Here is a 72,089-nt window from a genome sequence, read left to right on the forward strand (position 1 = left end):
TAGTGTCAGTGATTGACTTTCAGGTAAAATGGATCCGAGTTGCTTTACAGCTACCTGATCACTTGTACAAAAGGGACCCTCCTCCTGCTGCCGTCTTCCTCTATTCCCTGTCTCGTCCATTCCCCTGGTGAGCCAGGGACTGCTGAAAGCAGTCTTGCCGCCTGCCTGCAGAGAAGAGGCAGGAACATCTATCCGTTCTTCCTCTTACTCTTTGACAAATGCAGCTAGAAGCAATGAGGATTTAGTCACTTCCCGTTTTAGTCTTGTGTTCTGGTACTGGCCATGAAAACAGCTGATCAAACATATCTCTGTTTGATCAAATGCCTTGGAGGGCAAAGAATGGATGAGGGTCATATTACACCCCAGATCCCTCCATATAGAGTGCATGTCATTGCCCAAGCTATCAAAAGGGGTGTTGTTCACCCATTGTGATAGCAATAAAGTTGAATACAAAATAAATAAAAAGGTGCAAAAAAATTTAAATAAATAAAAAAATTAAAAATTAAAGAACATCTGTTCTCCTGGGTTTGTGTGCAAATACAACCTTTAAATGTACACAATCATTAGCAACATTTATGTAAAAAAAGCATTTAAATTACCAGTTGATAAATTACATTGAAAATAAAAGTGCAGTGATAAAATGAAGTGATATCAAGTGACTAATAGCATTAGTACATCTATATTAAACCAAAATGTATAAAACAAAAACACCACATATATACACCGAAGTGGACTGTGAATTACATTTCCTGGTCAGCTTCCCTCTGTTTGAAAACAAAGACATCCCAAACACTTTTATAGAGCTTAGAAGGGCCCCCTTCCCGCTGCCATCTTCCACTATTCCCAGACTCTCCCATTTCCCTGGAGAGACAGGGACTGCTGCAAGCAATCATGCTAGCTGCCCACAGAGGAGAGGCAGGAACATTCATTCTTCCATCTACTCTTTGAAGAATGCAACCGGAAGCAATGAGGATTTTGTCACTTCCTGTTTTGGTCTTGTGCTCCGGTACTGGCAATGGAAACAGCTGATCAAACATATCTCTGTTTAATTGGCTGCCTTGGAGAACAGAGAAGGGATCAGGGTTCTAATGCACCTCAGATCTCTCCATAAAGAGTACCTGTCACTGTCCAAGCTATAGCAATAAAGATAAATGAAAGAAAGTAAAATGTGCAAAAAAAGTTTATTAATAAATAATAAAAAAAAAAAAGCAAATGAATGAATGAGTGAATGAAAAACTTATATAGCGCGGCGCATGCGAACTGAATCGCCTCTGGGCGCTTGTTGTTGTTGCTGTCTTTCCAGAGCATCAAAAAAGCAGAGTTTTGATCCGTCTTCTGAAGGCTAGTTGGTTTTCCTCCAACCGAATGCTGGTTGGTAAAGCGTTCCATAGTTTAGGACCTTGTACCGCAAACCTTCTTTCTCCCTTGGACTTGTATCTGGCTTTGGGTATCTGGACCAAATTTTGGTCGGTGGATCGCAAGACGCGATTGGCATTATGACCTTTTATCTTTTCGCATAGATTTTGCGGAGCCTTTCCATGGATGCACTTATGTGTCAGACAGAGTGCTTTAAAAGAAATCCTGTTCTTTACTGGCAACCAGTGAAGGATTCTCAGCGAAGGTGAGATTGATTCCCATGTTTTTTTCCCAGTCACCAGTCTGGCGGCCGTATTTTGAAAGACCTGCAGACGAGCGATCTGGTACTTTGGGAGCCCGAGGTAAAGGGCATTTGCATAGTCCAGTCTGGAGTTCACAATTGTTCCCACCCCGACTGCTATGTCTTCTTTAGGAATAAATGGGATAAGTCTGCGTAGTAGGCGCAGCAGATGGTGAGATCTGCTGACTACTGACCCTATTTGTGCGTCCATTGTCATGTAGGAGTCGAAGATGACACAGAGACTTTTGACTTTGGGGCTAGGGGTGATGGATTTGCCCAGAATGGGCGGCAGTATCCAGGTTGTTGCTAGTTGATTCTTCCGACTGGCGTGAAACAGAAGAAGTTCTGTTTTGGAACTATTGAGTTTGAGATAACTCTTTGTCATCCAGTTTTCTATTAAAGAGAGACATTTCTCTAAACTGGGATGATGATCATTTTTGTTGCAGATGCGAAAATACAATTGCGTGTCGTCTGCATATGAGTGATAGAGTAGTTTTTCGCTACTAATGATTTCAAAGAGAGGGCGAAGATAGATATTGAAAAGCACCGGTGACAGGGGGGATCCCTGAGGGACTCCACATGACACTGTGCACTTTTCAGAAGTGAAAGGTCCCAATTTCACTGTTTGTGATCGGTTTTCTAAAAAGGAGGAGAACCATGATAACTCACCTTCTGCTACTCTGGCTACCTCGGCCAGCCGAGTCAGTAACAGTTTGTGGTCTACCGTGTCGAAGGCTGCACTGAGGTCCAACAGAACCAGGAGACAAGATTCTCCTTCGTCTGTGGCCTCAAGGGCGTCGTCCCATATTTTGAGCAATGCTGTCTCTGTCCCGTGTCCGGGACGGAAACCTGATTGAAATGGATCAAGTAGATTATAGGTATCCAGATGCTGTTGCAGCCAGGGATGGACTGGCCATTGGGACTACAGGGAGTTTCCCGGTGGGCCGATGGCTCAGTGGGCCGGTTTCAGTGACAGCGGCCTGGGAGTTTCTCACTTCTGCCTAATCTTTTCCCATAAGGGGGGGCACCAAACTGATTCTTTGCCCCAGGAGAAATAATGTCTAGCTTCCCCACTGATACTACCTATAAGAGTACCAGTACCAGCCGTTCTACTCTAATAAAGTAAAACGGCTAGTGGCTAGTGAAGGGGGAGAGGGGGCTTGGGTGGCTGGGGGGGGGGGGGTGCTTGAGTTGTCCGGCCGCTGTGGGAGAGACCTGTCAAAGTGGGCCAGTCTGGATGAAGTCCAGGGCCAAATTTTTGTCCCAGTCCAGCCCTGGTTGCAGCTGTTGTACCACTACTTTCTCCATTACCTTGGAGAGAGCGTTGAGGGCTGTTATGGGACGGCGATGAGTTGGGTCCTTGGGGTCAAGGGTAGGTTTCTTCAAGATGGGCTGGATTGTGCCCTTTTTCAGCTGGGAGGGGACTATGCCTTCCTTAAATGATTTGTTTATAAGCTGCGTGATGGACGGTGCCAGGATGTCGGCACATTCCTTCAGCAGTTTAGTGGGGATGATATCATTAGGTGCTGTGCTGTTTCGCAAAGCACCGATGATATTTTTTGTGGCATCGATGGAGCTTGAAGAGTTCGCGGGGGCGGTTTAGGGCGCTGTCGATAGCCTTAGAAAAATAATACTTCTTGGCTTTGAAAATTTCTTTATGGTATTTTCTTGTTATTTCCTTGTAGATGATGAGGTTCATCTCTGTAGCACTTCTTTTCCAGGCGGCTTCCGCCCTTCTGCGCTCTTGCTTCAGCACTGACAGCTGGTTGTTGAACCAGCTGGATTTATTTTTCCGGATGTGGGCTTTGCGTTTTGGTGCTACTAAGTCGGCTGACTGTAGTAGGGCTGTATTTATGGCCTCCAGTGTTTCTTAGGCAGTTAGGAGTGGTTGTATTGTTTTTATTTTTTTCCTAAGGTATACTTGAAGAGTTCCAAGTGGAGCTTCTTCTGAGATCTAGTCCAGTGTGTTGTCACCTGCTTAGGTGTTTTTATAAATGGGGGAGTTTTGGAAATTATGAATTTAATTGCATGGTGATCTGTCCATGGTAACGGTTCATTTTCCAAAATCCTTTTGTCCAGATCTTGTCTGAAAATTAGGTCAAGCGTGTGACCCAAAGCATGCGTGGGCCCGCATACTAGTTGCTGTAGCCCTAATCCTCCAGGTGGTCAATGCAGGCATCGGCCACGGGATCCTGTGAGGAGTTGGCTCAGAGATTTTAAAGAGAAAATGACCTGACTAATTCTTCCCCACTGTAATTGTACCCCACCATCTACCCCTAACTCCCCTATCCCCCTTTCCTATTCCCACACAATATCCATCACCATACCTTTTCCCTTCTGATCTGCGCTACCAATAAATACCTACTTGATTTTTGGGAAGCTTTAACTCATTATATTATTTTTCAGTATATTTGTTTATTATTATATGACATTAATACACCAGGACAATCCTAGTTGCTTTTTGTAGTCATATCTGCTGCTGTTTTATATAAGAGGCTTCCTTGCTGTTTAAATGAAATTTTGTATTTGGAAGATCTACCTTACTTCCAAAATTTATAAATGTTCTCATATTGTAATTATTGTGAGCACTGTGTATTCCTGCTTTGGTGGTGAATGGACCGGATTGGTCTCCTCCAATATATACTATGCCCCCACATGTCTGATGTCTACCCTTTGTCCCTCTCTTTATTCCTTGCGATGTGGCCGCATGAGATACAACCTATTTCCATCTGGGCTGTATCTGTTATTGTCCACTAGATGGCGATCTTTCGCCATTGATGTGTTCACCACTCCCAGTATGGCGCGCGCTCCACTGTTCTCTTGGTGCGCGCGCACCTGGCAGTGTTTTGCGGCCAGCCTCGATGACATCACTCGGCAGCGCCGAGATGATTGTCTCCTCGTGGCGGGACTTGGAGCTATTTATAGCCCCCAGGCTACATACACCAACCTAAGCCTCCTGGGAGGCATACGGACAATACCCACATGTTGACAGCTTACTTTCTAGGTGAGATTACTATCTATCTACTCTGGTCTCTTGAACCACATGTCTTATTCTATTTCTGGCAACCTTGGCTCATCTTTGTCTTTATTATTTATGTTTCAGCATTTGGTTGACTTTGGCCATGTATGGCCCTCTTCCTCTTTGGAACTACAGAAAATGCTCTTTAAGTGTTATCTAAACACCAACCTTTGCTGTGCTTTGGAAAGTATTTGTCTATATCACTTACAAATTCCATATATACTTTCTAAATTTCTCTTAAGTATATGGTAAGCATCAGGCTTCTTATTAACTATGAATCAATTAAAACTATATTGCCCTTAGTGCTCAGTTTTATCCTGGCACCTTTTGACTTCATATATCTCTATTTATTCTGTGTTGCAGCCCTGATTGATATCTCAGGCTACTCAATTAGAGCTGATACCTATGCTTAACCCCTTGCTGGCCCTCATTGAACAGCCATCTATTCACATAGCTTTGTGCCAAGCTGTCCATCTCTTGTACCTACTTGTCCCTTTACTTTTGATTAAGTACTACTAACTTTCAAGGTAAGCAGTCCTGTCTTATTTTGCTAATTAGCACACTCCTATCTATTATGCTCCTTGTCTCCTTCGCACCGGAATCTCTGGGACTTTATTTGTTGGGCATCTTTCCTGTGGTGTTTGGGCTCCCCTGTTACCAATCTTTGGTGTACACCAGTGGACCTTACTTTTCTGGCCTCTTCTCCTACCAAAAATGCATTGTATATATCAGCGCTCATAATTATCCTGTCTTAAATATATACAGTCCTTTTTACATATCTGCTTGCAAAATTACACACTAGATATTCATATTCTTGTCTTTATTATTTTAGCACATTGATCTAAATAGGTCCTTTGAAGAAGCGCATATTTATAGCGCGAAACATGTCGGACCACAATCAATCCAGCGCTTCTATTAAGATCTCCAGTTGATATAATCTGCAGGCCTACTCCAGGAGTCACACTATCCGTTTATGGTTAAAAGCGGGTGTTCACACCAGGATTTTGTTTATTATTTTTTCAGTATTGAAATGTTTGAATTGGATGTTATCTCATCTTAACCATATGTAATCTTCTGTGACAAAGCCTCCATAATCACTGATAACGCTGTGTATTCTAGACTTCATGTGCACACTTTTGTAGATCAATTTTTAAATTTGTGTAAATTATATATTTTTGTAATAAATAATCTTTTATATATAAATCCCTTTTGTGGTGACTATTACCTTTACCAACCTACTATGCCGTTAAAGTCCATGACTAGCCCCTAGGTCATTTTCTCTTTAAAATTTTGTTTAGGACGTGGCATACGCAATACTATCGTGCATCCACATGTGCACTACATGTGAGGATGCACTTATCCTTTTGATTTTGGCCCAGAGATTGATATCCCCAAGCAGCAAAAGATGTTTGCTGTTAAGGGTGTAAGTGGAGATGAACTCCGTCAATGATGGTAGAAGCTGTGACTTTGGCCCGGGTGGTCTATAGCAGAGGAGAATGTGAACAGTCTGCTGGGGATTTGTTTGCAGTTGCAGAGTAAGGGTTTCCATGAATGGAAGGGGATTTTGAAGGATTGGTTTGGTGATCGCAAGGTGAGTCTTGTGGATCACCGCCAGGCCTCCTCCTCTTTGCCCTATTCTGTTTTCAGTTATAATACGGTAGTTTTCTGGCAACAATTTTCCCAGAATGGTGTTACAGTCGGCTGTAAGCCAGCTTTCTGTAATGAAGAGGCAGTCTAAATCGTATTGTAGTATGAAATCGTGGATTTCTAATCTGTGTTTTACTGCCGATCTTGTATTGATCAAAGCACATGATATGTGCTTAGGTTGGGGTGGGTGATTGAATTTTTTGCCAGTCGATCGATGATCGACTCTCAAAAGTTGCTCAATTCTTAGGGCTTTTTTGGTGACGGTTGGTAGTGTAGTGGCAAATCGCCTCAAATCCCGAATGTTTTTTGCCGAATAATGCAGATTCGCCATGGTCCACCGTCACCAGGGGGGGGCGGTGATCGGATGGTGGTGGAAGGAAGAGTCGGTGAATCCTCTCTTCCGACTTGATCCAGAGGAAGGCAAAAAAAACCTGACCGAGCTATGCCAATGTGCTGGGCAGGGAAAAAAAATCATTCCTGATCCCTAAAGGCGATCAGTACAAACACTGGATCAAGTGACTATTGATTGTGAGGGAATGGAGGTGAGAGATATCTCTGTTGCTGGGGGGTGTATCAAGGAGGGTGTACCAAGATGGTCGCCGACATATGTAAAAAACCCAGGCAGGGGGGCTATATGCTGGGTGGAATTAATACCAGAGAAGCAGCTGGTATGATTAAGTTAAGATTGGAGGTGGATGGGGTCTTCCAGGGGTGAGGGGGGGGGTATGGTGTGCAGTTTTGGGGATATTTCTAGGTGTATCTGCGGTGCGCCACTAGGCTATGGCTGAAGCCGTGGTCTTTCCTAAGGCGCGGCTGCCGCGAATCAAGCACGGCTGGCGCGGATCAAAAGAAAAACGGGGAAGCAGCGGCGAGGGGGGGAAGGCGAAGGAGGGATGCCTCGATTGAGGTCGGGGATGTGGTTGGCAATGTGGGGGTGAGCAAGAGGGGGAGAGCCGCAGTGTTTTTGCCGATTCGGCGGCTTATCCTGATAAGGATGGCCGCCAAATGGCTCAGGGGAGGTGGAAGACCCTGAGAAACAGGGGCCTACCTGTTTAGTCTCCCTGGAGACTGTGGAGAAGAAGGGCCCAAGGGGGAGGAAGCCAGCTGTTGTTCCTGGGAGCTGGAGGCTGGAAGCAGGAAGCTGTTGTAGTTGATCCTGCAGGAAAAAGAAGCACCTGCCTGCCTGCCTAGCTGTGTGCTGTGCGGGGGGGTGAGTACAGGAGGTCAGGTGAGCGGAGCTCTCAGGCAAACGTCCGTCTGCTAGACCATGTGCCTGCTGACTGTCTACTGGACTCTTTTCCAGCATATGCAAATGCATATGAAACAGTGATTGCATCACACATGTGAGGTATCACTACACACATCAGAGTGAAAACAATAATTCCAGTGCCAGTGTAACATGTAAGGGCTTTAAGCCCTGGTTCACACTGACAGCGGAAATTAAATTGTGCGAGTTCAGCTGAACTCACATGATTTCATTCCCGCATGTCAGTCCTGACTTTTTGGGCGATTTCAGAGACATCTGTGCAGGTTGCTGCACAGATGTCAATGGAAATCATACCCCGAAGTCGCCAAAAGTAGACAAAAAAAACGTGGATTTTTTTCCGACGGAATGCTCAAACCTGTGTTGCATACACGTGGTCACACAAATGTGGTCGGAAATTTCGACCACCAAGAACGCGGTGACGTACAACAATACAACGAGCCAAGAAAAATGAAGTTCAATGATTCCGAGCATGCGTATGATTTTTTTTGCGTAAGAACTTTTCCCGTCAGAACATTTGAGTACCAGCTCTCAAATTTTTGCTGTCCTAAATTCTGACAGAAAATGTCCGATGGGGCCTACACACGGAATTTCCGACCAAAAGCTCACATCAAACTTTGCTTGTGTTTGTGTTTGTGTTTCATGTGTACGCAGCATAATAATGATTATTAGAAGAAATCACAAAAAATAGTAACATTTGTATTTCATCACTGACTGCTGCAAAGGGTGACTATGTGCAAAGAAGACAAATGGGGAGATTTACTAAAACTAGTGCACATAGAATCTGTGCATAGTAACCAATCAGCTACTAGGATAAAGCCCTTGTTCACACTGAGGGTGGGATTTTATATCGTGCTGAACTCACACGATTTCAAACCCACATTTCATTGCAAGTTTGGGGGTGATTTGACAGACATCTGTGCGATTTCATGCACAGATGTCTATTAAAATTGCCTCCGAAGTTGCCAAAAGTAGTGCAGGAACTACTTTTGGTAAATCGATACGGACAGTGCCGTTGCCGGCAATAGGCCTCAATTTGGCATGCGATTTGACATCGGCCCGAGGTGAACAGGAGCTTAACCACTTGGGATCCGCCTGCCGTCAATTGACGGCTACAGTGTGGATCCCAATCTCCAAACTGCCGTCAATTGACGTCCGCCCCTTAGGGCGGTCCCCGCGCGCGCTCCAGAGCGCGCTGCGGGGAAAATCTGTGTTGGCCGTGTCCCTCGGACACAGCCAATTACAGATCGCCGCGAACGGCCAATCAGAGTGGCCGTTCGCGATGCGATCTGTGCAGGCCAATGAGAGATGATCTCATATGTAAACATATGAGATCATCTCTCATTGCCGTTTTACACAGAGGCAGCGGTGCTGTCTCTGGAGAGGAGACCGATCTGTGTCTCTTGTACATAGAGACACAGATCGGTCACCCCCCCCAGTCACCCCCCCCTCCACCTACAGTTAGAACACTATATAGGACACACATTTAACCCCTTCCTCACCCCCTAGTGTTAACCCCTTCAATGCCAGTCACATTTATACTGTAATTAGTGCATATTTATAGCACTGATCGCAGTATAAATGTGAATGGCGCCAAAAATGTGTCCGATGTGTCCGCCATAACGTCGCAGTCCCATTAAAAATCGCAGATCGCCGCCATTTCTAGTAAAAAAAATAATTAAAAAATAATAATTCTGTCCCCTATTTTGTAAGCGCTATAACTTTTGCGCAAACCAGTCGCTTATTGTGATTTTTTTTTACCAAAAATATGTAGAAGAATACGTATCGGCCTAAACTGAGAAAAAAAAATGTTTTTTTTTTAAATTGGGATATTTATTATAGCAAGAAGTAAAAAATATTGTATTTTTTTCAAAATTGTCTCACTTTTTTGTTTATAGCGCAAAAAATAAAAACCGCACAGGCGATCAAATACCACCAAAAGAAAGCTCTACTTGTGGGCAAAAAGGGACGTCAATTTTGTTTGGGAGCCACGTCGCACGACCGCGCAATTGTTAGTTAAAGCGATGCAGTGCCGAAAGCTGAAATTTCACCTGGGCAGGAGGGGGGTATATGTGCCCAGTAAGCAAGTGGTTAATGTCCATGCTTAATTGAACAAGCTGAAGTTAGAAGCTGATTGGTTGCTGCGCACCGCTGCAACAGATTCTGTGTGCACCAGTTTTAGTAAATCCCCTCAAAGTACCGGTATATGAAAATTCAGAATGCGGCACAGGTGAAAACTAAACTTCTCTTGTGGATTGCAAAAAAATTGTGATTTTCAATTTAGGTGAATCAGTGCATTCCTCATGAACCCTTTTCACTGTCAGGTCCACACAGTGTACGGACCTACAGCACTGCTTCCAGCTGGCCAGGTCTGTACGCTGTATGGACCTGAATTCCTCCATCTGCTATGAGCCCATGGTCATGTTAGTGACCATGAGCTTATAGCAGAACTGTTCATCAAACTCTGTTCAACAAATCAATCACTCTAATTTGTGGCTGACAATACGCTGTTTAGAGCTTTTAACCTAAAATGTAAAACCCCCCCCTACTGGCTGCTGTCGCCACTGCCTTTGACATTTCTGCCCCCAGCTTCCCCCTCTACAAACTACTAAGTAAAGTACCCCCCTGCCCCACTCTAATTACCCCCTTCCCCGCAGCACCGATGCCTATGGCACCAGTCATTCCCCCTCCCTCAGCACTGTTTCGCCGGGAACTGATTCACAGTGGCTTCCACACAGGAATAAAACCCATAAATCCACCCCCCTGCAGATCTGACCCCCCTTCAGTTAACTAGCCTCATCCGTTTACCGACGCCAACTCCCTGTAGTGCTGATGGCCTGCTGGAGAACACGTGGAAGCTGTGAGGATACCAGCCCCCTTCCTTTCCCTGAATAGACATAGTGAGCAATCAGTACCGATCGCTCCAGTGTCCATTCATCAGTGTTTACTATGCTCTATTTTTGTGAATGAATAGGAGTCTCTAAACAGAGACTTCTGTTTATTCATATGTATTTCAGCTGAGGCTGCAGCAATAGGGACTGTCTTCAGTCCCTTTCTCTGTCTCAAAAAAGAGATACCAGGGGTCTGGTTACGCCTCTGATATTTTACCAAAGACCCCCCCCCCAAAAAAAAAAGTACAAACTATTCAAAATAAAATTGAAAAAACATAAAAAAAAAAAAAAAGAATTAGGAAGACCTCGTTCATATAGGGCAGGGGTGCCCAACCTTTTGAAGACCAAGGGCCACTTAAGCAACTTGGTAACCAGTCGCGGGCCACAATGAGCGGAGTGGGCAGATGACAGGTCACTGCTATTCTATAGGCCCTCCGATCTGCCCAGATGGAAGGGGACAAATTCCCTTCTGTTATTTTTTTTTTTGCAGATTGGCGGTAGGCGGGCGTAAAAGTCTGTTTACATCTGCCACTCTATAGAGGTGAATTGAGGATCCGATTGGGTCGGGCTGATTGTGTGAAAAGGGCCTAAGACTGCTATCACACTGATGTGCTGCGGTTTTCTCACACCACGGGTGCAGTGTAGTGCTTATGTGTCTATCCTGTGGGTTAGCTGAACTTTGCCATAGACTCCGCCAGTGGCAAAAGCCGGTGCTGTACAGGAAGCATCGGCTTATGGGGCACTGCTCCGCAGCTACTTTCTTCCTCTACCACCAGCTTCATTCACAACACTAATGCTGTGGTATGGATGGTCAGCAACCTGCAATCTGCTTGCCAACCCCCCATTCCAGAGCAGGAGGTCGCAGGCCACATCAGAGGGCTCCGCGGGCCACATGTGGCCCCCGGGCCACTGGTTGGCCAGACCTGACATAGGGAATATTACAGCATATGTCCCTACGAGGCTGTGTTTACCTGCATCTCCACACAGACAGTCCTATTGACATTGATTGGGATATAGAAACTGCACAAACACAGCAGCTGCTCCCAATTTGACACCTGCGTGGGTCTGGATGTCCCTGAGATCAAACTGACATGCCATGCGCCCACATCAACATGGATGTCAGATCGGGAGCAGCAGCTGTGCGCGTACAGCTGCTGCATATCAATTGACATGAGGATGCACAAAAAACCTTGGTGGGTAAAATGGACCTCCACAGGCACTTTAGTATGCCCCATGCGAATAAGGCCTTAGTAGCAATTTAGCAGGAATTTTGTAAGTTATGTTGCGTTTGTGTGTACTAATAATGTTTTTAGAGTATTTTTTGTGAAAATAGCAAGTTCATAAACATTTGTGCAACTATTGCCTGGCCCAAAAAAATCTGTAGCATTTTTCTTTATTCTACAGGTCATATACTTTCAGAAATGTATATGGTTTGGGGAGTCTTTTACAAATTCTGAAAGCTGTGAGTAAAAAATGATAACCTCAGATTTATAGAGTACCATATATACTCGAGTATACCAAGACTATACCAGCACACCTACTCATCCCTAGTGTTTGGAGACTTTTTTCTCACATCCATGAAATTGCACTCTCGGATGTTATCCCATTTGTCTTGTGCAGGACTATTGGTGCTCTCACTACTCTTGGTTTATCACTTTTTATCACTGATTTGTTATGATATTAGTGTTCAGTTATGTTTTGTTGTGATATATTCACCTATATCACTTAGTCTTATGATTGATTGTTTTTATACCTTTAAATTGGGTTGTGATATTATCTCTTATATCACTAATTTTCTATTTTCATTTCCATTGTTTTTGTGCACTCTGGTCTTAATCACACCTGATTCACTTAATTAGCGCTGCACATTTTATCTACCATTTCCATATACAAATTCTATTTGTCTGTGCTAGCGGCTTTTCTGCTTTTTTCTTTTCTCACCAGGCAGCGCGGTAATATCCTTCCATTTTTCATATACTCAAGTATAAGCTGACTTTTTCAGCACATTTTTTATGCTGAAAAAGGCCCCCTTGGCTCATACTTCGAGTGAGGGTCTCCCGCTGTGTCAGTCTTAACAGTTCGGTGGCCATCCTCTGTAACAAAGCCCTGCATCCTCCTCGTTCATGATAGACGGAACACTGAACACTGATAACAATACTGGGAAACTGAATCAGTGTACTGTCTATCACAGATGAGGAGCAGACAGGGTTTTTTTTTACAGTGAACGGCCGCTGACTGCAGTTGCATGACACAGTGGGAGATCAAAGGTACATGAGGCTGCAAATGGGTACAGTAAGGCTGCAGATGGGCACAGTGAGGCTTCAAATGGGCACAGTGAGGCTTCAGATGTGCACAATGAGGCTGGAGATGGGCACAGTGAGGCTGCAAATGGGCACAGTGAGGCTGCAAATGGGCACAGTAAGGCTGTACATGGGCATTGTTGACCCTATTTTTCACTTACAGTAGCTGCTGCATTTCCCACCCAAGGCTTACACTCGAGTCAATACGTTTTCTCATTTTTTTGTGGTAAAATTAGGTGCCTCGGCTTATATTCGGGTTGACTTATACTTGAATATATACAGTAAATTGTTTTAATTTACAATCTAGCACACCTTTAGTTTTCACCATTTCACAAAATGGTGCAATTCATTCTTAATACAGTTTTAGCCTTTATATTTAGTGGGAACTTTTAGTGAAACCTGCAAATTGATTAACATTAACTACTGCGAGTCTAAAATAATCAGAAGCACATTTATAGGTCATGTGATTTCAGAAAGTGTATTGTTTGGGGTCTTTTACAAACTCTGAAAGTTGTAAAGGTAAAAAAAAATTTTTTAATTGTCTAGCCACCTGAGTTTAAAAGTGAAGCACAGGGCCTGGCAGTGAAATAGATAAAAGTAGTTAGCTTATTTTGTCATATGTAAGTGTGGGATGCATAAAAGCAAGGTTTGGTTTACAATTAGTTTAAAGAATGGTTTATAATTGTTATGTTCCTTTTTATATACGGGACTTTTTTTTAAAAATAAAATTAAATGAATGAATAAAAAAATAAGTGTGCTGCTGAGACATTGATGTTGGGTCAGTCTGGGACTATTAGGAATCAACAATGATGCTTCAGAGGCTTAAAGCCCAGACTTTTTTGTTGCATACAGTACAAAAGGATTAGAGCCTTTGTCAGCTTTTTATTGCTGTCTGTGTTCCTTTTTGGGGAGACTTCCTCATACTCATTCCTCATGCTTTTGGAAATATCACAACACTCTTGAAATGCATTAAAAGTTGCCTGGAAATGAAGTAGTCACTTACACATGCGTACAACCATTTTGTGGACACACTTTTATTTACACAAACAGCTAGGGCTGAGGTAAGCTTCCACTAATTGTGGAGTTTTAAAAGGCCACCTTCTCCATCTTACATGTGAGAGTGGTAAGACAGAAACATATGCTTCTACCTCAATTCATCTTTAGTGCAGAATAGCTCTTTGAATGGGAACAGTAGCCATCTTTTTCAACTAATGCACTTCCTCTATATTATTTTACAGAGCTTTTAGTCAAGATCAATTTGGACCAGGAAGATATCTATAAAAATCCAGGACATGTAGCTCCTTACCTTTATATGTGGTAAACAATATTATTCTGCGATTGGAGGTACTGTATATTCTTACAGCTACCTAGTGTAGTTCTGAGGTGTGCAATATGGATGTATACCTGTTGTTTATTTTTATCTGTCATATACAATACATTTTTTTTCCATTAACATTTCAAATTCAAGGTAATATTAAATACAGTGTGAGATATTTTGATCTTAGCTGGTAAGCACTATTGATCATTTAAAGTAAATCTAAATCCAACAACTAAAACCTCATACAAACTTTCAGGTTATGCCAAAAGTTGTTTTCAATCTTTTAAATCTGAAACTTCAAGTAAAAGAATACCTGTTGATCCTTTAATGTAGGTTCTTGTACAGGTATTTCCAATTATATTTTACCAAAGTAAAATGAAAATAGCTTGCCACGGTGTTCTAGAACTTCTTCCTAAGAAAGGTATGTTATCATTTTCTTTAAACTAGGTTGAGGTCTGAATTACTAAGGTGTGGGGGTAGCTTAAGTGTGTTCAATGAAATACCTAATCATGACAAGAAAGTAAGACAGTGAATATCTAATGGTGTGCTTTAAATAGGCAACACCAGATATAGCACAAGGTTTCTAATATTATTTTAAAACTTCTCTAACGTTTATGTCATTACAATACTGTGCAAACATTTTAAACAGGTGTAAAGAAATGCTGTAAAGTAGGAATGTTTTCAAAATATATATTTTAATTGTTTATTTTTATCAATTTACAAAATGCAAAGTGAGCGACCAGAAGAAAATAATAGATCAAATCAATATTTGGTGTGATTACCCTTTGGCTTCCAACCAGCATCAGTTCTTACATTGGCACACTTTGCACATTTGCACAAAGTAACGGATTCTATAGGATTGAAATCAGGTATATGGTTAACCAATCATACCAAGCAGGTGCTAAAGATTATACATTTCATATGTAGGTTGAAACACAGTCATTAACCACATAAGGACCCCTTCACGCCGATATACATCAGCAGAATGGCACGGCTGGGCACAATCACGTACATGTACGTGTCTCTTTAAACCCAGCTGTGGGGTCGCGAGTGCCCCCGTTCGAAGTTCCGTGACCGGGCCCGCAGACCCGATCGCCACCAGTGTCCCGCGATCAGTCAACGGAGAATGTGTAAACACACCTTCCCTGTTATTCGTTATGGCAATGTCAGTGATTGTCTGTTCTCTGATATAGGGAAAAACAATCACTGATGTCACACGTCCAGCCCCGTCCCCCTACAGTTAGAAGGTCACACTTAACCCCTAAAATGCCCCCTAGTGGTTAACTCCTAAACTGCAATTGTAATTTTCACAGTTAACAGTGCAGTTTTATTGCACTTTTTGCTGTGAAAATGACAATGGTCCCAAAAATGTGTAAAAATTGTCCGATGTGTCTGCCATAATGTCGCAGTCATGAAAAAAATCGCTGATCGCCTCCATTAGTAGTAAAAACAAAATTATTAATAAAAATGCAATAAAACTATCCCCTATTTTGTAAACGCTTTAAATTTTGCGCAAACCAATCGATAAACACTTATTGTACATTTTACCAAAAATAGGTAGTAGAATACGTATCGGCCTAAACTGAGGAAAAAAATGTTTTTTTATATATTTTTGGGGGATATTTATTATAGCAAAAAGTAAAAAAATATTGCTCTATTTTTGTTTATCGCGCAAAAAATAAAAACCACAGAGGTGATCAATTACCACCAAAAGAAAGCTCTATTTGTGGGGAAAAAAAGGACACCAATTTTGTTTGGGAGCCACGTCGCAATTGTCAGTTAAAGCGACGCAGTGCCGAATCGCAAAAAGGGGCAAGGTCCTTAACCTACATAATGTACCGGGTATTAAGTGGTTAACAGAAAGAGAAACATCTATGTAGGAGACTTAAAACTTGATGACGAACAGCCAAATTCTGCTGTGAGATTGTAAAAGAAAATTTCATGTCACAGGTCATACGCTATGGCAAGGCTGAGCACAGCAAGAAGACACAAGGTAGGTATACTGCATGAGCAAGGTCTCTCACAGGCAATGATTTCAAAGCAGACTGTTCAAGCTCTTTTGAATAAGCACAAAGAAACAGGCAATGTTGAGGACCGTAGACACAGTGGTCAGCCAAGAAAACTTAACGCAACAGATGAAAGACACATCATGCTTACTTCCCTTCAATTTCAGAAGATATCCAGCAGTGCAATCAGCACAGAGCTCCTCATGGAAGAATTGTGACCAAAAAGCCATACCCCCAACATGGAAACAAGGCTAAGCAACTCAACTATGCATGAAAATATAGGAATTGGGGGTGCAGAAATATAGAAGCAGGTGCTCTGGAATGATAAGTCAACATTTTAAATAGTTGGCTGGAACAGGAGGCAATAAAAACTTAAAAACGTAATAATAAAATCCTCTTAATCTTTAATGTCAGTGCTGCTGCTACCAATGTAAAATAGATTAGTGTCCGTACTGCTGCCCACACCTCTTGTGTTCCCACAAGTGTGCACATTGCATAAAACCATAAATTATGTCACAAAATGAAACTCATGTTTCAACGGGAAAAACAAACTACATAATAAAATAAAAAATAAAAAGCCAAGTCCCAAGTGTCCATTTATTCTTGCAAACATGTATATTTGTGATGCTGTGTTTTATTTTACAACAGTGCAGGATATTTACCAACTCTCTACTGTGATTATAATCCTCCAGCTTATTCTTTCACCATATGTATGTATCCTTTCACCACCATTCATATGCTCTCACCATTTATTCAGACCCAACAATAGGTCTTATGCACTTGCCCCTTTAAGAGGGGTCTCCAATGCCACCGTTGTTATGCCTTTCTCCAACTTACAGATGTTCTCAATCCATCTCCATCCTCAGTAATCATTTGATAAATGTTTGGGAAACAAGCTTTTGTCGACTTCTGTGCCAGACTTCACTTGGTATTCAGCAAGGCACAGAACAAGGACCTACCAACCGTGGCATAGGAGCCCCACTTACAGGGGCAAGCCTGGGAGACATATTGTTGGGTCAGAATACTAGGTGAGAGCATATGTATGGTGGTGCAGGGATACATACATGTGGTGAAAGAAAACGTTGGATGATTATAAATGCAGTGGAGAGTTCAAAAATATCTGGCACTGCATCACAGCATCACAATTATACATGTTTACACAAATATATGGACACTTGGGGCTTTTCTAATTGGCTTTTTATTTTACTTTATGATATAATTATGTTTTTTTTTTGTTTAAATACGACTTTCATTATATGACATAATTTATGGTTCACAATACATGTACTGCACGGCACTGCTGTATATGGTGAATATGTTGACTGCATCAAATGATATGGTGGGGATAATAAGAAATATTATACTTAGAAAGGGCTGTAAAGTTCAAATACAGAAAAAAGGTCAGAGTAATTTTTATTTTATTTGTTGACATCACATAGTCAAACATTTAACTTTAAAATTGTATGTAATATTATGTCATAATTAATCCCTGCTAAATAAAAAAAAATTGTATTTTAACCACTACCCGACGGCCGTACGACTTTATACGGCCGCGGGGTGGTTCTCAATCTCTAACAGGCCGTAAAAAGACGGCCTGCGCGCGCATCCAGCAGCGCGGGCGCGCGCGTGTCCGACGGTGGTGCGCGCGTGCTCGCCGCATCGCTGAGATGCCAATGCGAGTGCCTGGCGGCCGTGATGTCCGCCAGGGACTCGGGATCGGCGGCTACAGGGACAAGACGTGGAGCTCTGTGTGTAAACACAGAGATCCATGTCCTGTCAGGGGAGAGAGGAGACCGATCTGTGTCCCTTGTACATAGGGACATAGATCGGTCACCTCCCCCAGTCACCCCCCCTCCACCTAGTTAGAACACAATTTAGGGTACACATTTAACCCCTTCCTCACCCCCTAGTGTTAACCCTTTCAATGCCAGTCACATTTATACAGTAATTAGTGCATATGTATAGCACTGATCGCTGTATAAATGTGAATGGCGCCAAAAATGTGTCGAAAGTGTCCGATGTTCCCTATTTTGTAAGCGCAATAACTTTTGCACAAACCAGACGCTTCTTGCGATTTTTTAAATTGTTTTCCCCAAAAATATGTAAAAGAATACGTATCGCCTAGACTGAGAAAAAAAATGTTTTTTAAAAAAAATTGGGCTATTTATTATAGCAACAAGTAAAAAATATTGTTTTTTTTTTCAAAATTGTCTCTCTATTTTTGTTTATAGCGCAAAAAATAAAAACCGCAGAGGCGATCAAATACCACCAAAAGAAAGCTCTATTTGATTGGGAAAAAGGACGTCAATTTTGTTTGGGAGCCACATCGCACGACCGCGCAATTGTCAGTTAAAGTGACGCAGTGCCACAAGCTGAAATTTCACCTGGTCAGGAAGGGGTATATGTGCCCAGTAAGGAAGTGGTTAAGTTGTGCCCTTTTCAAAAAGTCCTGTTTATATAGTAAGTCTATATGTCAGTCTAATAATTGAATTAACTTGTATGAGTACATTAAAACAAAGTTTATTTATATAAAGATTTGAAGGCAGCTTTTAACTTCCACCAGATTGCATTTTGTGCATAAGTAATGGCCAAGAATCACAACCTGTAGTGTAGGTTACATTACCATATTTATATAATAGAAATTTGACACGTCAAGGATATCTGACATTTAGTCATGTTATGCAAATTGTCTTGCTACTCTCTGATAATTAAAACTGAATAGTTCTAAGGTTGCCATTATTCTCTTACACAGAAAACACAACTCGGGGTCACCTTTGAAAATACCTTCTTGATGTTAACTATGATAATTAGATTAATAAGATAGTTATAGCAAACAATAGTTATTATAATTATGTTAAATAATTTGGAAAATCAAAGAGAATTAATTCATTAATTTAACACATCTGTCTGCTAGCAAAAAATAATAATGTATAATTAAAAGAGGACACACTTGCTTTAAAAGATGACAGATATCACGGCGAATGATAGCTCTCCTGCACTCATGCACTCGTTTGCAATGTTAAAGCTGAACTTCAGGAAAACTATAAAAAGACATTCTAACTTCTCTCTCCTTCTCCCTGTATATACATTATATAAGTATGTATATATATATATATATATATATATATATATATATATATATATATATATATATATACACACTGTACATACAGTATCTAACAAAAGTGAGTACACATTTTTGTAAATTTTTTATTTTGTCTTTACATGTCACAACTAAAGAAATGGCACCTTGCTACAATGTAAAGTAATGAGCGTACAGCTTGATATGTGAAAAACCTCTTGTATTGGGATTATATTGGCAACAAAAAACAAATTATACAAAAATATAAATTTATTCATACAAAAAAATAATAATAATAAATATCATTGTATACAATACATGTATTATGTTGTGAACATTAAAACCATAACATGGCTGAATGAACAAATTATACAATAGCCAGGATCATCTGGAGACAGTCAAACGATTGCTTATCTGTACAGCTTGTGTAACAGTGTAAATTTGCTGTCCCCTAAAAATTACTCAACACAGCCATTAATGTCTTATGCCGCGTAAACACGGTCGTTTTTTGTGATGAAATAAAACAAAGTTTTTCATCATGAAAAAAAAAGAAGTTTTTCTAAATTCATCATAAAAAACGACGTTGCCCACACACCATCGTTTTCTGAAAATGCTCTAGCAAAGCGTGGTTACGTACAACACGTACGAGGGCACTCTGTTCCATTCAAGCTCCCGTCTCATAACTTGCTTCTGCGCATGCGTGGGTTTAAAACGTTGTTTAAAACGTTGTTTTAGCCCACACACGATCATTTTTTATGACACAAAAAATTACATTTTGAAAAACGACATTTTTTAGAAGACAAAAAACGATGTGAAGCCCACACACGATCATTTTAAATGACGTTTTTAAAAACATTATTTTTATTTCATCACAAAAAACGACCATGTGTACGCGGCATAAACCGCTGGCAACAAACGTGAGTACACCCCTAAGTGAAAATTTCCAAATTGGGCCCAAAGTGTCAATATTTGGTGTGTACACCTTTTTTTTCTAGCACTGCCTTAACCCCCTTGGGAATGAAGTTTACCAGAGCTTCACAGGTTTTCACTGGAGTCCTCTTCCACTCCTCCATGACAACATCACAGAACTGGTGGATTTTAGAGACCTTACGCTCCTCCACCTTTCATTTGAGGATGCCCCACAGATGTTCAATATGGTTTAGGTCTGGAGACATGCTTGGCCAGTCCATCACCTTTACCCTCAGCTTCTTTAGCAAGGCAGTGGTCATATTGGAGGTGTGTTTTCGTGTCCTTATCATATTGGAAAACTGCCCTGCGGCCCAGTCTCCGAATGGTAGACATGTGCACACTGAAATATTTAGTTTCGGAATTTCGCTTTCGTCTGAAAAATACATTTATTTAGTTCCTTCCAAAAATCGTTTTTTTTTTATTTTGTTTTGTTAAAAAATGCATTCGTCCGAAAATCCGAATTAATTAAGGTTAAATCTGTCATTGAAGGCTTATGGTGTATAATGTTCTAAGAAGATTCAACAAAGCAGCTAAACTGTACCATGCTGCAATCGTACATTTCCGGTCGAATGCTCCATCCACAAGCTATAGTAGAATTCTAATGTTGTATGACTACTAATAATTATATTTATATAATATATATATTTATATTTATATTTATATATTTATTAATTATTATTACTAGTCAACCAACATTATAATTTTTCTATAGCCTATGGGCGGAGCATTTGACCAGAAATGTCTGTTTGTGGCTATTGTATTTTTTTAGCTGCTTTGTCAAATCTTCATTTCTCTATAATGTCAAATATTTTCTCTCTATGTCGAATAATCTTGGACTAGTTAGGTTAGGTATATTCGACCGCTGGTTCGATAGACACAGATCGCTATTGTCACCGTAATGTCGAATCTTCTATCTATATCGAACTGTTGTCGCAACCAAAACAAAAATAAAGCATTTTTATGTTGGATCTTTCAGATTTCCGATTCTGCACGTTTATTATCATTTGTTAAAACGAACGTGAAAATCCCAGAAATTCGGACGAAAATGCATTCAGACGAAAACGAATGCACATGTCTACCAAAGGGAGGGGATCATGCTCTGCTTCAGTATGTCACAGTACATGTTGGCATTCATGGTTCCCTCAATGACCTGTAGCTCCCCAGTGCTGGCAGCACTTATGCAGACCCAGACCATGACACTCCCACCACCATGCTTGACTGTAGGCAAGACACACTTGTCTTTGTACTCCTCACCTGGTTGCCATCACACAAGCTTGACACCATCTGTACCATCTGTAGCAAAGTGTTATTTAATTTCTTCAGTGTTGTCACATGAAAAGATATAATAAAATATTTACAAAAATGTGAGGGTTGTACTCACTTTTGTGAGATACTGTGTGTGTGTATATATATATATACATACATATATATATATATATATACATATATATATATATATATATACATATATATATATATATATATATATATATATATATATATATATATATATATATATATATATATATATATATAGTATATCAGCCATTCTAATCTGTCTGAAACCAGCAAAAAGGACAAATTACCTTGAAATGGTGACCTCTAAGATTTTTGATATGTTTCTATACTTTCAAGAAGCAAAGGGCTGCCTCCAGGTCAGCCTGCTCCCAGTTTGTGCATTACTATATACAGTATAGATGCCTGGACCAGCAGTTGTCTCAGCCTCCCAGGGCAATACTGAGAGTAATGAGCCAGCCACTCCCACTCCCTGCACAGCCTGGTACTCCAGTGAGCGCTGGAGCGGTACAGCAAGGAGCCAGTAATTGACAGTCACTGCTTATTGAAGACCGAGAACTGAGTGATCAGCTGTCTTTGTTCACTCAGTTCTCTGTCTTAGATGCAGCGGGGGATGGACCGATGCTGCATCCACCTAGGTGAGTATAAATGTTTATTTCTTTAAATCCCTAAACTTCTCTTTTAAGGCATCTAAGAGATAGAGTATCAGACCCTTATCTGAGTGTGGTCTGACAGACTAGCAAATGATGCAGATGAGTATGTAGCCCCCTCCTTCACCATAGCAGGCCACATGCCCTCAACAGCTCTGAGCAACTGTGGCCTGGTGGTTATGGGTTCTGTGAGCAGGGGGTGCAATAACATCTGTAAGCCCCCTTTACAATAAATGTATTTTGTTTTCTTTAGAGGCGGAGCCTGGAAGATGTCATTTGATGGAATTAAACATGTCAGCGTTTTTTTTTCTTTTGGCAGGTGGTGCAGGGGTCTTTTTTAATTAAAAACATGTAAAAAATTGTGTGTGTTTATTTACTTTTTTTGTAAATGAGTAGGGGTACTTTGTACCCCTTACAATCACCAGGGGAAGCAAATATTGATGGAAAGGTACTCATGTTGAGGGCCTGTGGTCTGATATATTCTAGGAAAGGGGATGCACAGATGCCCCCCCAAAAACAGAAATGTAATTATTGCAGCTTACCAAACATTAGATGTGGTGGCTGCATTCATTCTCTGCATTCTCTTTTTTTTTGTTTTTTTTTTCACTCTTTTCACCTGGTGATCTGGCCAGTAACACACCTCCAGTATTAGAGTTCCCCCACTCTGGACGAAAGAGCATTGGGGGTATCTTTGGACAGCAGGGTTGTCAGTTTGGGGGAGGGGGATGTTAGATGGACTAGCAGATTTAAATACACTAACAAATTGAAGCCAAACTCCAGTTAACCCTTTAAAGCAGTTGCAACAAACAGTTTTTCCTATTGGGATACTGGTTTTACATTTTAAATAAATCATCATTCTTGTAGTTGGTTATTTTAAAGTGATACTAAAGTCTTATTATTTTTTTAAAACAACAAACATGTTATACTTACTTTCTGTGTGCAGTGGTTTTGCACAGAGCAGCTGGGTCCCTCTTCAGCGCTCCTGGCCCCTCTCTCCTGTTGAGTGCCCCCACAGAAAACAGTTCGCTATTGGGGCACCCGAGCCGAGCTGCAGCTCCCTGTGTCCATTCACACAGGGAGCTGTGGTCCAGCCCTGCTCCCTTTCTCTCCTCATTGACTCACTGACTTGACAGCAGCAGGAGCCAATAGTGCTTCGCTGCTGCCTCAGCCAATAAGGTGGCAGAGCCCCGGGCAGCCGAGAGCCGAGAGCCGAGTCTCTCAGGCAACATCGCTGGATCAATATGGGGCTCAGGTAAGTATTGGGGGGGCTAAGGGGGGCCACTGCGCAAAGAAGGCTTTTTACCTTAATGCATAGAATGCATAGAAACCTTCTGCCTTTACAACCCCTTTAAGATTCAGTAAGTGTGCTGACACTAAAGATTGCCACAGACAACCTCTTTACTATAAGACCCCATACACACTATAAAGCTGGTCTGATGTGCCTACACACCATCAGTTAAAAAAACGATCGAGTCCAACACGGTGACGTAAAACACAACGACATGCAGAGAAAAATGAAGTTCAATGCTTCCAAGCATGTGTCGACTTGATTCTGAGCATGCGCAGGTTTTTGACCGATGCTTTTGCATACTAACCATCGGTTTTGACCTATCGGTTAGGCGTCCATCGGTTTAATTTTAAAGCAAGTTCTAAAATTTTGGACCGAAGGATAACTGACCGATGGGGCCCACACACGATCGGTTTGGACCAATGAAAGGGTCCTTCAGTCCATTTTCATCGGTTTGGACCGACCGTGTGTACGCGGCCTTAGATTTTCTGCAGAACAGGTGCCATCGAAATGAATGGGATTTTGCTTGCTTAGCGTTTTTCAGGTGTTTTTTTTCTGCCGTTTTATGTCCTGAAAATGCGCAGGTGTAAATGCAGCTTTAAGGCTTGACCTCATATTATATGGTTTTGGTAAATCTGAAGACAAAAATCTGCAGAAAATCTAATAGTGTGTATGGGGCCTAAAAGTGAAGTACTGTATGACACAGTCAGAGGATTTTAGCTTCTCCTGCTTTTCTCTTTTTATTTAGTAAATGTATATATTAAAGATACCTGAACCAGTAATTACACATGCATATGTGTATAATACAAGCGTTTAGGCATTTTCTGACTGAAGAAGGATGAGAGATATTCCTATAGATTATTTCATATTATCAAAAAAAATAAAAACATTTTTTGGAATGGCCGGCTTTCTTTTTGGAATTTTGTTGAACACAAGGGAACTATATGAACTAATGTACAGTTATTAGTTTAACAAAAAAAATCTGGGTTAATTAGGAATTCATGTATACAGTATAGCATTGTCACCCTAAGAAAGGGACTGTGTTACTGAAAGGATATTATTCATATTGTGACTGAAGTTGCATGAAAATTTAGCTGGTTGTCTTGATATCTTTTTTATTTCCATTTTGATTTTCCAGGAAGATTTTTATAATATATAGCTGTCATTTTATAATATATTTCAGGGTATGCTTACAATAACAGCTTTGAACAACTTCAGATTACCATATACCCATTTAGTATGTACAGTACTAGATACTCTAACACATTTAGCATCATAATTATCATATCCATGATCTGAGCTTTTTACTTGATGAACCACCCAACACCCATTTTAACAACCAGCTTTAGGCAAAGACAGTTTTACATATTTTAGGTTCAGCGGAATTCTAATTCTAAGGGGAGCTGTGCTTGGCAATACAGCATTTAACTTGATGTTTTTCTTATTTGTCATGCCCATTGCTCAGGGACAGTTGGCATGATCACTGTACCAGATTTTCCCAGGGCAGTAGGTCTGAAGAAAGATGTGGAAAGACCTAAGAGACCAGATTCTATGGTTGCAAAGTTACAACGACATTGGACTTTATTTAGATTTATTATTTTATAACATATTTCTTGAATATTATTAATGAAAATTTCTTATGGAGAATGTCCATCAGTTTATGGAATTTAACACACTGCCAGGCTGTGGAACCACACTTGCAGTTGCAGAAAATAAACTATCTTTTAAAAGAGATGTATAGGAAACAAATGACCCCTGAAATTATGTAGATTTTTGCAGAGAGAGTGAAAAATCTGATTTAAAAAAAAAAAGTATATGTAAACATATGTACAACAATGTAATTTATTGCAGCTTATCAGTCCTTAGATGTGGTTGTTGCATTAATTGTATTCTTAATGCATTTTCACTTTTTCTTATCTAGCGATCTTGGCAGTAACACAGTCTCTGTCGTAGGGTGGCAATACTATACTGTATATATGCAAGAGTAGCTTTTTTACACTTGGACATTAAAAGAACTGCAGTCTGCTCACATAAGTTGTAAACATCTTTGCCATTCTGAAGCTTCCCTCCAACCACTTTGCATATTATTTTATGTATACTGTGATTCTGTACTTGCCAAATATGCTGCAGAAATCTCCTCCACTGAGTCTGGATGCAGCCATTGTTTTACTATCCAAAGTTAAAACAACAAGGGCAGAAGATTTAATAGATGGAAAGATGAAAAAAATGACTGAAGGTCCACTTTAATGCAAAACATTAACCCTATCCTCTCTTGTTTTTTATAACAGGGAGGTTGTTCAGTAGTCTATAGAGTAACCTAGACAGGGCTGTTAAAAATCCTTGGGATTTCAGTGTGGTCATCTCACTACAGAGAATTGCAAATTCAGAACATTTCTGGTAAGGTCAACTGGTATTTTTTGCACCTATTGAACAGGTTTTACATAACAGGGTTGATTTACTTAAACTGGTAGAAAATCTGGTGCAGCTTTGCATAGTATCCAATCAGCTTGTTCAATTAAGCTTTGTGAGGCCCCATACACACGACCAGTTTCCTCGGCAGAATTCAGCTTCCGACCGAGTTTCTGGCTGAATTCTGCCGAGAAACCCGGCCGTGTGTACACTTTCGGCCGAGGAAGCCGACGAGGAGCTCGACGAGGAAATAGAGAACATGTTCTCTATTTTCTCGTTGTTCTATGGGAGCTCTCGGCCCGCCGAGCTCCTCGGCGGCTTCAGGGCTGAACTGGCCGAGGAACTCGATGTGTTTGGCACGTCGAGTTCCTCGGCCGTGTGTACGAGGCCTCAAAGAGCAGAGCGGCACCAGATTTTGCAATCTACAGTTTTAGCACATTTACCCTTTTATATGGTATGTTTAACAGTTCAAGAGGGAGCAAACCGGAGAAGATCATTGATAAGGTATACATATACTTTAACCACTTGCCGACCGCCGCATGTATATGTACGTCCACAGAAAGGCACGTACAGGCATATGGGCGTACATGTACGTCCTTGCCTTTCCGCGGGTCGGGGGTCCGATCGGGACCCCCCTCGCTACATGCAGCGGTCGGATTCCCGCAGGGAGCGATCCGGGACGACGGCGCGGCTATTCGTTTATAGCCGCTCCGTTGCGATCGCTCCCTGGAGCTGAAGAACGGGGAGAGCCGTATGTAAACATGGCTTCCCCGCGCTTCACTGTGGCGGCTGCATCAATCGAGTGATCCCTTTTATAGGGAGACTCGATCGATGACGTCAGTCCTACAGCCACACCCCCTACAGTTGTAAACACACACTAGGTGAACCCTAACTCCTACAGCGCCCCATGTGGTTAACTCCCAAACTGCAACTGTCATTTTCACAATAAACAATGCAATTTAAATGCATTTTTTGCTGTGAAAATGACAATGCTCCCAAAAATGTGTCAAAATTGTCCGAAGTGTCCGCCATAATGTCACGAAAAAAATCGCTGATCGCCGCCATTAGTAGTAAAAAAAAAAAAATTTATAAAAATGCAATAAAACTATCCCCTATTTTGTAAACGCTATAAATTTTGCGCAAACCAATCGATAAACGCTTATTGCGATTTTTTTTACCAAAAATAGGTAGAAGAATACGTATCAGCCTAAACTGAGGAAATTTTTTTTTTTATAAATGTTTTTGGGGGATATTTATTATAGCAAAAAGTAAAAAATATTGCATTTTTTTCAAAATTGTCGCTCTATTTTTGTTTATAGCGCAAAAAATAAAAACCGCAGAGGTGATCAAATACCACCAAAAGAAAGCTCTATTTGTGGGGAAAAAAGGACGCCAATTTTGTTTGGGAGCCACATCACACGACCGCGCAATTGTCTGTTAAAGCGACGCAGTGCCGAATCGCAAAACCTGGCCTGGGCATTTAGCAACAAAATGGTCTGGGGCTTAAGTGGTTAAGATAGTCCCAAGCTAATTTACTGGCTAGGGACTTTTTGTTGTGGTAAATTTTCTGGTATTACTGTATTATAAATATTTTTTTCAGTCTTGGTAGGACCACTTTAACAATCACAAGTAGTGTAGGCTCTAAGAAAATAACAGTATCATGACGAACAGATCTTGAGGAAATGCCTAGGGATGTTGGCAAACAAAACTCCTGGGAGCCCTTTACAAGTGACACTTGCAATAGGAATCGGTGATGCTCATCCTAATGTCAAAAGTGCTTAGTGTGTGCATGAAGCGAGGAAGGAAAACACATACTGCATAAATACATTATCTACACCATGGCTGTGTGTTAGTCATATCTATCTGTCAATCATTAGAATGCACTTTCTTTTTTTTGGGTGTTAAAAAGTAGCTTTGTAATAAATATTCTTGTTTTATTTTTTAAATTTAAATATAGAGCAATAATTAGCTCTCATTTTTTAAAGTTTAATGATAAAAGATATGTTCATCTAAAAACAATAATGAGATTTTATCACTTGGTGGCAGTAAAGATACACAGAGCGAGAACCCCCACCTAACAGAACTGGAAGTCCCTTTTCAACTCTGCATCAAGTTAAATAGAATCCCTAATTAATAGCATGATTGCTTTAGTTTTTATGGTATATCCTGGGGAAAAAAAAGAAAAGCTGATTACAATTTTTTTTACAAACAAAAAGAATGCATCAAATCATACCCCTAAACTGAATTTGTGCAGCGATATCTTAGTGCTCTATGCCATAAGAAAGTTTGCTTAACATTTGCTTAATTTCTGATTAAAAGGTTTTATATTATTGGATTATCATAATTGGGGCTTTACATTAAGCACATTGAAGAAGTTAGCAAGTGTTAATAATTTGAATTAAACCTCTTTACATTTGTGTTCTTAATGTTAAATGAGCTGTAAAACTGTGTGCTGAATGAATGGAAAATATGACTTAATAATGCCTCCTATGTGTCACCATTTTAAGCTCTTGGCATTGTAAACTGACAAAATATCTAGTTATATAATAATATGTGCTACATTGTAATATATGATAATACAGCATACATCACATCAGTTAACTGAGCTGATTATGTTTTCGAATCATGTACAAATACTATATGTAATAATCTATAGGTTAATTATATTATAATTATTGTAAGAATGTATTAGTGTCATACTTTTTGTGATTTTTCAGTTTACTGCATGCCAAGCTATCATTTCAAATTTCATTTAGTGGTAAAATCTGATATTGTGATGAAACCCTAATTGCAGTGGTTCTCCATAATGAGAACCATAGTATTTAACTTAAAGTGATACTATAGGTTAGATTTATTTATTTTTTTCAAATAACAAACATGTCATACTTACCTTCACTGTGCAGTTTGTTTTGCACAGAGTGGCCTCGAACATCCTCTTCTCTCAGCTCCTCCCCGAATCAGATAACCCACTCTGGCAAGCGCTTTTACAAGGGGGTTACCTTGCAGGCGCGCTTCCGTGTCCAGCATTCCGCATCCGTAGCCGACGAATGCAGGACTGAGCACCGCCCCCGCCGCCCACGTCATTGGATTTGATTGACAGCAGCAGGAGCCAATGGCTGCGCTGCTATCAATCTACCCAATGAAGAGACAAGAATCCGTGGAGAGAGCCAAGGCCAATGGAAATTCGGGGTTTAGGTAAGTAAAACGGGGAGGCTGGGGGGCCAGACACTGCAAGGTGTTTTTTCACCTTAATGCATAGGATGCATTAAGGTGAAAAAACACGAAGGTTTACAACCCCTTTAAGTTTGAAAAATACTGTAAATGCTACAGAGGTAAAAGGGCCCTGGTGTTTTTTGCAAACAACCAGTGTGAAGCTACTCACATAGAGGCAGTGGACTGAAAAGTCACTATTGTGTAGTTTCACTATGCCTACCCAAAATTTATGTTTTGTATAACCTGGAATACAAGCAACCTATTTTTTTGTTTCTGAAAAAAAAAATTTATTGCCACGATTAATTCAGCAAAGTATATTTAACCTAATGGAAAAAAGACAGAGGCTCTACCATAGACCCTAAGGCCCTGTACACACGAGGGGATCTCCGCTGGAAACGGTCCGCCGGACCGTTTCCAGCGGAGATTCCTCCTCCGGATTTGGATCCGATGGCTTGTACTCACCATCGGATCAAAATCCACGCAGAATTCATCCGCGGTGACGTGTCGCGCCGTCGCCGCGATGATGACGCGGCGACGTGCGCGCCGCTGGAATGTAAGTACTTCCACGCATGCGTCGAATCATTACGACGCATGCGAGGGAGGGGAGTGGACGGATTGATCCGGTGAGTCTGTACAGACCACCGGATCAATCCGCTGGACCCGATTCAAGCGGATATATTTCTTAGCATGCTAATAAATTTATATCCGCTTGAAATAGATCCGGCCGAGAAATCTCTGCGGATAAATATCCGCTAGGCCGTACAGACTACCGGATTTGTCCGCTGGAACTGATCCGCGGATCAATCCCAGCGGATAGATCCGGTCGTCTGTACGAGGCCTTAAAGCATTTACAATGTATAGATAGACACATTCAACCTTTATATTCCAGAGTCCTTGTCCCGGGCATATATTGCAGGTGGCCCCTCTCCATGTTTGTATGGCATCTGTTATCTTGTTACTCGGTGTCGTTTCTTTGGGTTTCATTCTCATTTACTCCCCTAAAGAAGCAAAGCTGTCAAATACAATGTGGCTCCATTCCCTGTTACCACTGCAATGCTGTAATCAGAAGAGTATGCAAAAAAAAACTAGCACAATGAAATATTTCATGTCAATTACAATATATATACAAATCTTTTTACATATTTATGCCTACATTTTGTCAGCTTAAAGGAGAAGTATGGGCGCACGAAAAAACATACATACATACATACTGTACATAATGACCTCTATGCTGCAGCATTGTCCCCCGCCAGCTGTAAGCTCAAAAATTGATAGATCACATGACCACTGAATGGTCTTTTTTCATTTAGCTTTCAGCAGAGAGTGGTGACTGTCTGTCACTGCTCTCCACTTTGCCCCTCCAGTTCTCACTGGAGAACCAAGCTAAAGAAGGGACTGCTGTTAATTAGACAGCTGGGTAGATCCTGGTGATATGTTTGGGATTCTTCCAGAGCTTGAAGCAGCTCTGTGACATCAGCTGACAGCAGACTTTAGCCCACAGTCAACTGATTCAGGGCCACAGGAAAGTTATGCCCCATACACACAATCGGAAATTCTGCCAGCAAAAATCCGATGTGAGCTTTTGAACGGAAATTCCGACAGTGTGTATGCTCCATCGGACTTTTGTTGTCGGAATTTCCGTCAACAAAAGATTGAGAGCTGGTTCTCAAATTTTCCAATGGAAAAAAATCCTATCAGAAAATCCGATCATCTGTAGCGAGTCCGACGCGCAAAATCCCAACGCATGCTCGGAAACAATTCGATGCATGCTCGGAAGCATTGAACTTCATTTTCTCGGCTCATCATAGTGTTGTACTTAGTGTTCTAAGACTTTAATAGAAAACTTCAATAAGGAGTACTATGAACTGATTTTTGAAGCCTATCAAAAAGGCACGATCGATTTAAATACCTGGAATTTTTTGAACATAAGGGAATCCAAAATCCCTACATTCTATGCACTACCAAAAGTTCATAAACCTTTAGAACATCCCCCAGGTCGACCGATCGTTTCGGGATACAACGGTTTAACAGAAAAAGCCAGCACCTTGGTGGACAGATATTTGTTACCACATGTTACGTCTCTTCCCTCTTATGTAAAGGACACCATCCACCTGCTCCAAACTCTGGATGGTAAGTCCATTCCACCTGGATCTTGGCTGGTGGCCCTCGACGTGGAGAGTCTGTATAACTGTATACCACACTCCAAAGGCCTTGAAATTATATCCATAGAATTACAGGCACGTGGCCTAAACTCTGATCCCTACAATGCTTTTGTCCTGAAACTTTTGAAGTTTATCTTAACAAGAAATGTATTTATGTTCGACTCCTCCCATTTCCTCCAGATACAGGGAGTGGCTATGGGGACCAAGTGTGCCCCCAGCTACGCTAACCTGTATCTGGGGGGGTGGGAGAAGGAGATCTTTTCGAACATATGTCTGTCAAAACTGTTGTCTAAGGCCATTAAATGGTACAGATATATAGACGACATACTGATTTTGTGGTATGGCTCTAGGGAGGAACTCACACTCCTTATGCAATTATTGGCTATTAACACCTTCAACCTAAAGTTCACCATGGAATGTAGCCAAACTGATGTAAGTTTCCTGGATCTGCGTATCCATGTTGACCGTATGGGTCGCTTGCATACATCACTGTATCGCAAGCCGTCTGCGGGCAACACTGTTTTGCACGCGACCAGTGCCCACCCTGAACCACTCTTGGATAGCATTCCTTACAGCCAGTTCCTGAGGCTCAAAAGAAACTGCACCAGAGACACAGATTTCCACGCTGCAGCTAATGATCTATACTGTAGATTACTCTCCAGGGGCTACAGTCAATCCTTGCTCAAAAGATCATTCAACAAGGTGATCAGACTAGACCGATCTAATCTTATTTATTCAAATGCCAATAAACAACCTAATAAAACTGACTCTATCAGAATAGTGACCAAATTTTCGCAACAGCATATTCAAATGCGACAGATTTTTAAAAAAATTTGGCCCCTACTTCTAGCCGACAATACGATATCAAAATATATAAAACTATATCCTGAAATCACATTTAAACGGACTCCCTCACTGAGGGATCGCCTTGTCCAAAGTCACCACACCAGAAAGGAATGTGAGACATCTACTATTAAAGGTACTTTTTCTTGTGGTAACTGTGACATTTGTCGGTTTATATATACCAATGACGTCACTCTTTTACCCAACGGTCGCATTCACAAACTAAAGTTCCGTGTCACCTGTCAATCGGTGGGCGTCGTCTACTTGGCATCTTGCCAATGTGGATGTTTCTATGTTGGCAAGACCAAGAGACCGTTTTTTAAACGCATTAGAGACCATGTCAACCCTCTATATAAGCGTCTAATGACCACTGCTTTAAATAGACATGTAGGTTGCCTACATGACTTTGATCTTAACGCTGTAAGTTTCTCAGCCCTGGAGCATGTTCCTATACATGTTCGAGGTGGAGGAATTGACCAGACCTTACTCCAACTTGAAACCAAATGGATACATCAGTTAGATGCCACTAAATTTCCGGGGTTGAACGAATATATCAGTTTCAAGCCCTTTCTGTGAAAGAAATATTTATAAGAAATTCTATTATTATTAAATAAAATGGTGTGGCCTCTACGTTATTCCATCTAAGAAAGGTGTTATGGTCTGGTCATTTCCTCCCTCCTCATTACATCCTGCTCTATTGCCACTCTCCAGCAGGTCCTACATGTATTCTACTTTGACCACCAAACTCTTTGCCCCATATTCCACCTAGTGGGCAAGTTCCGGCACTGGCTAAAATCAACCCACCTGCTCCCATTTATGATGGGGGCAATAATGTGTTATATATTGCTATATATCATTATAACAACCACATTTACTTCCTTTGAATATTGATGTATAATTTATGAATCAATAATAATGTTGTCGATTTTTGATTGTATGTATTGAAATATACTGAATACATATGTTTGTACATATAGTGTAAACCCTACATTTTTCATTTTATTGGTAAATATGTTGTATATAATTTTTTATTTTGGCTTGGGTCTCTGGCTTGGCAATTTTTCCTTTCTGGGTTCACCTATATGTGGGACTAGCTTGAGCCCGAATTAGTTCTGGAGGTAATGCGCATCCTTCCCAATAAGCCACTACAGCCCTTTTCCATATATCAGCCCATTCACATCCCTGTTCAGGGTCTCTCTCCCCTTCTTATTAGTGATTTTTTGTTTGTCTTAATTCTTTATTATATTTTGACTTCTACAATATATGATCTACTGCTTTTGCTTTCATGTTTGATTGCTTGGTTTGCCTTGATCAGTCAGCTTGCGGTCATGGTCCACGCAGCTCTGTGTATGTGTGACTGTTTTGGTGCTGCTGGCTGGCAATCGCTCTCTTTTAGTGCTCTGTGTTCCTCCCCTCTGCACTCATACGTTTCCTTCCTTTTTTCCTTTTTCTCCAGAGTGCGGCTCTGCTGATTGGCCGGTGTCATCATATGACACGGCTGCTTCAGCGCTAAGGAGTGTGGGAATTGTAGGCATCTCAGCGACCATGTGACCTCTGAGATCCAATCGCGATGCACCCGCCTCCCCAACAGGCTATATATAGCATGATATGATCATTATCTGTCTGCTACCAACAGGGTACTGACAGATGTCTTTATTCCTCTTAAAGATAGGTAAGTTTCCATCCTGCAACCATTCACTCTCCTCACTATTGTCTCCTCTGTGTAAGGTTTGAATACTTATGGCTAAACCTTCACTTTTTCATTTATTTTCATTCATTTTCTACCCTTTTTAAAGGAGATTATCTGTGGACTTTTCAGCTGCAATTGACTGGTCCTTGATTTTTGCTGCAAACGACTATCCTTTGACTTTCTATCACCAGCTGATGTTTGCTTGCACTCAGACTGTTCATCTAGTTAAATACTCCATGTAAGTTGATCCCTTGCTTACACTTAATAATTTAGTTACCCATGTTCTCACTAACTTTATGAAGTATACTAAATCTATTTAAACACTTTTTTTTTTTTTTTCTCAGATGAATTGAGGCTCTTCAGTGCCCATGTTATTGTCTTACTTAATTCCCCTGTATTCACCTTGATTTTATTACGCTTCAAGGTATGGCTGTTTTACATATATTAACCCTATTGACTCTATTATGGATTTGTTTAATTAGTTGAAACAGATCATAATTTAATAACACATATTCTAACATAGATTCTTTTTCTTCTGTATTTTTAAGTCCTGTCAGTTGAACTTGGATTTCAATATCCACCCTGAGGGGGTTTTTCCTTGACTGGCTGTGCATGAAGCTAGGGTAGGTTTTATTTCTCCTACCTATGGAATTTTGCTGCCAGCCCCCTCTCATGGGCTGAACAGCATTGGCTGCTACCAGGCTGTGGATATATGCGCATTTGCTCCTATGAACTTTGGTTTCTCTTGCCCCGCCAGAGATCCCAGCCAAACTTTTGTTTGTACTCTATATACATGACATGTTTTGTTGAACATATATAATCGAAGTTCTTTTAGAGCTTATATTGTATGCATATGTTAAAATTGTTTTATTCTTTTTCATCTCTTTAGAGTAATCTAGAGAGACGATCTTGTCCTAATTCCCCTGAAGAAGCCAAGAGGCGAAACTAGTAGGGTTGACCTGATCGAAAAAATTATTTCTAGATCTTGCTCCCACAAAATAATTTATGCACTATCTGTATATTGAATTACTATATTTTGTAAAAATTGAATGAATAAACCTTTTTTATATATTTTTATATATACATACATACTTTGTCTGGTTTTCTTCATCGCACCGCAATAATCCCCCCAACTCTTCCAAAAAATTCCCCTCCTTTGAATCTATTTTGGGATGAGGTGCTGTATCCTTTTTTAGGACTCTCGATCACATACCCCCCAATCTACATAGTGTTGTACGTCACCGCGTTCTTGACAGACAAAGGTTCAAAGAACTTTTCTGTGACCGTGTGTATGCATGCCAAGTTGAGTGGAATTCCTTCTGAAAAACCATCTCTCATAATTCTCTTTTAAAAATCCCATATAAATTCTTATTTTTGTGCATATTATATAATTGGGGATGATGTATCAGGACACAAAAATCATTTCAAGCATCTCAAGGTTTCACACATAATATAGTATGCATGAAAAAAAAAATATTAGCCTATAGCCCACAAATTTACATTTAAAATGTTTTAATTTTTAATACACTATGTAACATATGTATCAAAGCATCAGCAACTTTGTAACACAGAATGTGCCCACATTTGTTTTGGAACTATGGGCCAGATTCACAAAAGAGATACGAAGGCGTCTCCTGAAACGCCGTCGTATCTCTGAGATACGATTGTCGTATCTATGCGCCTGATTCATAGAATCAGGTTACGCATAGATAGCCCTAAGATGCGACAGGTGTAAGTGACTTACACCGTCGGATCTTAGGCTGCAATTCTAGGCCGGCCGCTAGGTGGCGATTCCATTGCGGTCGGCGTAGAATAAGCAAATGACTAGTTACGCCGATTCACGAACGTCCTCTTTGCCCGTCGCTCTAAATTTACGTAGTTTCCGTAGAGATACGTCGCGTAAAACTAACCATGCCCTCTAGGTGGTCTGACCAATGTTAAGTATGGCCGTCGTTCCCGCGTCTAATTTTTAAATTTCACGTCGTTTGCGTAAGTCGTCCGTGAATGGCTCTGGATGCCATTTACGTTGACGTCGAAACCAATGACGTCCTTGCGACGTCATTTAGCGCAATGCACGTCGGGAAATTTTAGGGACGGAGCATGCGCAGTACGTTTGGCGCGGGAACGCGCCTAATTTTAATGGTCCCCGCCCCATTTAAATTATTCAGGCTTGCGCCGGGCAGATTTACGCTACGCCGCCGCAAGTTTACAGGTAAGTGCTTTGTGAATCAAGCACTTACGCTGTAAACTTGCGGCGGTGTAATGTAAATGGGATATGTTACGCCGCCGCAGCGTAACGCATTTGTATGTGAATCTGGCCCTATATTTTTAAGTAAAGCCAACTTAATTTTTCCAGTTTATAGACCATAGGTTCAAGTAAAGCCAACTGAATTTTTCCAGTTTATAGAAAAGTTTAAGTAAAGCCAACTGAATTAATCCAGTTTATAGAAAAGGTTAAGTTAGGAACACATACATTAACTTATTTATTAAGTACTTATATAGCACTGTCAATTTACGAAGTGCTTAACATATACATTGTACATTCACATCAGTCCCTACCCTCAAGGGGCTTTCAATCTAAGATCCCTAACTCACAGTTATACATACACATAGTGGATTCAATTTACACAGGAGTCAGTTACCCTACCAGCTTGTCTTTGGAGTTTGGGAGGAAACCTACGTGGGCACTGTGTAAAACATAGGCAGGCAGGGAGTGTCGTGGTCAGGATTTGAACCAGTGACTCTGTTGCTGCTAAACAAAAGTCCAACCCACTACACCACTGTGCTGTCCTTATAAAAATAATACAATAATAAGGTATTTAAAAAAGGGAATAGTCTCATGAAACAGGCTTTCAAAACAAATTAACATTTATAATTTATAAAGTGTTACAAATGTAATATTATTAAAGCAGCATCAAATGTAAATGTAAACATTTAAAGAAAAAACTGCCTCTTTCTCAGCTAACACATCAAACTGAAACACATGTATATACAGTATATCTGTAAAGAACATGGAATACAGAATGTATTTTTTTTAAGCCTTTTAGGAAAGTAATTTCCCATGAGGATTTGACCCCTTAACGAACAGGCCATTTTTTGCGATGTGGCACTGCATCGCTTTAACTTGACCTTCGTTTTTTTTCCCACAAATGGAGCTTTCTTTTGGTTATATTTGATCACCTCTACGTTGTTGTTTTTTTGCGCTATAAACAAAAAAATATTTTTTTTAATTTCTGCTATAATACATATCCCCATAAACAAATTTATTCATCAGTTTATTCTTCTCAATATTTTTGTTTAAAAAAATCACAATAGGCATAAATTGATTGGTTTGCCCAAAAGTTATCGCGTCTACAAACTATGGGATAGATTTAGGGACTTTTATTTATTTTTTATTGTTTTTACTTATAAAGGCAGCGATCTGCGATTTTCAACATTGCGGTGGACAAATCTGACCCTAAATGACACTTTTTGGAGACCAGTGACATTATTACATTGATTGGTGCTATAAAAATGCAATGATCAATGTATAAATGACACTGGCAGGAAAGGGGTTAACACTAGGCGGTGATCAAGGCATTAAGTGTGTTCCCTGGGTGTGTTCTAACTGTGGGGGGGGGGTGGTCTACCAGGGACATGACAGAGATAGCTGTTTCTGATCACTGGGAACAGAAGATCTCTGACATGTCATCTGGCAAAACAGGAATCGCCTTGTTTACATAGGGAGATTCCCGTTCTGCCTCTGTATGCCATTATAGTGAGTCGCCAGCGAGCCTCGAGTCTGACGGACGCGTGGGCACGCTCCCGTGGAAAGTGGCAGGTGCGTTCCCGCTATCTCCTGTGCAAAGACCAACATACACCTACGGCGGTTTGTGCAGGAGAGCCAACATGCTGCAGTATAATGACGGTAGCTGGTCGGCAAACAATTAGTGTGAACTTTTGAAGATAGATTCACATCTAGCTCTAAAAATATCTTCTGAAAAACTTCAGATGTATTTTTTAGGTTTTCAGGGTAGCTCAGGATAAAAGCATAAATGAGTCCTATAATCATTCTCTCTGATACAAAATGAGAGTGCTATATGAACAAAATACACTATACCAATATGTTTGTTTTTCATGCCAATGCAGCATAAATATGGTATTTGGTTTGTTTTTGAAAGGTAATAACAGCATGCAAAGTGGGCGGGGCTTTAGGTTACATAATTTAACGTTGAATGTCCAATATCTCAAAAACCGAACAAACAGAAATGTTGTTTTTGCGGTACAAATCAGCACAGACGCAGCACAAACAAATAGTATAATTGTTTTTAAAATGTAATAACATGTAGTGCAAAGTGGGAGAGGTTTCATCAACTATAATGCGCAATATCTCTGAAACCAAACGTTTGTTTTTGCAGCACAAATCGGCACAGATGCAGTGTGAAGGAATGCTATCTTTGTTTTTACATTTTAATAACATTGGGTGCAAAGTGGGCGGGGCTTGATGATACATAATCTGAATTTGAATTCCAATATCTCAAAAACCGAACCGACTGAAATTTAAATACATTTTTGTGGCACAAATAGTTTTTAAGCTGGCAGTTCCTCACCCTGCATCTTGGTTGCATTCTGCAGCATGCAGTAAGCACAAACTTTGCGTGTGCACAAGTGAGATGTCTCAATAGGTGTATACAATGGACGTATGTCCATTTATTATAAATATATTAATCTGCAAAAAAAAAAGAAACATTTTGGATAGTATGTTAAGCAACATTTAAAGCATGTGAACAATAATTTGTTCAATGTTCATTCTTACCTTTCAAATGGCATTGTATGGCTTTGTAGTGACTTGGAAAAATTATTGTCACTGGTGGTGCTCTTTTGTCCTGATGGGCCTCAAAGCCTTGTGCAGGCTTTCAAAGTTTCAAAAGATGTCAAGCTCTTTAAAATTTACAGCATCAAAACTCGTGCAATCACATCCCGCAATTTCAGTCAAATGAAAAGATAATTTTTTAAAGTAAATGTAACTCAATTAGAATATGGAAATGCAAATAGCTTAAAAGTTTTGTCTAGATTACCCAATAGTATACATTATTTTCGTAAATGTAAAAGGTGTGTTTTAAGAACTAATGAAAATTAAGTAAGGTACTTAAAATATCAAAGCAAATTAGTTAACATTTAATTTTATGTTGAAAATTATGATTTTTTTATGTTAAAATTACAAGCCAACAAAATCATTTTTATCAGTGCATAACACAACAAAACAATTGTATAATGTTCATTTTAAGCTAAGTTGTCTATACTTATCAAGACCATATATTCACAAATCAAGTAAATTAATTAATCTTGCTGGAGACCAAGAGGGGGTTATTTACGAAAGGCAAATCCACTTTGCACTACAAGTGCAAGCTACAAGTGCAAAGTGCACTTGAAAATGCACTGAAAGTACTCTTGAAAGTGCAGTCACTGTAGATCCGAGGGGGACATGCAAGGACAATAAAAAACAGCATTTTAGCTTGCACATGATTGGATTATAAAATTAGCAGAGCTTCCCCTCATTTCAGATCTACCCCTCAGATTTACAGCGACTGCACTGCCAAGTGCACTTTCAGTGCAATTTCCAGTCCCCTTTGCACTTTTAGTTTGCACTTGTAGTGTAAAGTGGATTTGCCTTTTGTAAATAACCTCCAAAATGTAGGTAGGTCAAGTGAAAAGTAGTAGACTTTGTACAGCCACTAAAAAGTTACAGGGGATCTAGGTGAAGGAGCCACATCTAAAGAAGACAGATCAATGACCTCTTTGGAAAAAAAGTATTTGCTAGATCAGTTAGAGGAATGGGATTTTTTCTGGTTTAAAAGTAGATACAAACAATTTATTAACAATGTGCTCTGAAATGTCTATGGCTAATGCTCTATGCTAATAGTGTAGGTTACTACAATGGAAAATTAACCTTTTAGATACTTTATCTGTGCTGGCTACTTTTTTTTTAATTACCCATCTTTAAGAATGTTGAGATCATGGCAGTGATTTAAAGCGGTGGTTCACCCTCAATAGCAACATTCTACCATTAAATCAAGCATAGTAGCGCGAGCTACAGTATGCCTTTATTTATTTTTTTGGCCCCGTACTCACTGTTTAATCCCGGAGATACATTTCAGGCTCCCCGCGGGGAATGGGCGTTCCTAGTCAGAGGGGACAATGATTGATGGCCAGCTATTGTGCGTAACGCCTCCCGAGTAGGACTCGGCTCTTCACGGCGCTTTACGGCTCCTGCTCACAGACATCGGAGCTGACTGCGCAGGCGCCGTGAAGAGCCACGTCCTATTTCGGCTATTTCCGTGAGGCGTGACGCGCCATAGCAGGCCATCAATCATGTTCCCCTCTGACTAGGAACGCCTACTAGACTGAAACTTATCTCCGGGATTGAAAAAAAAAAAGGCATACTGTAGCTCACGCTACTATGCTAGATGGAATGTTTTTTTTTTTTTTTTTAGGGTGAACCCCCGCTTTAAGAAAGCAATACTTGGGTTGATACTTTCTTGTTCAGTCTGTGGGCTGAATAAGAGAAAATCCATGGATTCCACCACCTATGTTGAAAGTGTGGATGGATGAATCTCTACTGCTGGAGGCTGTATTCAGGTAGCTGCTGCATCTGTTGCTGCCTGAATACAATGGCACTGCCAAAGAGTGACTACATCTGATAGGAAGCAGTCACTGTTCAGCTGGGAGTTTTCCACCTAACCCCAGTTCATTTTTAAAATTATGTTTGTTGAGCGAGGGGGTTTGTAGGAATAAGGCAAAATTTAAACTTTTTATGGCCATCTTTACTGTCTAACTTGTAATAATATGTTTTAATTTGGATTTATTTAGGATATTATCATGTCTGTTAATTTCAGTAGATTCAATTCGTTTTTTGTTTTTTTTTTTATAATTTTCGGTTAAGTGGTAAACAAGGCACAGGGATTTGTTTTTTGTACATGTTTGTAACACTGTTTTTAGTGATATGGGCAGTTATTTTTTTTCCTCTATTTTTTTTATGGTTAAAGTGTTTATTACCTGAAATTGGTAGTAAACTCTTCTTTTTGACTTGTACCTACAGGTAAGCCTATAGCAAAGCCATACCTGTAGGTACAGTGAATATCTCCTAAACTTTCACCATTTAGGAGATATTCACTCTGCATGTAGCCCGTGATGTCACAGACACATGTACTCTAAAGGGATGGCATACTCGTGCTGTCCCTTCCGAGCTCCGTGACTCCAGTGCACATGCGCGGTGGTGACGTAATCGCGTCTCAGCCTATCAGACTCTCCGACAACTCAAACCCGGAAGAAAGACTGGGTGAACATGGAAGCCTTGTCTGCGGTGACAGTGCGCTGCTGCAGGGCTTTGTTCTAAGGTAAGTATTTCATAATATGCTAGTATGCAATGCACTGTTCAGGGAGCTCTCTCACCTACCCTCTTTTCCTGCGGCCTGCCAGGTTGCATGCTCGGATAAGGGTCTGGTATGGATTTTTGGCAGACCCCTACGCCATTTTTTAATTTGGTGCAGGGTTCCCCTTAATATCCATACCAGACCTGAAGGGGGAAACCCATGGCGTTTTTTTAAATGAATTTTATTCGTATTGCCGGGACCCGACAATTCATTATAGCCGCAAGTAGTTTGGAATTACTTGTTTTCCTCTAGAAATGTCATTTTGTGCAGGGACTGTTCTAAACACGGGAAAATGCACCTCTTTATAGGCATACTATAGACACCCCCAGGTATGAAATTTAAAGGAATATTTCACTTTTATTGTTTCACTTTAAGCATTATTAAAATCACTGCTCCCAAAAAAACTGCTGTCCCCAAACACTTTTTATGGCAATAACTTGCATATTAACCTTTAAAATGAGCACTTTTGATTTCTCCCATAGACTTTTAAGGGCGTTCCGTGGCTTTCAAATTTGCCGCGAACACCCCAAATTATTTGCTATTCTGCAAACAAGCGAATGTTCGAGTCGAACTTACGTTCGACTTGAACATCGGGCTCATCCCTACCTGTTAGATCATAGACTTGTGTAATATATTTTTTTCCATACTGGTATCTTTTAGGAGGTGGGACTTTCTGTCTTAATGGTCCTCTACATCCTATGAAAGCCAGTAGCTTCTGGTTGGAACCACATTCCAATTCATTTGTTTGGAACTAAAAGAGGCCACAGAATAGTCATTTGTTGATCACCATATTACAGGGAATCCAGCTCATAAACTGTCATAAGGCATGTATGACAATACTAGGGGAAGGGGAGAATGAATTTCCTTTGCCCTGTTAGATCATAGACTTGTGTAACATCTTTTTATTATCTCTGTAAAGTTCAGGTCCAGCACTGGAAAAGCTCATGTGATCCTGTGCTGTGATCCTGTGCTACACCATATTTTTTTTGTTTGTTTTTTGTCTCTAACAATGAATGGTTTAAGTGACTGTAAGACAACATTTTTGAATATAGGAATAGTTTATTACAGAATTTAATGAATCCCAAAACAATGTAGATGCTATTCTGTGTACATTGACCTGCATTGTATATTATTGAAGAATGGAACACTTATTGTAGAAAGAAAGGCCAAGTCCCCCAAGAAAAAAATAAAACACAAATATATAAACTACAAGTCATGGACATCCTTATAATTCTCCAATTATAAAAATAGCCCACAATGCAATTTTTACACTTCGTGGATTCAGTGTTCATTGGAGACTAATGAACATGGTAGAATACTGAAGTTGTTTTCTCTTTTGAAATGTCTAGAACTGAAGCTCTTAAGACATGTTGAGCCTCTATTCTTGGATGATCACCAATCTAGCCTGTTAGTGGAATTTTTTGTAAATGCGGATAAACAATCTTGTCTCTCTGTTTTCAGATAAACAGTACCAATTGTAGTTTAAAAAAAGCAGAATAAGTCCTTCAATACTGGCTAGTAAATATCATTATTTATTGTTTACATCTGAGTGTATTAATATCCAATAATAAAATATTAAAAATGTTAGCATATTAATTTATTTAAAAAAAATTGTTTATACGTTGTGATTTTTTTTGTTGCACAGTAATTTTAAGTCATTTGCTACACGTCTTTGAAATGTTCTTAGCAAAGCCCATCTTGCATAGAAAATTAAAATGCTATGAGATAAAACATTTTGATTTAATACAAACAATTTTTTAATTAATACATTATCACTTGCTTGATTAATAAATAAATTGATACTTCAGACATGATTACAGTGATTTCTCTGTAATTAAATTAGCAAATTGACAATTTTCCATCCAATTTTGCCTCAAAACATGTCATTGACTGCTGAGATTCAGGCCCCGTACACACGACCGAGTTTCTCGGCAGAATTCAGCCAGAAACTCGATCGGAGCTGAATTCTGCCAAGAATCTCGGCCGTGTGTACACTTTCGGCCGAGGAAGCCGACGAGTTCCTCGTCGAGCCAAATAGAGAACATGTTCTCTATTTCCTCGTTGTTCAATGAGGAAAGTTGGCTCACCGAGATCCTCGGCGGCTTCACACAGAACTCGACGAGCAAAACGATGAGTTTTGCCTGTCGAGTTCCTCGGACGTGTGTACGGGGCCTCAGACATCAGATGTACTGCATTTTAGCACTGATCAATGGCTTTGTTGGTGAAAAAATCCAAATTGGTCATGTGGACTACTTAGATTCAGACATCAGATGTACTGCATTTTAGCACTGATCAATGGCTTATGCCTCGTACACACGGGCGTTTTTCGGACGGAAAAACTACTATGAGAGCTTTTCGTCAGGAATCCCGGCCGTGTGTATGCTCCATCGCAGTTTTTTCGACGGGAAAACAGACAAAAAAAGAGAGCAGGATCTCTTTTTTTCCCATCAGGAAAAATCCCGGCAGGAAAACCGTTCGTCTGTATGGTTTTCCGACGGGCAAAAAACCGCACATGCTCAGAATCAAGTATGAGACAGGAACGCTCTTTCTGGTAAAACTGGATGAGTAAAAATGGAGATATCACATTTGTCACGTATATTATTATTTTTAGTGCATTCTTTTTTTCTTTATAATGCTACAATAATGAACTTGTTTTGCTGCTGATATTCATATAGAGTTCTGACAAACTTGTTTATTTATTATTTCTCGTGATCTCTTGAATATTTGTTTTTTAAAGCCAGATATCCATAATAGTTTTTTTTTTTACTTTTATTTAATTTATTTTTTAACCGATTAAGACCCGGACCAATATGCAGGTTAAGGACCTGGCCTCTTTTTGCAATTCGGCACTGGGTCGGTTTAACTGAAAATTGCCCGGTCGTGCGACGTGGCTCCCAAACAAAATTGAGGAAACTCTGGTCAGACCTGAAATTGAGGGAGCCTGATCAATACAGAAGAATCAAAAGAATGCTTCAAAAAAGTAAGTATTTCTCCTGTGTTCCTATTATCATTATAACTTGCATGTTGTTAGGTGTGCTTTTCGTAATCGGTCGTAGGAAAACATTGTTCGTCCACTACATACAATGTTTAACTTCTTATGGTCATGCCTATTTGTATTAAAATACATTTATTACATTGTTGTCTAGATGTCTAGATGTGTTTGTAACTAGAATGAAATGCAAGCTTGGTTCCATGTAAAGGAGAGGACACTCAGCAGCTGTTTACACATCTGGACTCAGAATTACTAGTGTGGGACACCAGAATAACCTTTTTAGGGTGTCCCACACAGGTGCTCCAGTGGATACTCGGGGTGTCTCCATGTGTGAAACTTGGCCAAAAAAGGTAAACATTCCATCTTTGGTAAGGAAAAAAATCATGTCTTCAGCTTGGAACTCTGCCAAAACAGACAATTGTACCACACTTCCAAGCAATGTTTCATATTCATATTTTTGGCCTCAAATATCTTTGTGCTAAGTATACCCTTTGTTTCATTCTCATAGAGGAGCGAAGACTCGGAGGACACCACTCAGAGGGCACCAGGAACCCCACACTTCCTAAAGAAGGGTACCAGAGAGAACCCCAAGATGAAGATGTTGAGGAAGGAGAGGTGGATGAAGTGGTGGAAATTGTCACCACAACAGGTCAGCGTCTATCACCACAGATTCAGGTAAGAGATGTAAGCCTGCATCTTTTTATAATACTTTTTTTTTAGGTGATGAACATGTTGGTGAAGAAGAAACTCCTCATTTCACAAGTGCTAGTGCACAAATATTAATACAGGAAATCATGGTGTGTGGTCGAGAACTAGACATCATGAGGAATAATATCAATCTTATGGATCAAAAATTTAAGAACATGATTGATGTTTTGGGGCGAATCTAAAGAAACCCCAAATTCACCCCCTTTTTCTTATGCACTATGTTTAAAAATGTTACTACTTTCTTCAAGCCAAATTTTGAAGATGCACACAGTGTGTTAACATGTGCTATCTGCCATCGGGGGGATATCAATGTACACATTTTGTGGGTACAAACCCTTCCTTGCAACTCAAGTAGGTGAGAGGAAGGGGTTGCACCAACAAAACACGTCCATTGATTCCCCATGATGGCAGATAGCACATGTTTACATTAGGCATGGGATCAGGAGGGAGATCCCCATTTTGAATCCGTATTTGTGTGCATCTACTAAATTTGGCTTTTACAGGGGTGACATCACCCCCCGATCTAATAAAGGCAACAGCCTTCACATTTTGAACATTGAAATTTGTAACCTCCGGAGTTTTGTATGTTTTGTTTTTAAACATGCCTGTTAAAGAAAAAATATTTTTTTAACCACTTCAGCCCCAGACCATATTGCTGGTCAATGACCGGGCCACTTTTTGTGATTTGGCACTGCGTTGCTTTAACTGACAATTGCGCAGTCGTGTGACGTGGCTCCCAAACAAAATTGGCGTCCTTTTTTTCCCACAAATAGAGCTTTCTTTTGGTGGTATTTGATCACCTCTGCGTTTTTTAGTTTTTGCGCTATAAACAAAAATAGAGCGACAATTTCGAAAAAAAATTAAATTTTTTACTTTTTGCTATAATAAATATCCCCAAAAATATATATAAAAAAATGTTTTCCTCAGTTTAGGCCGATACGTATTCTTCTACATATTTTTCGTAAAAAAAAATCGCATTAAGCATTTATTGATTGGTTTGTGCAAAAGTTATAGTGTTTATAAAATAGGGGATAGTTTCATGGCATTTGTATTAATATTTTTTTTTACTAGTAATGGCGGCAATCAGCGATTTTTATCGGTACTGCCACATTATGGCGGACACTTCGGACACTTTTGACACATTTTTGGGACCATTGGCATTTAAAAATGCATTGATTACTATAAAAATGCCACTGGCAGGGAAGGGGTTAACACTAGGGGGCGAGGAAGGGGTTAATCATGTTCCCTGGGTGTGTTCTAACTGAAGGGACTGACATGGGGAAATGACAAATCGCTGTTCATACATTGTATAAACATGCGATAGGTCATTTCCCCCCCTGACAGTTTCTCGCTCTGTAACAAGCAATCGCGGGTGCCCGGCGGTGATCGCGACCGCCGTGCATGCCGCCAGCGCCAGGGGCGAGCGGGGGTTGCCTCCGGCGGCGCGCCCCGATTGGCTGCTCAGCGAGATGACGTAGATCTATGTGGTCTCGCCCAGCAGAGCCGTCCTGCCGCTGTATAACTGCAGTGGCTGGTCGGCAAGCGGTTAAACACAGATGTATATTTTGGAAATAATGTTTTATAACACACATGTGAATGTGCACGGAGTAAAAAATTTTAAAATTTACAATGTGTGGCTTCTTCTTTCTATGCTCAATACCATCTTTTTTATAATTTGGGGTTTACAGTGGCAATGGGGGCTATTTACTAAAGGAAAATTCACACTTAGCACTACAAATGCACTAGGAGAACCTAGGAGACAGCTAAATAAAACACAAGCAGTAAATCAAATTCAAGATGATTACAGGTAAAAAAATATATATTATTTTCAAAGAAATCAAGAATCTTCTGGCATAGCAATGGCCCCTCTACCCGTATATAAGGGCATATAATTCGAAACAGTTTTCCAGAGAAAGTTGTGCAGAACACAGCATGCCATGATAATGTGATTTAGTTTGTACTCTGCCATATTGATGGATGTGTGAAATAGGCGGAACCGGCTGGCCATTATGCCAAACGCATTCTCGACCACTCTTCTGGCTCTGGCCAGCCGGTAATTAAACACCCTCCTTTCAGGGGGTGAGGGTCCACTGGGGAAATGACCTCATCAGATGTTTTTCAAGCCCAAACGCTTCATCGGCGACAAACACATGTTTGTTTCCACGTTGTCTTCATCAGGTGGCAAAGCCTGACCATCCCTCTGGAGACGTTGGGAGAACTCAGTCTTGGAAAACATGCCACCATCCGACATCCGGCCATTTTCCCCACGTCCACATATAAAAAATCATATGTCGCCGACACCACCGCCATTATCACTGTACTATGGAAACCCTTGTAGTTATAGTAGTAAGACCCCGAATGGGGTTGTGGGATGATGCAGACATGCTTCCCATCTATTGTCCTCCCGCAGTTGGAAAAGTCCCACCGCTGGGCAAACTGGGAGGCCACGGTCTGCCATTCCTGTGACATAGAAGGAAACTGGAGTCAAACAAGAAAACAATCTATTATTACTTTTGCACATAACATTGCACGCAGATTATACAAAAACATTCTTGGCCAACATCAGTTTAACATTTATTTAAAGGAGTATTTAAAGACAAAAATATAAGACCCACTCATCAGATTCCTCACCCCCTCTGATGCCCCATTGTAAAAAAATTAGGGGGGTTCTAGTTGAGTTTGGACCCTGCAAAAAAAGACTCTGCCAATCTGCCTGAATTTAATGAGAACAAAAACATTTGTACACATTTCAGGGGGGGGGGGGGGGTTCTAGCTGAGTTTAGGCCGTCAAAAAAAAGACTCTGCCACTCTGCCTGAATTTAATGAAAACAAAAACATTTGTAAACATTTTAGGAGGTGTTTAGGGAAAAGCACTACAATGGAGCTGACAAAATACATTGGGAAGTGACTAGGCTAGGTGTGTATGGGCCAAGGATAGCATGAAGGGCAATATGCATGTAGGCCAAAAACGGAGCATTACAAGCTTACAGCATGCATGGGGAAAAACGGAACATTCACAGCATATTACAATCATGGTAATTCGAGAATGATGAAAGAAATACAATACATTAGAATACATTAAATACATACAATGTGATGTTAAAGGAAAAAGCTTACCTTAATATAGTTCTTCTGCAGGACTTGGATGATGGCAGAACAGGTCTCTGGTATAATGATCCCCAGAGCCTAGGGGAGATGCTTGTCGAGAACTTCAGGTCCTGCAGACTTCTCCCTGTGGCCAGGTATCTCTGCTAGGCAGTGATGGCTTCCCACATGATGGTGTCCTGCCTTGTGATATAGGGGGACAGCAAAGCCAACAGACGGTGAAAGATGGGGTCCGTCATCCGGAGAAAAAATTCCTGAAGTCATCAGGATTATTCTCCTGGATCTCCCGCAGCAAAGGTATGTGACAGATGTGAAGAACAATTTTTCATCCATAAACTCCTCCTCACCCTGTTCATGGATTGAGCTTGGGTCAAAGCAAGAGCCAAAACACCAAGCCTTATGCACAGCACGAACTCTACGATAAGTACGTACACACAACATAGCTAGATAACGGTCAGCTGTACAAACTAACAGAATGCACTGAAGAACAGCAAGGCCTATGAAGAACGACCTGAAAATCAGAAACCAGAAAGGGTGGCGCCGTTGGAATGGAACTTCCCCTTTATAGTGCCGTCATACGTGTTGTAGGTCACCACACTTTGGACAGGTGGACTTTTGTCTGAGCATGTGTATGCAAGGCAGGCTGAGAGGAATTCTGTCGGAAAAAACGGTTGTGTGTACTAGGCATTAGTTGGTGAAAGAATCCAACCTTAACCCTATTATTAACGCTAGCTCCAATGTTGAGCCTAATCTTTCATTAACAAAAAAAAGTCATGTGATCACATGTGACACTGTCGTGACAATCCTATGCCTTTTGTTTATAAATATGGCTGACAAAGTGAGCACAATACTTTCGTTATATATAAAGGGTTAGTGATAACATTTGGTTACATGTAAGGGTTCATTCATTCTTTGGTAGCCATTGTCATATTCCCAGCTCACAAGGGGGGCACAATACCAGGTCCTAGATGCTTAAAAATGAGGCTTTGCTTACCATCAGGAGACTTTAAAAATAAATGTTGTCCTTAAGCGCCTGCTGACCAGCCACCTTCATTATACTGCGACAGGTTGGCTCCCCTGCTTGAATCACCGTAGGTGTACGTCAGCCGATTTAAGAGTGATAGGGGGCGTGCACTGGAGCTGACGTGTGTGGTCGGCGGCCGCAATGTCCTCCGGCCACCCGTGATCGCTCCATAGAGAGCCAGAATGGGGATCTGTGTATGTAAACAAACAGATCCCTGTTCTGACAGGGGAGTAGAGAGAGATCTGCTGTTCTTAGTGATCAGCAATAATGAATGATCTCTCTCTGCTCCCAGGCAGTGCACTTCCTCCACATTTTTTGAAACACCTCACTGGTCTCAAAAAGTGTCAAAAGTGTCAGATCTGTTCGTTGAAATGTCGAAATACTACTAAAAATCGCAGGTCTCCGCCATCACTAGTAAAAAATAAATAAATAATAAAACTGCCATAAATCTATCCCCTATTTTGTAGACATAACTTTTGCGCAAACCAATCTATATATGTGCTTATTGCGTTTTTTTTTACCAAAAATATGTAAAAGACTACATATTGGCCTAAACTGATGAAGAAGTTTGATTTTTTTGGGGGGGGGGGGAATTTATTATAGCAAAAAGTAAAAAATATATTATTATTTCAAAATGTATGCTTTTTTTTGTTTGTTTATAGCACAACAAATAAATAAAAACCACAGAGGTGATCAAATACCACCAAAAGAAAGCTCTATTTGTGAGAAAAACGGACACAAATTTGGTTTGGATACAACGTCGCATGACCGCACAATTGCCAGTTAAAGTGACGCAGTGCCGTATCGCAAAAATTTACCTGGTCATTAAGGGAGCAAATCCTTCCGGTCCTTAAGTCGTTAAACACCTTCTACCGCAATTTTGACAAAGACGTGAGTTTTTGGTGAGATATACAAATTTTCACCAAAATTGTAGGTAAAACATAAATTTTGGCCCATCTCTCTATATTAGGTTACTAGCTGTGAAAATTTGAAATTAATAGCACAACAAATGCAGTGGATATATTTATTTATACTTATTTATAGAGTGACACAAACCTTTAGGTGTCAAGACCTGCCTACAGTTTTGCACTTTAGATGGTAAAACCAATTTTCCATTTTTCACATGCATCAATAAAACTCACATTATTGGTTGGAAAGTCAACGAAAGGCCAAACCCTATCATTTTTTTTATATCAGTACTTATAGAGTAAATGTCAAGCTGAAAGACAACCATGGAGACTGACTCATCTCATGCCTGAGTTCATGACTGGTAACAGACTTTTTAGATTTCTGAGCAGTGGCAGACAAAATAAACAAGTGGCTCCTGTTGCAGAAGGGTTATAGCAATTGTTATTTGCTGTAATGATCTCTATTTTCAGGAATGAAGGGTAATACAAAATAAAATGATAATAATAAATAAAAATAACTATCATAGTGGCAAATAACACATGAATTAAGCATACAGCTTGATGGTATTTATGTTACTGAAGTGAACATTTTTAGGTGAAAATGATTATGACATACAATTGTGGCTAATATGCCATGCCACATAAGTATTCCACATCACACTGCAATAGGAAATTATATCTCCCAGCAGCAGCACATTATACTGTATGGTGCCATTACAATAAGTGATGGTATTGACCACAAGAACATAAATCATTGTAATAGAAAATTACATAAACCAGCAACAGAAAATTATATCAAATTAAAACAGCAAATTAAAGAAACATTTCAGACTGTAATACAACAGAAAAAGCATATTGTGATGCTAAAGCATGTATTTTAACTAACAACATCAAATAATATCAACACTACAGTACAATAAATAACAATTCAGTTTATTCCCAGCTTCCTCATGTGCAACCTCTCTCATAACGGAAAATTGAATTCAAATATTTACAGTAATTTTCCTTTCCTGACGAGCTCCATGGCAGCACAGCTGGGTGGTGCCCTGCCCACTCCCTACATAATCAGGACTTAACTATACATTTTTAGCTCACCTCAGCGTTCTGTAACTTGTACTACTTAACTGTGCGGGCATTGTGCTGCCATGGAGCTCGCCAGGAAAGGAAAATTACGGTAAGTATTTAAATTCAATGTTCGGTTTTCCTGACGGCTCCATGTCAGCACAGCTGGGAATTAACTAGCCACACACCGGAGAATAATAGGTGGAAGCCAGAACACTCCAGCCAAAACCTACAGTAGTCAGAGCCGCCAGCTCAATGCAATAGTGCGCCATGAAGGTATGTATGGACGTCCATGTGGCTGCCTTGCAAATTGTTTCTAAGGACACTTGTCTCGCCGCTGCCCAGGAGGTTGAGATGCCACTAGTGGAATGTGCTATGACCCCCCCTTAGGCACAGGCAAACCCTTTGCTTTGTAGACCAACGATATAGCCTTGACTAGCCACGAGGTGATCACTCTACCACAGGGATCTCCAAACTATAGCCCTCCAGCTGTTGCGGAACTGCACTTCCCATGAGGCATTGTAAAGCTCTGACATTCACAGACACAACTAGACATGATGGGAATTGTAGTTTCTGAACAACTGAAGGGCCGTAGTTTGGAGACCCCTGCTCTACTTGAAGCCATCAGGCCTCTCCAAGCACTGTTAGGGATGATGAAGAGATGGTCTGACTTTCTGAGCTCAGCCATCACGTCCACATAGGTTTTCAGTGAAGACCCCACATCGAGTGGATTTTAATTCTGAGAGTTCTCCGTGAGAAACATTGGGAGCGTATTTTCTTGTGTCATGAAATCTAGAGGCTATCTTCAGAACAAATCCCAGAATTGGCCTGAGCACCACTCTATCTTGGAAGAAAGAGAGGAAGAACTCTTTAAACCCCAAGGCAGCTATATCGGACACCCTTTTGGCTGAAGTTATTGCCATGAGATGGTCTTCAATGAGAGATGCCATAGTGGGATGCCATAGTGAGGCAGGGGGAATGAAGGAAATCCAAGATTAGAGGCAAGTCCCATTTTGGAAATCTCAGAGACCTTGGCGGTCTTAGGCGGATAGCTGCTCTGAAGAAGCAAATCACCAACTTATCCATGGCCCACTGGGTACCAGTGAAAGCCAAGATAGCAGACACGTGGGCCTTTAAAGTACTTGTGGAGAGGCCTAGTTCCAATCCCGCCTGGAGAAATTCCAGTATGTGACAGGCCCTTGGCGAATCCGGCAAAAAGTCATATTTGCATGCAAATTCCACAAACTTGTTCCAAATTCTGGTATAGGCATTGTTGATACTTTCTTTTCTGGCTCTCATTAGGGTATTCGTGACCCTGGTTGAGCATCCCAGACCGATTAGCCTTAGCCTTTCAAGACTCAGGCCATCAATCTCTGACTCCCTGGAGCAAATTGGCCCCTGCAGCAGCAGGTCTGGCGTTCCTTGTAGAGGGTGTGGTTCTTTGATACTCCGCGAGAGGAGCAGTGCATACCAAGGTCTCTTCGGCCAGTCCGGTACTATAGTCAGAATGGACACCCTCTCCTGTCGCAATCTGCGCAGAAAAAGGTGGATCACTGGAATCAGAGGGAAGGCATATACTGTCCTGTAATTCCAATCCGCTGTTAATGTATCCACCTCTGTCGCTTGTGGGTGACTGGACTTGTCAAACCATGGTAGTTTGGTATTCGCTGAAGAGGCAAACAGGTCCAGGTAGTTTGCTTAAGTATTCAGATGACCGGGCACATATACTGCTATTAGCAGCTGTAAGTTGGCTTGAGCAAAATCCACAATCGGTGTCACGTCTCTCAGCAGAGCAATGCTGCAAGTGCCTCCCTTGCTGCAGATGTAAGCCACTGCCGACAAATTGTCTAGCTACAAAAGGATGAGAGCTCCTTGAATCTGACTCTTGAAAGCCAGGAGAGCCTGGAAGGCTGCCCTCAATTCCAGTATATTGGAACCCACATTAGCGGTCTGAAATGTCCAATGGCCTTGGGCCCAGTGGTCTTTGTATAGAGCTCCCCAGCCCGTTCCGCTGGCATCCAACTGGACTATTTGCCGCCTCATTGTGAATAAGGTGTGGCACCGAAGAAGATTCTGCTGCCTCGTCCACCAGTCAAAGTTGACCCTCATCTGGGCTGTGATCTAGATTCGCTGACCAAGTTCCACCAATGTACATTGATCGAAGAACAAAGGGGGTAGTGGCGCTTTGATTGGTATAGGAGATGAATAGTCCGCCCAATGAGTATCCTTATTGTAGTAGTGATGGATAGTGTGTTGGAGCACACTTGTGATGGATAGTTGAGTGGGGGGAAGGGGATTGGGAAAAAATGCAAGTCCTATACATAAAAATTATATACAAAGTCCATAATCCAGGGCAAGCCTCCAGGGCGGAGATGAAAGCAGGCTCCAATATGCAAAAACAGAAAGAGAGAAGGCGCCACCAGGTTAGAAACAGTGCAATTTTAATGTTACAATAGGTGCATTATCCATTTACATTAGACAGTCTGTACATTCAGTATACATGTCCTCACTGGCCCATGCTGTGGCGGTCATCCGCTCTAGATGGAAGCTGTATAGGTTTGTCTTTCAGTCCTCTTTTCACCGACTACTGTAAACCAGGAAGTCCGGATGGTGTGAGCAGCAGGAACAAGGCTTGGGACACAGCATGGAGGCGCGATGACGTCACTGGCAGTTACTAGGCGACAACGTTTCGGAGCCAACGACGTGTATGACTAAGCGCGCTCCTTTTTCAAGCATAAAGGACTTGTGTACATAGATGTCTATTTATGTGCTAGAGGAGGTCTGCCATCTAGTGGGCAAAAAGGAGAAATGCTTCATCTCCACTCACCAGAAAGGCAGACACAGGACAAAATGCTGGATTAAAATAATAATGGTGAATTAAAAAACATTGTCAATGAGGAGGTTACTAGGGAAAAGGATGTAGATATATAAAATACTTTTTCCTGTATATACATTAAATTAGCATATGTTTTTTACATGAAGAAAACCCCTAGTTAAATCTCCAAAAAAATGTATATACATAAATATGAGGAATTTATTAAAATACATCAGGATCTAAGAGACCAACTTGGAAGAGGTGAGAGCCCATTTGACCATCAGAATGGTTGAGATCATTATACCGAGAAGTCGCATACAGTCTATGATTGGCAGGTACGACTTCTTTCGAGCTTCCGACATCTTCATCAGGATACAGGACTTGTCTTTGGGTAATGCCACTGATGCTATCAGAGCATCTATTTTCGCACCTAGGTACACCAAAGATTGAGTAGGCACAAGGTGATTCTTCTCTTGATTGATCAGAGTGTCCTTGTCTTCGCTTAGAAGCAAAATGTTGTCAAAATAGTGATGCATTTGGATTCCCTGCAACCACCAGGGCCACCAGGATCTCTGTGAACACTCTGGGAGATGTGGTCAGCCCAAAGGGCAGGCAGACAAACTGATAGTGATGTTGTCCCACTGCAAACCGAAGAAACCTCCAGGTCTAACGACAGTAGCCAATCTCCCGGTTGGATGACCTTCAGGATTGTTTGGAGGAACTCCATTCTGAATCGATCCTTCTTGATAAACCTGTTGAGGCCCCTGAAGTCTATTACTGGCCTCCAAGGCCCTAACTTTTTCTGAACCAGGAACAGAGGTTTGTAGATTCTGGAAAAATGCTCCTGCTGGGGAACTGTGATTATTGCTTCTTCCTCCAGGAGGGTCTGTATGTATTTCCAAAAGACATCTTGTTTTTCCCTTTCTAAAGGTATCTTTGTTGAGACAAAGGTTCTGCAGGGCTGTTTGAGGAATTTCCAGCTGTGACCGTACCTGATGGTCAAGCTCACCCACGGTTCCTTTATACTTTGTGCCCACACATGTCGGAACTTGAATAACCTGGCTCCTACCTGGCAAGTGAGAGCCGGTGTATAGTCAAAAAAAACTTCTGGGGTTCTTGCACCAGGGAAGAGCTTGGTCTTTCAGGCCTTGTACTCACGACCGGATCTGTGCGCTGGAAACTGTCTGCCCGACAGTTTCCGGCGTACAAGGCTGATTTGTGTTTGGTTCCGCTGGCGTGTACACACCAGCGGACCAAATTACCGTCGTACCGGAACGCGTGCACGTAAACTACGTACGACGTCACTATAAAGGGGAAGACCAAACTTAATGGCGCCGCCCTCTGTTCCTCTTTTGCTAGTTACGGGTTTGCTCGTGTTAGTGAAGGTTTGGTTAGAGCTGATTCGCGCTTCTCGGTCTCCAGGCTTTGACAGCGTGTATTCACGGGTTCAGTGCGTGTGCTTGCGGTAACGTAGTTGTCATTCGGCTATAGGCTAGCAGGTTGTTTCTGCTTTAGCAGTTGCATCCTGTGCGCTCGTATCTGTTTGTCACGCGTTTGTCGCAGGTAGTGCTGGATTTGCGAGTGCTTTCTGTTTCAGTGTGTTCTTGACTGACCAGCCGGCCGGTTTGAAGCCATGATGGAGCAGCAGCGTCAATTTTCGCGAGTTGGTGCTGTTTATGGGATGGCTGCTGGATATGTTCATTTGTCCAGTACTTTGGCCAGAAACAGGGGGCGGAGGCGTTTCTGGACCAAGAATTGGTTGCGCCAGCGTGACCAGTTCTCACATATGCCTCTGCTTAGGGAACTCCAGGAGAATAATCCTAATGACTTTAGGAATTTTCTCCGCATGACGGACCCCGTATTCAACAGTCTGCTGGAACTTCTGTCCCCCTATATCACGAGGCAGGACACTGTGATGCGCCAAGCCATCACGGCCGAGCAGAGGCTTATTGCCACGTTGCGGTACCTGGCGACTGGGAGGAGCCTGCAGGACCTCAAGTTCTCGACAGGCATCTCTCCGCAGGCGCTTGGGGTCATCATACCGGACACGTGTGCTGCCATCATCAAAGTTATGCATGAGGAGTATATTAAGGTAAGTTTCCTGGCTGTAATAATGTGGCCAACTAACTTTATTTTTATTTTCCCAGATATGCTGTGTGTTTAACTAACGTTACCTTTTCTCCCTATGCATGTTGATATCAGCTTTTACATGTTTTTTTCTTGACCTACCTGCATATTTGTCCCTTACCCAATATTAACCTGTCCAGCATGCTATCCTAGGGACAAACCCACCTTGCCATTTTTTAAAACAGGACTTTTTGTTTTTTGTGTCCCCCCCCCCCCCTTCAAACTTTTATTGTCCCCATCAGAGGGCTGTGGAGTCTCTTAATGAAGTGGCCCTATATATTTCATTTCCCAAATTCTCCATGCACATTTTTCTAATGCAATTTTAATACTGTGAACTGTCACAAGGATGCTTGTAGGATGTTTTTGTTACAAAGTACTAAATCTCTTTTTTTGTTTGTCCCCACAGCTACCCTCCACACCACAGGAATGGCAGTCTGTGGCTTCCCAATTTGCCCAGCGGTGGGATTTTCCAAACTGCGGTGGAGCAATAGATGGGAAACACGTCCGCATTGTGCCCCCACCCCGCTCGGGGTCCTACTATTATAATTACAAGGGTTATCATAGTATTGTGTTGATGGCGGTGGTGTCGGCACAGTATGAGTTTCTATATGTGGACGTGGGGAAGAACGGCCGGATGTCTGATGGGGGAGTGTTCGCACGGACTGATTTCTATGATCGTCTCCAAGCTGGTGGTCTGGCATTGCCACCAGATGAAGATAATGTGGAAGGACTTCCGTTTGTGTTCCTAGCGGACGAGGCTTTCGGGCTTGGTCCTCACCTCATGCGGCCTTTTCCCCAGAGGACCCTCACCTCAGAGAGGAGTGTGTTTAATTTTCGGTTGGCCAGGGCTCGGAGGGTAGTCGAGAATGCCTTTGGGATACTCACCAACCGGTTCCGCCTGTTCAGGACATCGATACATCTGGCGGAATATAAATTGGACACCGTTGTATTTGCCTGCTGCATTTTGCACAACTTTTTACGCAGGCACTCCCAGACGTACCTACCCGACATCGGTTCTGAGGCAAGACTACCCTCAGATCCCCTTCCCGGGCTGGACACTGGTCGCGCTGGCTTGGCCCCCCAATCAGCTTGTGAGGTACGCGACAAATATGTTGAGTACTTCATGGGTCGGGGGGCCATTGCTATGCCAGATCATATTTCTTTCTAATTCGGCCCCCAAAGAAAGGAATATTCTCAAAAATAATAAATAATTAGACCATTGGACTTTATACAGTTGTTTGTCATTAATGCTTTTTCTCTTTTTCTCTGTCTTCCTGGTTCTCTAACTAACTTCTTCAATTGTAATGCATAATTGATTTCTCCACTTTTAGTAACTAACCACATTTTGCACAGTATTCACTCATCTACAAACAGGGTATTGAGTCTAGAAATAAGAAGCAACTCCATTTGTAAATTTTGAGGTCAAGTATTTTAATTTTTGCTTGTTCATGACCCCAAAAATTATTTTATATTTTTTTCATTACTCCCTGCTTTTGTACTTAGGAGTCTACAAAATTTTTTTATTATTTTTTTTTTTCAGGTAATTCAACCAAAAATATTATGCAGATTATACATTTATTAACAAGTTCACATTTTTTTTTATCAAATATAGTTAGATTTATTGTTTACATATATATATATATATATATATAGACTATTTTTGGTGGGGTGTTTACCGCCTTAATTTTTTTTTTTGGGCATATTTTTTATGCACAAAAAACAATAATTTTTTAACCATTTTTTTTGTTTTTGGTGTGTTTTTCAAAAAGTAAATTTTTAGGTGAGATTTTGGAGTCAAATCTCTACTTCACTAAATTCAGTGATTAGAGAGATTTATAATTCTATATATATATATTTTAAATTTTTTGGCGTTGTTTATTCTTTATGGTCTAAACTTTATAGTATCCCAAAATGTTCAACATGGTCAAAAAGTAACAAAATCCAATTCCAAAAATATAAAAACTCACAACAGCAGTCAGTCATGGTGTGCTTTCACACTGGAACACGCCAAAATTGGAAGATACACACATTCAGTGCAAACTCGCCAAATGTCATTGGTTCAACAGACAAATGGCCACATGTGCTATCTGACATCATGGGTGATCAATGTCTGTGTTCTGTGGGAGCAAACCCTTCCTCTCAACTACTTGAGGATGGAGGAGGGGGTTGGACCCACAAAGCACAGACATTAGATATTCTGTGATGGCAGATAGCACATGTTGGCACACTGTGTGTGTATCTTCAAATTTTGGCGTATTCATTATTAAAACTGTAAAAATGTTTGTGGGGGCGGGGGATGGGCGGGGGGTGTTTCAGTCTTTGACACGGCCCATCATGTCAATAATGTTTTTAAAATTAGATTCGATGACCATCATTCTTTGCCGCATATTGTCCATTTCCGTGCAGCATTCCAAAAGGACATTTGTTAAATTCTCTTCCATGACAACCATCCTTTCACGCATATTGTGCATTTCAGTGCTGCACTCCATTACCTGCTGAATAATTATAGCAGCACTTGCACGTGAAAATATTGGCACACCATCCTCCTCCCCTAAAAAAAAAAAAAAAAAATGGCATTTACAACATTATTTTTCGATGAGGCCTATCTACATATGTTTTTTTGAATCAAGCTAGGGTGACACTGACCTGATGGGCTTCTCCTTTCCACCTCTTCGACATCTTCTATCACTCCTCCTTCTTCCACCACCTCCCCATCATCTTCTATCACTCCTCCTTCTTCCACCACTTCCCCATCATCTTGGACTCCTCCTTCATCCATCAATCCACCTTCTTTCAATTCGCCAAATTGTTCTTCCGCCACTTGCCCTTCATCTGCTATAACTTCTAAGTCCAAAATTACTTCTTCCTCCTCTCTTCCTTCCTCCTTTCTTCCTTCCTCCTCTCCTTCCACATCCTCTTCTCCTTCCACATCCTCTTCTCCTTCCACATCCTCTTCTCCTTCCACATCCTCTTCTCCTTCCACATCCTCTTCTCCTTCCACATCCTCCTCCTCCTCCACATGTTGAGATGGCAGATTTTGGCCTTGTCTGGCCCTCTCTGCCTCCTCCAAATGCTGGCGACTTCTTTCCCCTGAAATAAACCAAAAAAAATGTAGACTCATCAGCACACAGATATTGGAGAGCATAAATCGCACACATTGCTTAGAAGATGCTTTCATTTAGTTACTTTTATCTTTCACCAAACCTACATTTTGCAATTACTTCTATATGGCAAGCTCTGATCCTGCCCCTTTTTAGCAAAGTGACACACATGGATGTCCCCCCTAAACTGTATTTCTGGGAGACCCTACCAAAACCCATTTTTGATTTGGGGAGACACAGGTGCTCTGCATTGCAGATGTGAAAACATCTGCTTTATTACCACTGTTTTTAGAATGAATCCTGTTTGCCTTTCCCATTCTCATAATTTTATTTTCTAGAACTAGCTTTTACACAATGTTTACAAACAAAGTTTTTGGCCAGTGAGCCATGTCCAGGTGTGTTGTTCCTGGAATAACCGAGCCTTTCTGAGAAACTATGTGATGTTACGTTGTTTACTAAGAACACTATTTGTAAATATGTTGGTATTTAGGTCATAAAAAATAAATGACAACATGTCTTTAAAATTACAAGCAGGCCAAGGAGGCAGATGGTGAAATATACATGGCAACACATTATTGCAGACAATCACCCCCCCCCCCCAACCCCAATATATATTTACTTACTTTTACGCAGAATTTTAAGTATTTTCTTCATCTGATGTGGCTCCCTCAATTTTAAGTCTGACCATCGTTTCCTCAGCTGTTCCTTGGACCTGGTGATCCCAAACAGCCTCTGCATTCTCCTCGCCACCTTGTCCATAATATGTGCCTTTCGGCGGTTAGGGGTCTTGTATGGCCCTAATTCACCATCATAGTCCTTCTTTCGCATGATGTAAACTAACTCCACCATTTCCTGGAACCGCATATTAGTGGCTTTATATCTTCTTTGCCTTGATCGGGACGTCCCTGCCTCTGTCCCTTCACTTGTGGCATGAGAGCATCGTGCCCGCTCGTGTGACATCGCCATCTTTCCTTTCCCACAGAGATTATGGGCGTGGAAAAGATGAATTCTTACGCCATGGGCGGAGAAGAGGGCGGCGTTTAATACATACGCGGAGTGTAGAGAATGCAAACAACGTGTTTACGTCGGTTACGCGGAGAATCTTCGAGCGCATACAGAACATACACAGTTAACGCCATATTTCCTAAACTCATTGATTAGGGGCCTCGCAAAGGTGACGAGGGCGGGGTTTAATAAATACGCGGAGTGTTTAAAAGGTGCACGCCGTGATTACGCATCTTACGCGGTAATTAGGCGAGCGTGAGAAACGAGGAGCGAGAGACAGGAAGGTAAGGAAATTAAAAATGTGATCAGCAGAGGCCTTGAAAATGTAGACACATGGGATGGGGGTTTGGGCTGTTGGTTGCACCCTTTTTAAGCTATTCTGTCTATGGGGTACCACAATGTTATTTTGGTATCCAAATGCTTTTGGACACCTCACAAAATAGAGATGTGAACAATGCTGTACCTCATTGACAAGTTTTTGAATGGTGTATTCAGATCAGGCAAAGTATTGTTCAAGTGTTGGTTGTACAGAGGTCATTAGGAAGTGTCTTTTATGTCATCCATTGTCAGGGGCATGAGATTTACACATGAAAGAGTGCCTAGATGAATACTGTCATTTGTAAGCATTGTTTAGTTTTCTATATTAAAAATATTTACTGCAATGTTAACAATGGCTCTGCATCTAGCAAATCAATGTTTGGTACAAGCAATGCGGCCGAGCTGCCAATCATTGTTTAAACAAGAGAGACTGTGTTTGTAATTAGATATAGGTAATAAATTTGAAGACACATATTAGATCAAGGTCAACGCTGATCCTTTTGAATATTTATTTTTCTGTGGTTTATGTTTTTGGAATCTAGACTCAAAAAGAAATATAATTTTTCAAAAAATTCAATGGACCTCCTACAAACCAAGGAAGCTATAGAGGCCTTACTCCAAAAATATCAGGAGACGCCCATCCTGTGGAATTCCAAACACGCATTATATTGCAATAAAGAGGTACGAGCGGCAGCACTAGAAGAGCTAGCAAACTATATGCAAACTTGGGTGCCAGGATGCACTGCCAACATGGTGAAGGATAAACTTGCCAACCTCAGAAGCACATACAGGAGAGCATACAAAGCTAATAAAAGCAAAAAATCAGGAGCAGCAGCAAGACAAGCAAAGGAACCCAAACTGTGGTATTATAAACAGATGGCTTTTTTGCGGGACGAAATGGAAGGCAGGAAAACGATGTCGAGTCTTTCTTCCAACCTTTCCTCCATGCTACCTTCCAGCGGACCTTCCCCAGATGACCACAGCCCTGCAGAGTCGGAGGAAGAGGGCCTGGCTGACAGAGATGCAGATCTGCCACCCTTCGATGAGGAGGTATAGTAGTTTCCTCTATATTTCTTGCGTAAATAATTCTTGGTGGATTAATGATTAGATATTGTAAAAAAAAAAGCCAAGCTGGGAAAAAGCAAAAAAAAAGGTGTTCAGACAAATAGGTGTCAGAGATGACAACTGCAGGGGTCAGAAGTAGAGTGTATTCAAGTAATAATGAACAGAAAATACTAAACGAAAAACATGAAAATGAGTGTGGTTTTATTTAGCGAAATTGTAAAAAATGTCCTTTTTTTTCCACACAGGAAGAAGAGATCAGCCAGGAGGTGGCAGATCCTCAGGTGTCTGTCAGCCAGGAGGAGGCCAGGGTCAGTGGCAGCCAGGAGGAGGCCGGGGTCAGTGGCAGCCAGGAGGAGGCTGGGCCCAGTGGCCTGCAGCAGGTCCCCCCGGCCAGGAGAACCACCACCAGCCAGTCTTCTCCCCCCAGGTGAGGCCATCAGGCCGAAGGAGGCAGTTGAGGCCTGTGGAGGAGGCAAGCCTCCGCATGATACAGGAGGCAAGCGCCATCATGAGGGCCCCCCTCAACCCCACAGAGGCCTTCAGTGCCTCATTGGCCCATGATTTAAATGAAGGGGAGGAGGACCAGAGAAGACTGGCAAAGGCCCTGATGAACCAGGTCCTTTGGTGGATGCAGAGGGGCCTGCTGACCCCAGAGACTGGGCTATGTGACCCGGCCCAGCTTGCGGAACACCATCCTCCTGCTGCCACATCGACCCCACCTGCAAGACCCCGTGTTAGATCCGCTGGAAGGCTGCCTGGAGGGAAGGCTGGAAAGAGGAGGAAACGTTGATTTTCTGCCTTCCATTTCCTTCCACATAAAGGACATCTTGTTTGTACTACCACAGTTTGGGTTCCTTTGTTTGTGTGCTGCTGCTTCATATTTTTGTGTTTGGCTCCTGAGGCTTGGAAGTTTATCCTTCACCATGTTGGAAATGCAAGTTTGCATATAGTTTGCTATCTATTCTAGTGCTGCCGTTCTTTTTATTTTTTGTGATGACATTTGCCTGAATAAAAGGCTTTTTGCTTTCATTTGAAAACATGTCTATTGTTTGTTATACTGTGGGGATTATTAGGCAGCAAACCTTTAATAAATATACAATGGGTAATTTACAAAGGACACACTCCTTGGGGGGGGGGGGGGACATTTGGTGTGCCAACATGGTTTAATATTCTCTAATGAAACACAAAAAAAAAAAAAAAATTAAAAAATAAAAAAAACATGTAAAAAAAAACTATTTTAAATGGTGACATAACTAGAAACAACAAAAAAAAAAAGAAAATATGCACATTCCTTTACAAAAATGACTACTATAAATTATGGAGGACCACCAACCAAAACACACGTCTGGTATAGAAAACATTATTAAAGGATTACATCACAAGCAAGAAATGTGACATTTCAGTATGGGACAACTCTATTGAAATTGCATCAGCAAGAGAACGGGGTTATTCTAGCAAGAGAAGAATTAATAAAATGAGGCAAGAAAATGTGGTTTAGTGCGCCTTTTTAAGACATTGTTCTCTTGCTAGAATAAAAGGTTTGTAATGACGAATGTGCCATATCCCAAACAAACGCGAGTTTTACCTGAACGAGCGCTCCCGTCTCCTCATTTGGACTGAGCATGCGCGGGGTTTTTGTACGCTGCTTTTGTGTACAGACGACCGAACATGTCTGACGGACACGATTCCAGCAGACTGTTTTAAAGCAAGACCAGGAAACAGTTGTTCGTTGGAAAACGGTCTGGCCGACGATTGTTTGCTGGAATCCTGTACGTTGCTGCCTACACACGAACGAACATGTCCGCTGAAACTGGTCCGCGGACCAGTTTCAGCAGACATGTTTGGTCGTGAGTACGGGGCCTTAGACTTGCAGTTTGCTGCAGAGTTTAACCATTCCCAACGAAACTCCCTTCCTGGCCTGTAGGACCTGGTGTTTCTGCCTCTAGGTCTTGACGTGTTTCTGATGGTTGTATTTTTCTTATGAAGCAACCTCTGGTCCTGAGGGAAAAACCTTGATTTTCCACCAGTTGCCTTTGGGATAGCTGTTTCTTATTAATTTCCAAACAAGGAGTGACCCTCAAATGGTATCTTACACCATCCCTGCCTGGATGCTGTGTCCGCCACCCGGGGCCTCACAGCTCTACCCAGGAAAATCAGAAAAGTTAGAGAACAAACGTGGCTCGCATCTAACAGGCACAGCTATCCGCCACTCCAGAGGAGAGAGACACAGCATGCCACCCAGCACCCCACAAGCTAACACACAGCATTAAGCCGCCCCGAGGATCAGCAGGGGGGCTCCCTGACAGGGTTGCTAATGGCAGACTTAGGCCCCGTACACACGAGAGGATATCCGCTGAAAACGGTCCGCCGGACCGTTTCCAGCGGATAAATCCTCTGGCGGATTTGGATCTGATGGCTGTACACACCATCAGATCGAAATCCGCGCAGAATACATCCGCGGTGACGTGTCGCGCCGTCGCGGCGACGATGACGCGGCGACGCTGGAAGGTAAATACTTCCACGCATGCGTAGAATCATTATGACGCATGCGAGGGAGGGGAGCGGACAGACTGATCCGGTGAGTCTGTACAGACGACCGGATCAGTCCGCTGGACTGGATTCCAGCGGATAGATTTCTTAGCATGCTGGATTTTTATCCGCCGGGAAATGTCCGCTCGGACGTACACACGACCGGATCTATCTGCTGGAACTGATCCGCGGATCAATCCCAGCGGATAGATCCGGTCGTCTGTACGAGGCCTAAGGAAGCAGGGACCGTGTCCAACAGCAGACAAATCCGGACAGACAGCCAGCACCTTATACCAGCTAGGGGGGTGCGACACCACTAGTCCTGAGCTAGGAGGAAGAAAAAAGAACGCTGAGGCTGAGGTGAGCTAAAAATGTATAGTTAAGCTGTCAGGAAAATTATTTATCACCAGTGCCCCTCGTGTGCACACCTCATTATATTTAGCCACCAGATTTCTCATTGTGCAGCCCCCTAAACCCCTGTAAAGTAAAGCCTCAATTTTATCCAGCAAATACATTCATATGCTATATAGGTTGTCAGTGAAATTTACCCGGTCACATTGGTAGTATATTTTATGTAGAAGTATTGAATCCCCCAGTACATTGGTGTTCATTGTAGAATCTATGTTATGTGACATATGCACGGACCTTCAAAATAACAGTGTAATTTACACTGACCACAAATTTAAAAAGTGGCAATTACACTGACCACAAATAAAGCAGAGCTGTTTACACTAACCAACAATTTAATGGGGAATTTACACTGACCACTGGCACCCCTTATGCAATGGTGGTCAGCATAAATACCCTATTTACATAGTTGAATAGCATAACTGACATGTTGCATTGTTGATTATTGTAAATACCTCTGCTACACTGGTAATCAGTGATTTACATACATCACAAATGTCAAAAAACATTAAGCCAAATCACCAATCTAATTGGGGCATAGACATTGACCACCACTGAACATCAACTGAGACATTTACACTGAACTTAATATACTGGTGGTCAGTGTCAACGTTCCGATTACATTTGTGTCCAAGTCATTAGTGTTCTATGGTTACTTACCTTAAGTAGGAGCACTACTTGGTGCACAGTTTCCCATGCTGGCAGCAAAATAACCATGTGGGTGCTATCAGGTGATGACCACTGTGCTCATGAACCCAGAACTCAACCAGGGTGGGTTGAAAATGGATGACATCTAGCCTCTGAGGTCCTGCGGCCCATTACAGTTAGGTAAGAGAGATCCACCTGTAATAAAACCATAAAATCTCAGAGGCTCATGTATACCCACATGAGCTGTACAGGCGGTAAATCTGCCACTGTTGATGGTAAAGGTAATGGTCAATTAACAAAACTTCAGTTTCTTTTATGTAATCAACACACCACTGATACTGTATGTGCACTATTTATAAGTAGTGTTGGATGAATGGTTTGGCTCGAGCATGAGTTTGGGCCGAACAATGATTGTTCGGCCCTTTCGTCCAACACCCAAATTTGCAACTCCCTGCAATGCACTGCACACAGCACAGTGCCTTTTATGCGTGATTGGGCAAAGATTTGCCCAATCAGGGTGCAGTATAAGCTGGTTGTTAAGGAGTGGGGTCAGAAAGCCGGCCACAGTGTCCTTAACAACTGATGAGTCATCAGCTATCAATGGGTTTCCCCGCTGACAGCTGAATAATAAAAAAATTACTGGTTAAAAAAAAAAGAAAAACGGTGTGGGGTCCCCCCAAGTCCATATCATACTGCTGTTTTACAGTTCTTATATAGTTAATGGGCTGGGTCACCTGGCTACATCACCTGGTGGCATTGTTCCTTGTGATATTACCGACCCAGCATGCACTTTGTGACATCAGAAGGGGGCACTTCCACCAGGTTAGGTAGCCAGGTGGCCCTGCCCCTTACAAATAAGAACTGTCAAATGGCAGAGCCTGCAGTAGGCAACCAGCCTTCATGTCGGCGGGGGCGTATTATTATTATTTTTTTGGGTGCAACGTGATTGACAATGGATTTACATTTTATTAATATATTATATTATTTTTTAATACAGGAATACTCATTCACATAGGGGGATCTGGGATCTGGGGGCCCCCTTTTTCCAGAATCTAATAGGCCCCTTGCCCGCAGACCCTCACAACCACCAGCCATGGTGCACCATGTTGATGAGGACAAGGTGCTTTGGGGCAGAGCCCCCCTGCCCCAAAGCACCCCCCATGTTGTGGGCATGTGGCCTGGTATGGTTCAGGAGGGGGGACACTCACTCACCCCCCCCCTTTCCTGTCCTGCCAGGCTGGGTATCCAGATAAGGGCCTGGTATGGACTGGCCCACGCCATTTTTTCCTTATTGTTTTTCAATAACCGGGTGCTGGCAATTGCAACTGCAAGTCATATAAAATCAGATTTTACTCTTTTTTTTCTTTCAAACTTTTATTTTTGCTGCAGCATGTTCTATATATGCTACAGATGTGCCATTTTACAGGCAGACTAAGGGGACCCCCCAGGCACTATATTTAAAGGAATATTATATTTTTATTGTTTCACTTTAAGCATCATGCATCATTAACCATTGCTCCTGAAAAAAAAAAATTCCTGTTCAACTCCCATAGACTTCAATGGGGTTTACCGTTCGGGTTAGAACTTTTCCCCTGGGAGTTCCACTGTGAACCGAAAGGGGGGTGTTTGGCTCATCTCTATTATCAGCATTGAGCTCAAGCAGTAGATATGTTAGCATTACAGTTTGATACACAGTACATTACTTCAAATGCCTATATATAAGCAGGTTTTTTTATTTTTGAAAAAAGAGATCTAAAATGTTATTTTCTTCATTTATAAAAGCTGCTGAATGCATACAAAAAGAAAGCATGGCTATGCACACAGACACTGAAGTACAGATAAGTTGTCTTGTCAATTTTTTAATTCATCATTGCAAAAATGCGTATTGCCTTTTTATTTACCAAAATAGGCACTGATTTTGTTATTGAAATAACATTATCTTACAAAAACAGCCACAGTTTAAAAAATATTGATATGTAAACAATACATGTTTTCATAAATTTCAATCTGCATTTTGTATTTTTCCTGTTGCTACATTTACTTTTACTTCCAAAGTAATAATTTTTGCATGCTTTTTACAACCACTATATAAAAATCATTAAAAGATTCAAGTTTAGAAAACTGGGAGTTATAGAGGTAATAATATCCAAGATAAAATGTATCAAGAGGTAAACAAAATTATTAATGTGAAATTGAATAGATTTTATTTTCTTCATGGGTGGACAAATATGCATGCATTGATTTAAAGTGGAATTTTTGCCATACTATCCAAAGGAACAGGCCTATACAGTACAGTCTCCTGCCACCTGAACCACTTCCAGTGTCAGTAGATACCTATTGGTTTTCAGGGACCTTTACCCCTGCCACCCACAATACCATGATCAAAACTTTAGTGCCCATTCGACAGGCAAAGCACTGTGACATGATTGCTAGAGGAGCAGGTGGAGTCAAAACTTATACAATAGGTTTTGGGGAGCTGGTAGTGGATTATATATCAGACAGGAGGCTCATATCTTATGCATTAATCTTTCTTTATTAATGCTCACAGCCGAATGTATTTCTAATAACTCAATGTAAAAAACTTTAAAACAAACTACCACATTCAGCAGTCCATATAGTCTCTAGCCACACCCCTAACGGAGACCTCCATAAAAGGGGACTGCTCGTGGTGGTTCCTCCTCTTTCTTTCTGCTCGCAGCATCAGATAAGATAAGTACTTTGCTTCATTAATAGCATTTTTCCACAGCTAGGGAGTACAGGAGTTTTCTGTCCCTGTTACTTCCTATTGCTTCTTATTGTACTCTCTGTATATATATTTATATATATATATATTTCTTATATTCCATATATTTTTTCCTTATTTCTTCCTCCTCACTGTCTACCTGACAGTATTCTGTGCCTTCACTATTACCCCGTTTTTCATCTTTTTAACTCCTTACTCGTAGCGGTGATCGGGGGTCCGCCCCCCCCCCCTCCTCGCCCTACTTGCCACCGCTTCATTTCGCCCTATCAATAGCCTAGCGCTGTACCCATCGCCGCCATTCCTGAGGGAGGTTCCTTCTTCCTCCTCTCCTTCACAGATTACGCGCGCGTACGTGGGGCGGAGCTTCCGTCGCTCGCCCATTCATCCAATCAGCGCCCAGCGGCCGTAGTCTCGCGAGACTTTGTTCCCGGGCCGCTGGAGGTCTCAGGCTCCCCTCCCCTCCGTCGCCATTCCGGCGCCTACGGAAGGGAGGATAGGACGGAGCCTGCTGACAAGCATTTTAGGTGCTATAGCTCTATTTACTGGAGGTAAAGGACTCATACCTTAAATACACACAGACCATTGTCCCCATACAGCGCTGCAATAGCAAAAGCTTTCACTCAAATATCAGTAATTGTGCAATCACTTCATTACTGTGCCACTTTTACCTGTTAAAAGACTAACATGTCTGAAACCAATCAATTAACCCCCAATGGGGATATGTCTTCCACAGGCAATTCCCATACTCTAAGTGCCTCACAATTACAGGACATAATTCAAATGTCCATTCAGGCTGCCCTGGCCTCCGCTGCCCCATCCGCCTGGGCTCTACAGCCCGCAAATAACCCACCACTACCGCCCCAGAGCGGTGAACCACCTACAAAAAAGGGAAAATCCTCGCACAAGAGGAAGCACACCCTGGTGGTGCATGACTCCCCAGCAGGGGAAGTAAATAATTTGCTACAGGTAGCCCCCACCACGGTCTACCAACCCCAGCATCAATCTGATACTTCTCGACCCCTGGACCCCAGGGAGACTCAACAAAAGGGGTATAGAGCCCTTAGAAGGGCTAAGCCGGATTCATATGTTGATTCCTCTGAGGAAGATTCGGCCGACCCTTCTGAGGGGTCGGACGTCTCAGACTCCGGTTCATATATTAAAGATGCTTGGGCTACGGCGCCTGACACAGCCGCCAATCCTGCCACGCAGGACGAGGTCCTCCTGGACGCCCTTGGGGAACCCTTTTTCCACCCGGACGCAATTACCCATCCGCGTTCTGGGGAATGCACTCCCCTGCCACACGTTTCACAGTACGTGGAACTGTGGGCCAGGAAGTCCTTGGATAGAACTGGCCGTAACAAATTGAGGGCTGAATGTCCCAGACCTTCCATACCAAAAAAGGTGGTAGCCACCCCGGAGGTGGACCCGGTCTTAACGAAATACCTCCTAAAGACGGGAAAATTTCAAAAGAAGGGCATTGAATGATCCTTCCGGTCAATACAAGACCGCGTTCTGGACCTTATGGGTCCACTGACTAAAATCCTCAACCTGTCCGAGCAAGCTGCGGCTTCTGGGCAGCCAGTTGACCTCCCGCAACTTAGAGGTTGGGCGCAAAGAGCCCTATGCCTGGCCGGCACTGCCAACACGGCATGCTCTGTGGAAAGATGCAGGTCGATCCTCATGCGCCTAGATCCCCAGCTCTCACACCTGGCGGAATCCGAGCCCGGCCCGTCGGCTGAGGGCATGCTCTTTGGGGACATGGTGATCAAGGACATAAACAAATTTGTAGGATTGTTCACCAGCCTAGACAAGGCCCAAAACTCCTTAAGGAGAACCGGAGCCAACAAGGTTTTTAACAGGGCCGGCAGAAATAGAGGCCGTTCTGCCGGCCGTTCCACTTTCTATAGGCCGCAGGGTAGACCCCCTGCTCAATACCAATACCAGGCTCCATCCTATGCCGCCCCAGTGGCACAACCGGCGCCCTTCTTTCCTCCCCGAGGCAGACCCTGGCGCGGACGCGGTGGACGCGGTTACCCACGATCCCGACCTCCTACTGGTGAGTATGCCTTACACCACACTCAATCAAATTCCTGTGGGGGGTCGTCTGAGGTATTTTACCCACGCCTGGTCTGCGATTACGGCAGACACATGGATTTTAAACTCGGTAGAGGGGTTTGTTATAGACATACTATCCCCACCGTTTCTCAATATAATTCCTCCCCCCATTCAGTTTGCAAGACGAAACGGTCTTCTCATAGACAAAGAGATACGAGACCTGCTGACGAAACAGGCTATTGTAGAAGTGGACCCTTCTTCCCCAGGTTTCATAAGCAACCTGTTCCTAGTACGCAAAAAAGGGGGAGGTTATTGCCCAGTGATAAACCTCAGGGGCCTAAACCAATATGTCAAGTATCGACATTTCAAGATGGAGGGAATTCACTTCCTCCGAGACCTTCTCCATCCTGGAGACTGGCTCGTGAAGGTAGACCTAAAAGACGCATACCTTACGGTCCCTATACACCCAGAGTCACAACACCTACTTCGTTTCCCGTGGAAGGGCAGGATGTGGCAATTTACTTGCCTCCCGTTCGGCCTGTCGTCCGCCCCATGGTGTTTCACCAAAATCATGAAACCAGTGGTGGCAGCTCTGAGGAGCAGAGGAGTACGTCTGATTATCTATCTAGGCGACATCCTCATCATGGCCTATTCCAAGAGTCAAGCCCTCCTCCACATGTCCTGGACAATATCCCTTATACAGAGACTGGGCTTTATAATCAATCACGACAAGTCCGTTTTAATCCCATCCCAGCAGATGGAGTTTTTGGGGTTTACGGTGGATACCGTTCAATCCACCCTCAGTCTCCCCAAGACCAAAATTGCCCTTATCCGCAAAGAGATTCGATCAGCACTACGCAGAGGATACCTTTCCCTCCGTACACTGGCACGTCTGGTGGGCCTTCTTGCGGCCTCTATCCAAGCCATTTTTCCAGCCCCACTGCATTACAGAGCCCTTCAGAGGCTCAAAATTATGCACCTGAGACAGGGCCTCAAATATTCAGACGAAATCCCTCTATGCCAAGAAACCACCGAAGAACTGAGATGGTGGCTTCACCACGCCGTCGAATGGAACGGCAGAACCATCTTCAACCCCAGCCCGGACGTCGTCATAGAATCGGACGCCAGTCGCCTGGGCTGGGGCGCCCGGTGCGGTGCAGCCTCCACAGGGGGGACGTGGTCCCCATCGGAAACCTCTCTTCATATCAATGCGCTAGAGCTGTTGGCAGCCCTGTTCGCTGTCAAGAGTTTCATGCCTCATACTTCCACATGCTGTATTCTATTTCGCATGGACAATGTGGCGGCAGTGCAATATGTCAACCACCTGGGAGGCACCAAATCCAAAACTTTGGCGTATATCGCGAAAGATTTCTGGCACTTTTGTCTAGCCCACGACATTACCCCTATAGCGGAATACATTCCGGGAGTCTTCAACTCGGTAGCCGACTGGAACTCTCGATATCTTCGCGACTCCAGCGACTGGAGACTGGATCGGTCGATATTTCTTCAATTGCAGCAGCTCTGGGGACCGCTATCCTTAGATCTCTTCGACTCCCGCCTCAACCACCAACTGCCTCGCTTCTTCAGCTGGAGGCCGGACCCGGAGGCATATGCGGTGGACGCTCTCCGCCAACCATGGCCGGAGGGAACACATTACGCATTCCCCCCTTTCCAAATAATCTCCAGACTTCTCCTACGGATAACCAACCTGGGAGCAAGTGTGGTACTGATTACGCCGTGGTGGCCGACCCAACCATGGTTCCCTCTGTTGCTGGGGATGACTGTAGACCTTCCCAGGCTGATCCCCCATTTCCCTCACCTCCTCACCAGTCCGAACGGGGATCTTCACCCCCTGGTTCTGGAGAACAACCTTCCACTTCTTGCGTGGTTGGTCTCGGGATCCCGGCCTCTGATAGAGTCCTTTCAGAATCAGCTCAGAATCTCCTCGCCCTGGCCTGGGCCCCTGGGACTAGATCGGCATATCGATGAGCCTGGAAGCACTGGGTTCGTTGGTGTGATCAACGGCAGGTTGATCCCGTACAGGCCCCTATATCACTAGTAGTGAATTACCTGGCGGATTCGTTTGAATCCGGTAGGTCATACAGCTCTATCAACATCTATCGGTCAGCTATCTCGGCCTATCACTGCCCCGTGGATTCTCTGCCAGTTGGCAGACACCCGCTGGTGTGTCGTCTTTTAAGAGGTGCGAAGTTTCAACGTCCCCCTAGGCCTAGATACCATTTCTATTTCTATTTTTGAAAATACATACAGTTTGTTGTACATATCTATTTGTTCAAAAACAATATACTATATATTCATGTCTGTGTCTCCATCAATACAGCACATTGATCTTACTAGGT

At 41.9% G+C, this 72,089-nt stretch overlaps 1 long non-coding RNA gene across 1 annotated transcript; it reads left to right on the forward strand.

The window, feature by feature from the left end:
• Positions 1-33,357: 33,357 nt before the first annotated feature.
• Positions 33,358-34,688, forward strand: LOC120937011. Its single transcript, XR_005748661.1, has 5 exons — positions 33,358-33,686; positions 33,811-33,942; positions 34,049-34,128; positions 34,253-34,327; positions 34,594-34,688. It is a non-coding gene; the product is annotated as an uncharacterized LOC120937011 (long non-coding RNA).
• The last annotated feature ends 37,401 nt before the right edge of the window (positions 34,689-72,089 follow it).

Source organism: Rana temporaria, chromosome 4, assembly GCF_905171775.1.
Source record: "Rana temporaria chromosome 4, aRanTem1.1, whole genome shotgun sequence".
Taxonomy (NCBI): Eukaryota; Metazoa; Chordata; class Amphibia; order Anura; family Ranidae; genus Rana; species Rana temporaria.